The sequence below is a fragment of the Haemaphysalis longicornis genome, unplaced genomic scaffold (genome assembly GCF_048455015.1).
Source record: "Haemaphysalis longicornis isolate Haplotype H1 unplaced genomic scaffold, Haemaphysalis longicornis Haplotype H1 scaffold_6, whole genome shotgun sequence".
Taxonomy (NCBI): Eukaryota; Metazoa; Arthropoda; class Arachnida; order Ixodida; family Ixodidae; genus Haemaphysalis; species Haemaphysalis longicornis.
This window is the reverse complement of record NW_027526407.1, coordinates 91,705,953-91,778,041: the sequence shown is the minus strand read 5'-3', so window position 1 is coordinate 91,778,041 and position 72,089 is coordinate 91,705,953.

The window sequence follows — 72,089 nt, the reverse complement described above, 5'->3', positions numbered from 1 at the left end:
GTCGAACTTCGAGTGAATACAATTAAACAGAAAAGCCAGGTCGCGCCTGGAGCGCCTCGCTGATAGCTCATCTAAATTCAAGATCTTCAGAAGCCCGCCGTGTTCATATCGGCTCATAGGTGAGTGGCGAGAAAATACGGTTCTAGTAAAGCGCTTCTGAATCCTTTCTAGTCTAAGGGAGGACGATGAACTTAAGCAATTCCAAATTACACTAGCAAAGTCGAGCTTGGGCAAAATGAGAGCGCGATACAGTGAAACAAAGCATGATCGGTAGGTGAAATTCCTTGTCGCGCGGGATATTACGCCAAGCGTACGGAGACAGGAGTTGGTCAGATAGTTCACATGCGCGTTAAAGAGCAGTTTCGCATCCATCATTACGCCCAAATCGCGCACTACGGTAGCGCGTTTTACAGGTTCACCGAGCAGCAAGTACGTAAAAGTGAGCGGGGAAGACTTGCAAATGTATGATATTACGATGGTTTTTGAGAGGTTAAGTTTTAAATAGTTGCAGTCACACCATGCAGAAACTGCGTTGATGTCATTTTGCAGCAGTACATGATCGTAAGGTGAAGAAATAGTGCGATAGAGCTTCATATCGTCGGCATACTGGGAGAGCGAACAGTGCTTAATAGCGGGGTGTATGTCATTAACAAAAATGTTAAAAAAGAGTGGGCCCAGTGTCGAGCCTTGGGTTACCCCTGAGGTCTTCGGGAAGGGCCGGGAAGTAGCGCCTTCGTAACTAACACAATTGGACCTGCCTCTTAAGTAGCTGCCGAACCACTGGCAGAACTCAAGGGAAAGACCGTATGCGGACAATTTGCGAAGTAGTAGATCGTGATTAACAATGTCGAAGGCCTTGCTACAGTCAAAATATACTGTATCTACCTGTTGGCGAGACAGTACTGGAGGGCAGATGTCGTTTAGAAAACAGGCAAGATTTCAATCTACCGACCTTCCGGGCATGAAGCCGTGTTGGTTGAAATGAATTAGTGGATGCATAGCTGATAAAAAGTATCGATGCAAGACCTTTTCGAAGACTTTGGAAAATGTATACAGAAGAGAGATTGGCCTATAGTTTGCTGGGATTGTGGCGCTTCCGGGTTTGTGCAAAGGGAAGATGGAACCAATTTTCCAGTCAGTTGGAAAATGTTGCTCAACCAGTGACATACGTATGATGTGACAGAGCAAAGGGGCAAAAACAGTGCAACAACCCTTCACGATGAAGCAAGGGATGCTGTCACAACCTGCCGACTTTTTCGATGGGAGTTTGTGGATGGCGGACACATCATCGTTTTCGGTTACGTTGGGGATTGGCCGTACAGGACCGTGAGAATCGAAATCCAGTTCGCTGCCGCTGTCGTGAGAGGTCGAGTATGTCGAAGAAAAATGACGTGCGAAAAGTTCACACACGCCTTCGGGGTCAGACACAATCTTGTCACCATCCTGAAGGGTTATGCTTTCGCGTGCATGACGTGTGCAGAATTGGACGTACCGACAATACTCCCGAGGGGAGCGGATAAGAGATGTTTCAGAGTAGTCCGTAAACATCTTTTTATCCCGGGCAAGGAGCTTTTTTTTTGCTGCCAACTGCCTACTACTGCCACTACGTACTCATACTCCTCGCACTTAAGAAAATTTGATGCTCGCTGTACTGGTTGTCGTGTTACACTTTGTTGTTATAAACTTACACTTCGCACACGCGCAAAGATGGTGCACCCCACAGGAATCACAAGGAGTCAACGTCCAGAGAATAAGCCTCCTCCTAGCGGCAGCCGAAAGGCAGTGTCCACGCGTCGCAAGAGGCACCTCGTAGGCGCTAGTCCTACTAACGTCGTCATGTCAACAATGCTGCCGCATATCGTGCGTCTTTCACATCCGTACTGCAAAAACTTGAGCGAGCTCATCTTCTCCTGTGCTCGTACCCAGGTGACCTGAGGTCCAGCTGCTCAATGGTCAAACCCACATGATTGACTGGGACAGCCTAAGGACATGTAATGGAGATAAACCGTGCTAACCACGCTTGCTGTCAAGGCATGTACCTAGATTTTGTGTCGCTCTGTGCCTTTCATACATTTCTCATCTTGACCTGCTCCGCTCAAGGGAGCGGGAGCCCTGTGGTGGCGCCCCCAAGACCTGCACTCAAGGCGACCATTATCACCATGATTGATTCCCACCGCCACCATCAGTGATTGCGGCGTGGAACGTGAGCAGTGGCATGGGCATGAGAGTTCGAACACGACAGTGCCCCTGGGCAGTATCATGTATTTCTCCGATCGTGAAGTAAGGGCCCTACTTACGCACCAAGAATATATGTAGCAGAAGTTAGCATAACCTAGTTCATTGCTCGTTCTCACATGTGTCGATTGGGGAGTTTCGCAGCTCTGTCCCGGAACGTGGCGCACCTTAGCGGCGCACCAACGCGTCTAATATAAACAAATCGATTTAGGTTAGGACTGGCTGCCCTCGAACTGTTTTACACTCCAGAAACCAAAAAAGAGCCGGTACCTTTTCATTCGATCGTGAAAAAAAGGCTCTGTGGACGGTGTGCTTTTGAGATTTTTACAAAACCAGTTGAATGGCTTAAAGCTGGGTGACCTGTTTCTGGTGATCAACTCAGAAGAAATTGTTACATTTTTCTGGGAGAGCGAAGTGACCGTAATGGACCTTTTTGCGTTTCGATTGAAACGCAAGAGGTTTTTTACTCTATTTAAGAAAGTGGAATGCTGAGTGCTGTTCAGGAAAGCATAGATGCGAGTTTGGTTGTGTCATTCTGAAACTCTGCAGGCTTGTCGGCTACTAGCTTTTATAGCATTGTTATACTTTTATCGGTCAGCCACGTTGGTGAGAATTGAAGATAGGCTGGTCTCGCAAAACAGGGGGTTAGCATGAGCTTTTTCTATAGTCCACACCCTGACTGACTTGTTCTAAAATGAAGTGTGACTTGCAATCCTGTCGCCTTGAGGGCCAGTCGGCCTTGAAGATCTGGAGATGGGTGGATAATTTTCATGTTTTCGTTGATAAAGTTGTGCTGTGTGATACAGATAATATCATTTCCCATGTGAAACGCACTTCTTTCGAGTGTGCAAAAGAATATGAGATTTATGCACGAGTTTCCAGAGAACGGTAGTCTGTAGTTTTAGGAAGTGCTCCTGCAACTGGAGGGTGATCAGCAGTGTTGGCAGGAGGCCCCTCGTAGCAAAAGGTCTCTTGCCCTACCAGTCGTCCCATTAAAAGGTGGTGAAAAGAGGTATAGCAGAAAACACTAGGGGGGTGGCATTATCCGTTATTTTCCAGCATTTTCCAGCTATCCAGCATAAAATGCAGGATAGTGGGCTCGAGCAAGCTGAAAGAGTTAAAATGGAAGGCTTCTCTAAAAATGGTGGCTCTTTGTGGAAGAGAGCCCTGTCAAAGATCCTAAAAGTTATCAATTTGATCGTTAAAAATTGCAAAATCCGATAGTACCTGTGTTTGCTGTTCACTGTGCGCATCCAGTTTCTCACCGCCGGAAAAATCGGTGGGAAATGCGTTGGGCAAGTGGTGTTATCGACACCTGAGAAGCTCTCAAAGATGACATGCAAGTTCAAATATCCTTGCACCAAGCCCATCTGTGTTACAAAGCACATAAGCAGGTTTGGTGATTGCGCGACAGGAGTGGTCTACAGGATACCCCAGTCGTTCAAAAAGTGCTACATTGGCCAACACGCGGGTACCCTAAAGTAAGACTTAGAGAGCACTACGGGGCTGTGAACTCGCAGATTGCGGCTTGCCACCTGGATGATTATTGCCACCGGTGCACGGGTTGCACTCCACATTTCTCACAGACGCCTTCCTGACAAACAGACACAGAATAATTTCAGCCGTTCATACTAGGCAAAGAACGGAAAATTGGGTCTTTACTTGGTCATTGCATTTGCCCCAATGGAAATCAGTTTTTCCGAAGGAGGGGAGCAGGGTGTGCACGGGCGACGGGTGATAATTGTATACACGTGTAGGTTTATTTTACTCCGTGTGATATAGGCAGGTCCTGTGGTGAGGCTTTGGGATATGAGCAAGCTTGGAGCGTGCAATACTGTTTTGTTTTTGGGCTATTTTTATATTCAACTTTTCTATGCTTCATGTACCTAAAGACGCTTTCCGCGTTTCTTGAGAAATAAACTCAGTTGATTTTAACGCATGGATTGCGTTTTACTGTTAGATTGTTGCTGTGTCAATGTTCACTATTCCAATGAATTCCTTTGTAACCAACTCCTGGAACTGAGGGCTTCCATTGGCCAGTGAATCTTTTCACTTCTGGTGAAACAATTTACATAGTTTCTCTGCGGTACAATTCTGAATTTGTTTGCATGCCCAACTTATCCAATCCTTGCGGATATGTTTTATTAGCCAACGTATACTTTTGCCCCGTTAGGGAAATTGACATGCCACGCCTTTTGTGCATTCAAAAAACGGCGCCCAACAGCATAATCAGCACTGAATGTTCCAGGTTGACGGTTGGTTGGATACAGTGCGAGTTGAGATGTTTTCGGAGGGAGAGAAGCCGAGAACATAACTTGTACGTTGTGCCTCCTGCCAGCTTTTTTTCTGATTGTACGGCATAGTTGGGATGTAAGACATCAGATCTAACTTCTACCAATGTTTAATAATGTCTTAAAATAAATTTCCAGTTTTGTCCGCATTTAATTAGAAGACGCTGTTCTACGAAAACGAAGACTTCTATAGGATATGCGGCAGTGTTTAAATATAGAGTTCAGCTATATTATGCCGATATCTTGTAAAGCTCCTATTGTGAATAGGTCGTTTTACGGGACTAGAATTACCAAATCTGTAATGGAAACGTAGTATCTGCTTGTAGAGCGCCGACAGAGTATTCATAACCCCTTAGAAAAAAACAGGTGTTCTTTTATGAATGCCCGATTTTGCAATCGACCGCCGCTGACACGCCTTAGAAAGGTTTATCTTTTTGCTGATGACGAATACTATATTGTTCTTCCATAACCTCTTGCTTCAACGCGCCTAGAAGGGTATTAAGAAATATGGCGGTTTTTGCTTTAGAAGCCATTGCGAAACTCCAAATAGTATATAAAAAAGTTAACCTTACTAAGGAAGACATCACACAGAAAAGGACAATGAGAGGCACCTGTCCTTGTGTTGTTTACTCTGGGTGGTGTATACCGTAGCACGTTTTTTGAAAAGATACTCTAACTCACACAAAAACGAGTCCTTGTGAAAAAATCCAAATGTACTCTTTTTAGACTGTCAATACTCCGTTATGAAGATCCCATGTTAAGTTTTAGCCGATACTCACCGAAACCAGCCAGGGGCCATGTATTTCCTACTGCGTCGCTACTGTTAAATTGAATGAAAATGGTGAATTTTATCGTCTGATTTATGGGTCAGCGCCATGCAAGAATGTTTCTGTCGCATTTAGTATGGTCGGAGATTCTCAGTTATAGTATTATCTAAAGCGGAGGATATTCTACTCCGGGTGAGTAGCAAAATTAACTTATATAATCTCAGGTATCTGTGTAATGCGTTTCTTTGTGATTACGGTATCAATCCGGTGTTAAAATGGCTCCTAAGCTATTAGGATAAGCTACCTTTGGCCGTTTACAAATTTTTGCATTAGGAACCTTCTCTCCCCATTATTTCTGTCATTTATCACTGGTGATTTTTAACCGCAAGCCAGAAGAACGTTGAGTGGCGTCTATTACAAAAACGTCGTCCATTCGGTTGCATACCCCCCATAAACAGAAATACTCTCGAAGGCAAAAACACGTTATATCCACCTACCGGGTAGGCGGAGGGTCGCTGTGGCACATCACGTTTATACGCCATTGTCCATTTTTGTCTGAATAATAAGGCGTATAATTAAGAAGTGGCGTTGTCTGTTACCTTCTTTAGAGGCTTTCTAAACTATGAAAATATAACCGGCGCTGAGTGCACCATGCAAAATGCCTGCTGCATTATGCATTGGCAGTCCAGTGTTGAATGCGTAATAGTAGAGCCAAATTATTTCGTAAAAGATGCTGGAACGTGTACAGTATATAGATTCGCAATTCCGTTACCTTGGGATACCTTGGGATTGAATGAGCATGCTGATAACAGGCCACATTTCCGAGAACAAAACATATTGAAGAGTTATTTTATTTTAGTAGTTATTTTATTTCGAAAGGTTTTCCCTCCCACTTGATAAGTAGTACCGCTGTTAGGAAAAGCAATCTATGGGTGCCTCCAGAACAGATACAAGCAAACAGGCTTTTGATATTGATAACGCTTTGTCAACATAGCTCCCGTACAAGTGTAAAATAATAGGTAGTATAGCAGATGACTCCCTTTGGTTGGCTGCCTTGTATATGTTTCAGTTTTTTTTTTTCAGAATACAGTCAGTAACAGTCCACCGCTCTTTCGTTTCTGTAGCGCCCCTTCGGTTACCTTTTTATCGCTTTCATCTTTGAATCGAGTGCGAACACGCAGAATTCTGCGAGGTTGTGCTGTAAGTGCTGAGCGGGAGCTACAACTATGGAAATCTAGACCTTACTTATTTTAAAGCTTGCTCAGTGAAAAAGGAAGTTCAAGCTCATTAATCTGTTTTGATATGAAATTCGATAAAACCTTAACTTTGGTGGGTTCAAACCAACATAACGGTAACGGCGTACAGAGGCTACAAACTTGATTGGAATGGTTAGAATCTACGCTATATTGTTCAATGTAATATGTGCAAATGACTTGCTCACTATAGAATTCTCGCCTTTTCCAAGCAATTTGAAAGCTTAAAAGTACAACATGCAGCCATGCACAGACCCTCTATAAATGGTTTGAAATTTTCAGCTTGCGTTCATTGGGGTATCCTTGATATTTCCCGTCTTCATGTAGTATACTAAGCGAAGAGTGTTTATGTAGGCAAGGTAGATGTAATAATAATTTGAGCTTATAAAATATAAACTTGAGCTTTCATTGGAGCAGTCTTTGCACACGATCAAATTCAAGGCGTCATCTGCTATGCCTTTCAAACTGTGGTCAACTTTATCCTGCGCGGACACGTGGTCATCAACTTTGTGGCAAAGGGCCAGTACATTTAGAATGTTGGCTACGTACGGCTCAGTTGACGCCTGCACTGGCGACGCAAGCTGATTTTTGGCAGCGAACTGGCGACCAGATGATTTTCCAAAGAGCTTAATCATCTCTGCCTTGCAGCTGTCCCAACTAGTATTAGTCGCTCCATCGGTGTTGTACCACGACTCCGCTGCACCTTTCAGGTGGACCGAAAGGATAGTCAGCATAAGGGTGGGGTCCCAGTGGTTGTGGGCACTCACACGCTCGTAGAGACTGACCCAGTCTGCCACGTCGACATCATGGGTGCCGTAAAAGAAACTTGGGTCTCGAGGGTGGTCCCGTTGACGAGCGGCGTAGCGGTGCTGGGGATGCAGAATGCGGTGCCGTAATTTCGGCATGCATATGACGCCCGCTTCGAAGATCCGTGCTCAGGACCTGTGAGCCAGCCGTGTCCAGGTCTCACAGTGCCACGGAATCTGTGGGCAGAGCAGGACGAGGCCGAAACAGCACTACCCACCAAATGATACGTGTTAGTCCGGTATTTACAGTAGGCACACTATGACTGACTAAGGGTCGTCCAAGCAAGGGGGCTGGACTCCACGCGCGTCCCTCTTAGCGCCTTCTTCCTCTTCCCTCTTTGATGATAATCCCGACTTGATAGGGATGTCTCGTAACAATATTTAAAGGTTGACCTGGTTGCCTGGGCCACATTAGTGGTCTCCATGTGGGGACAACTTTACAGCGCAGCTTGCCGCATGACCGGCAGCCTAGAGTTCGCTCAGGTACTTCAGTTTTTGCCCTGACTAAAAGGTCCTTCAAGTTTCTGGCCCGTCTTTACAGAGCGCGGGGGGGGGGGGGGGGCACTGAAAAACAGCCGTGAGGTGCTCACTCTGCCTTATGAGAGTAAAAGTTCGTCTCCAGATCTTTTTTACTTGGGAAGTCTTCGACGAGTACGTATGGACAAAGTTAGTCTCTTGGTGGGTTTCTTTTGGAGTTTCAGTCAGAATGTCTTCTCCTTGTAAATTGGTTGCTTTGTTAATCGCATCGTCAATAATTTCTTCGGGATATTTCTGACCAATCAGGGAGGTCTTTAGCTCGTGAGCATGTTTTTCTAGATCGCCCACTCCAGATCATATCCTGCGCTACCGGTGTGCTTGTGATTAAGGTATACATGTAAGGCATACAGCGAAGATACCGTTGCCAATCAATGGGCTTCCTTTACAATGTTGTTGAGACTCTCTCTTGCTCCAAAATGAAAGTGAAATATAAAAATGTTATGGTTTCACTAATATCTGATAGGTCAGTTTGATTGACGGATGCGGAGAGTTGATTTCTACGATAAACGCCCGAGGCTTGCCTCAACATTATTCCAAATGACGAAGATGTCATCGAGGAATCGTTTATAAAAATAGGTTTTCGACAGCATTTTGCAATAACCTCTGTTTAAAATCATGCCATAAAGACATTGGCGTATTTAGGTGCCAATTTGGTTATTTTGCTACCAATATCTTTATATATATATACAGTGCATTCATACATACATACACACATACATACATACATACATACATACATACACATTTACAGTACCCTAATGGGCCAATTTACCCTCGTGCACATGGGTGCTTTTACGTCCTAATGTAGAAGTGGTGCTACCGATATATCTTGAGCTCGCGCATAACCGGAAGGCGTCGAGTCATTACCATTGCACAGTACTATGCGCTTTGGAACACGGAATTCGTTATAGATGGTGGGTGTGCCGGCCTGGCTACTGTCGGCAATCGTCAGAACCGGATTTCACACCCACAGACCACGAGTCATGGGCAGGATCCTGGCACGCTTGGGCCTTCTGTAATAGCACCTTCTGTAAATCTGTGGGAGCGTGCAAATTCAAGTGCCTAATTTTCCAGATGAATGACGTATTTGGTGCTTGCGACGACGCTGCACCGCTCTCCGTAGGAATCTCGGTCAGAGATGCGTATATATTGATAACAACGCGCGCTCAATGTGATGCAGAATCCCGTCTATAATGACCGAATAGCACCGATATTAGCAGCACAGAATATCAGTACAGAATTGAGAGCCTTCACCTTCTTGAGACGTGCCCGCAACTCTTCAATAAAAATAGTTACACTAGCTTCAGTATCCACACGCCACAGACGATCCTTCGACGTACACTGATACGTTCAATGGGGGAGGAAGGAGTTCTCTGATTACCGATCGAACCAGTTTTCTCGCCACCACCGGCAGACGGTAATTTCCCGAGGGTGGTCAGTGGCACGGGACGCAGAGAAAAGCAGATATGCGTAGCGGTAACATGTAGATGGTGATGGACGCCGCGCGGGAGGATCCCGCCGTGCGAGATTGGCCGAACCTGAAAATGGCGACAACTGCTTGAGGAAGAGACGTAAGCCTTCCTACGAAACCTGTATTTTAAACGAATGGTATCTCTTTCGTCAGAAACGTAACCCCATCGATATTTGAGTTGTACCGTTTGGCGATAGCGAAAATTGGGCCTAAATCCATGTGGTAGCAAACGTGGCGATTCCCGCTTAGGGCTGGTGATTGAGACAGACTTGCTTGTCACACGACTAGGCAGCCGGTGAAGTCAGGATCGCCGTGACATGCTGATGACTAGATCGGTTGCGGGGTGCTTTCATGAATAACGGTGGCATTTCGGCATGCTACGCGTAGGGCGCAAGGGCAGGAGCAGCAAGGGTACTGTTCGCTAATGAAGACACCTTAATACCCGTTAAAACCTCCTGGATAAATTCAGGAAGATGAGAGCCCCTTGACTTTATAGGTGATTTGCAACTAACGGCGACAAACAAAATTTCAGCTTTTCACGGATGATCAGGCCGCGAAGGTCTGTGCCTTGGTTTCAGCTTCTCTGCTAAACAACCGGTTGCAGGTGCAGCAGCTGCAGTTTTTCAAAACACTAACAGGTCGGCCGTACGTAGCAGAAATGTATAAGATTTTGAGTTACAAGCACGTAAATGCCAATTGTATGATGCCCTTCAGAAAGCTGCGACCATCATGTTTCTCTGATATGCTCTAGTTGCCCTGCGGCAACTGAAGGGACGTGTTAGAAGTAGGAAGATTACATTCTATCAGGGTGTTGCGAACGACTGTCCAGTTTCTTTTTGGGCCATCCAAGCTTGTGGATGACCCACCGAACATCTGGCATAGCTACTCATTGAACGGGGTCTAGTCATTGAGCTTTTATTCGTAGCTCATTGCAATGCTTCTGCAACACCTGCTAGGTACAACTCAACATTCTGTAGCTTCAAAGCATCGCCCCACCTATTAAACGGCGTCAAACAAGTGTACTTTGGATCCAGTATTCCAGATAGTCACCACGAAGGACAGCGAAGAATGAATGGTCGCGTTGGCGGCTTGTCAGCTCCACGCGGGAACCGTTAGAGCGGTGGTTTCTGGCCCGTACTATCACTTCATCAGAGGGTTTGGCACAGATATACCTTGGCTGGAACGAAACTTCAGGCGTGCTACTGTGAGCGGCAGAGGATGGGACCGAAGAGAAACTCCCCAACTTGAGTGGCGAAGAAACAGTCAGGCGGTAATGATGTAGTTCAGCCATATCGACAAATCTTACACCCCGAGAATATACGATGGCGCTGATAGGGCCATACGGAATAAGAAAAATCCACCAGCCGATACAGCCTACCAGCGGTTCGGCAGCGTTTATAATAAAAATTTCCCAATCCGCGCTTACGCCTTTTGCGGCAGCTCGTCCTTGCCCATTTAAAGTACGACGTATAAAACCCGTTGTTTGTGTACTGTTCTTAAAAAGGCTGTTCGGGGTAGGCGGTGGCGGAAGGAAATATACTGCTTGAGTGTTTTGCTTTTGCTTTTCCCCGTTTTGTATATTGAGATGGATTGCCAGCACGCCAAATTCAGCAATACATATTTTTAGTTTCTTCCGGTGTCCTGCTGTACTTTTGGTAGCTCTAACTACAAGCCTTTATATACCCTGTCTTCCATCGTCTGTACTTCACTTCAAAAGGCTGGACTCCAGCAAAAACGTTGTAATAAAGTTTGTTTTATGTTGTAATAAATTTTATTTTGGCAGTCAACAACGTCAAAGGAGGCGTAGGGGTGTTGTGATGCTGTGTTTTACTGCCGTTAGTGAAGTTAACATTTATTTATACGTAAGAAAGAAAGAAAAAAAAACAAACAAGAAAAAAACGGACAAAAAAAACTCGCCAGCGGCATTTTTTTGCACCTTTCTCTCTGTCTTTCCAAATTCTTTAGCTGCTTCTAAGACCTGCCACATTCTGCCCTTTGATTTCTGAGGTTTTCTTTACCATCAACCTTTATTTCGCTCGCTCTCTCTCTCTCTCTCTCTCTCTATATATATATATATATATATATATATATATATATATATATATATATATATATATATCTATATATCTATATATATATATATATATATATATATATATTTATATATATATATATATATGAATTACCGGCAGGGTACAATAGGTCGGAAATAAGTGTCCGCAGTCAAGGAAGCCGAGGAACGCCCAGGAAAAATTTTGTAAGTCTTTAGTTATTCTTCAAAGAGAGGCAGTTTTTTAAGGAAAAAAAGAAAGCAAATAAAAAAATACCATCTGAGTTGCATCCGAAACCACCCCCCCTCCAGAATACGCGTCAGGTGCGATGACCATCACGCTACTGGTAGGGTTGTGCACCCTTACACGTTCTTGGGTACTCACACCAGGGTAAATAATTTCTGCACTCGGGGGTAGTAGCAGCGCCACTCTGACCCCTAAACTTATGTTTGGGTTTATATACAATATATATATATATATATATATATATATATATATATATATATATATATATATATATATATATATATATACATACATATATATTGTCGCGAACCATACATTGGTTTTGTTTATTTGTGTTTTGCTTTTACCGCCCGGCTGCGCCGGTCTGTGTTATCTCTGCGCCAAGAGAAGCGCGTGTTCCATTCTTTCTTTCTGTGCCGCATGTGTTATCTGTCGTCATAGGGAGAGCATTCCGATCTAGGTGAACAGCCCAGAATAATCTTCTTGGATATTCTATGTTCTCCATGCGAATCGACGTTTCGAGAACCACGCGCGCCGAAAGATAAAAAGCCTGCAGTGCGGACGCCGGAGCATTCGATTCGACGACATTAGCCTGTGCAAGTCACATTGTTGACCGCTGCTTCGCCGCGTCTGTATTATTTTGAGTTGTTAGGGGAGCACAAGTTCGCTCCAATAAACATGTTTCTCATTCAAGACAACTGCATCGTCCTTGTCTTCGCGAAATCTGGTGGAGGTTCGGGGTACTAAGCCTTTATGCCCTCTACGACATCTCGAAGCCGCCAAGCCAGTCCAACCAGAGAAAGCCCCCGACTGCAAGGATTGCTACCCGAGTTCGGTCTTCTGCCAGAAGAGCCCAAGAGAAGGAACGCTGCAACCAACACCCTGGTGCAAGAAACAACGTCGCCAATCATCCTGCAGCAGCCCCGAGAAAAGCCATCGTTCCGGGGAGCCCCCGCTGAATACCCCGAAGAATGGTTGGAGAAGCTGGAGCGCGTCCGCATCTTCAACAGGTGGGACGACGAAGAAACTTCCCGGCATGTCTTCTTTTACTTAGAAGATGCTGCTCGAACTTGGTTCGAGAACCATGAGAGCTGTTTGACCGACTGAACTCAATTCAAGAGGGAGTTCTTTAAGACCTTCACTACCGTGGTGAGAAAACAGCGAGCTGCGCTTTTGCTTGAAACTCGAACGCAGCACACCAACGAAGGAGTCGTGATTTTCGTTGAGGAGATGAAGCGACTTTTTCGTCGTGCGGACCCTGAAATGACCGAGGAAAAGAAGCTCAGGTTTCTAATGCGAGGAGTGAAGCAAGAGCTTTTTGCTTGTCTAGTCCGTAACCCTCCGAAGACAGTGGCGGAATTCGCGTCTGAGGAGGCCGCGATGGAGAAGACGCTAGAGTGTCGAACGAGGCAGTACGACCGCCCTGTCAACGCGCTCTTCTCGGAGACCATCGGTGCCGCAAATGGAAGCTCCGATACATTGCGAGAGACCATCCAAGCAGTTATCAGGGAGGAGCTTCGGAAGCTGTTTCCAACGACGCCGCAACCTCAAGTGGCTTCTCTGACCGACGTAATCCGAGAAGAAGTTCAAAACGCTCTGGGAACTTCTACGCCGTCGGAAGCACCCCGAGAACCACAACCCATGACCTACTCCTCGGCTGTTCTTCAACCCCGCCCTGCTCCAACCCGTCGTCAAGAGGCCGATCCATACCGCCGTCCAACACCGCCTGCCCGACGCCCTGTAGACCAATACCAGACGCCCAGGAAGACCGACGTGTGGCAAACGCCCGATAATCGCCCGCTGTGCTACCACTGCGGAGAGGCCGACCATATCTACCGTCGCTGTCCCTACAACAGGCTCGGTTTGTGAGGGTTCTCCGTCGACGCCCCACGCCCCCGATACGGCCAGCGCCCTGCTGAGATCCAAGAATACCTCTCCAACACCAACCGAGGACCAGCCCGCTTCAACCGTTTACCGTCGCCCTACCCGTCTCAGTCACCGAACCGCCGCAGCACTGCTGACTTCTCACGTGAAAGGTCCCCCAGCCCACGCGGGGGAAACTAAAAGCAGCCACTTCGGGAGGTAAAGTTGCACAACGGCGGAAAAATGAAAACCCTCCAACGACGCAGCGACTCGCTGAAGACCATCATTCACGAAATGCCCTCATCCCGAAGACCCGACCTAGCCCTAACGAGACTCCTGAACGCGACGACAGCTACACGGCGCGATGCGTACCCGGCCTGACCGAGGCGTCCGTTGAGAAGACGACGACAACGACGATGCACACTGCCCGACCGTCAACACGTACAAGCAGAGATACGACGCCCCGACGAACCCGGAACTCGAGGAAGACTGCATCTGACGTCAAGGTGTCCATCGACGCCTTTGACGTAGTCGCCCTCGTAGACACGGGAGCTGACTATTCGGTAATGAGCGGACCATTTGCGTCTAAACTGAAGAAAGTTATGACCAGATGGGACGGTCCGCACATACGCAGAGCCGGAGGCCACCTCGAGACGCCAAGTGGAACGTGCACATCGCGCGTCACCATAGACGGCACAACGTACCCTGCGGCGTTCGTCATTCTGCCTAACTGCTCCCGCGACGTAATTCTTGGAATGGACTTTTTGATGGACAACGGTGCAATAATCAATCTGCAGACCAAGTCAATAACTTTTTCCCCCAATCACTCCATGACGCCGGAACCGAACCCCGAACGACTAGATGCTGTAAGGGTTGCCGATGATCATGTTACCCTGCCACCCCGCGCAAGCTTGATGGTCGCAGTCTACTGTGAAGAGGCTGCTTTTGACGTGGACGCTATCGTAGACACTGATCAAAGGGTGCTTCTCGACCGTGGTGTGTCCGTCGCAAGAGGCATTGCGCGCTTCAAGGAACACCAATCTCACATTCTGGTTACTAATTTCACCGAGGAGTACCAGCATATAAACAAGGGCGCGGCAATTGCATTACTCGAAAAAGCGCAAGAAGCAAGTGACGTGATCGCGGTCGCCGACTTTGAACGCACACCCGTAGAAACCTTCAAGCTCCCGCAGCCCTTCGACGTGAATCCGGCGCTACCGCGAGAACAACGGAACAAATTATCAGCTTTGCTGCGTCGCTATAGCGAATGTTTTTCGTCGAGCGCAAAACTACGTCAGACCCCTCTAGCGAAGCACCGAATAATAACCGAAGATGGAGCCCGACCTACCCGACAGTCACCGTACCGCGTCTCTTCACACGAACAGGAAGCCATCCGGGCTCAAGTCGACAACATGCTCAGCGACGACATTATACAGCCATCGAAAAGCCCCTGGGCTGCGCCCGTCGTACTCGTAAAGAAAAAAGACGGCACATTAAGGTTTTGTGTTGACTACCGGCGACTGAACAAAATTACGAAAAAGGACGTGTACCCCCTCCCCCGAATCGACGACGCCCTCGACCACCTCTGCCACGTGAAGTACTTCTCATCGATGGACCTGAAGACCGGCTACTGCCAAATTGAAGTGGACGAGAGAGACCGAGAGAAGACTGCATTTATAACCCCAGACGGCCTATAAGAGTTCAATGTGATGCCGTTTGAGGTGTGCACAGCACCAGCGACGTTTCAAAGAGTCATGGACACTGTGCTAGCTGGCCTTAAGTGGCACGCCTGCCTCGTATACCTCGACGACGTAGTGGTATTCGCCCGGACTTTCGACGAACACCTTGCAAGGTTAGAGTCTGTACTCGAGGCCATTCGTACGTCGGGGTTGACGCTGAAGCCTGAAGAGTGCAGTTTCGCATACGGGGAACTCAAGTTCTTGGGCCACGTCGTCAACGCCGCGGGAGTCCTACCTGACCCGGCAAAAACTTCAGCCATTGCGAACTTCCCAAGGCCGAAAGACAAGAAGGGCGTGCGAAGATTTCTCGGGCTGTGCGCTTACTACTGGCACTTCGTCGCAAACTTCGCACGCATTGCAGAGCCACTCACGCGCTTGCTGAAAGATAGCACCCCTTTCAGCTGGGAAAACGACCAAGATAAAGCATTCTGCGAGCTGCAAAAACGCCTGCAAAGCCCGCCCGTGCTCGCCCATTTCGACGAAAATGCCGAAACGGAAATGCACACGGACGCCAGTGATATAGGCTTGGGTGCCGTCCTTGTCCAAAAGCAAAGCGGCTGCGAAAGGGTAAACGCCTATGCCAGCCGTGGTCTGTCGAAGGAGGAGAAAAACTATTCTGCCTCTGAGAAAGAGTGCCTGGCTATTATATGGGCGATTTCAAAATTTCGCCCATACGTGTATGGAAGGCCATTCAAGGTTGTAACAGACCACCATGCGCTGTGTTGGCTCGCCAATTTGAAGGACCCCTCTGGCCGTCTTGGGCAGTGGAGCTTGCGTCTGCAGGAGTTCGACGTTACAGTCGTTTATAAATCCGGCAAGAAACACTCCGACGCCGACTGCCTGCCCCGCGCCCCCGTCGACCCCCCACCACAAGACGCTGATGAAGACAGCGCGTTCTTCGGGATCGTGACGGAGAGCGACCTAGCAGCCCAGCAGCGTGCCGACCCTGACTTGCGCGTCATGATCAACTACCTCGAAGGACGCAACGTCGCCGTTCCTAGGGTGCTCAAGCGAGCTTACCAGAATTCAGCCTTAAAACTCCGTTCTCGTGAAGAATTTCAGCCCCGGAACGAGAATGAATTATCTATTTGTCGTCCCCGCAGACCTTCGTGACAAAATTTTGGAAGCGTGCCACGACGACCCGTCTTCCGAACATCTTGGCACAGCTCGCACTATTGGAAAAATCAAAGCAAAGTACTTCTGGCCCCGCCTTACATCCGACGTCACCCAATACGTTCGGAGTTCCAGCGACAAAAAACACCGCCGACAAGACCCGCCAGACTTCTGCAACCGATCGCCGTCCCGTCGAGGCCATTTCAACAGATTATTATGGATCTTTTAGGTCCGTTTAGACAGACTACATGACGCGCTACGCAGACACCGCCGCTCTTCCGAGGGGGACTGCACAAGAAGTCGCCAAGTTCTTCATAAACCAAGCTGTGCTGTGACACGGAGCCCCTGAAGTCCTAATCACTGACCGCTGAACGGCCTTGACTGCGGAGCTCGTGCAAGAAATTATACGCTACAGCAACAGGGATCACCGAAGAACTACGGCGTACCACCCCCAAACGAACGGACTAGCGGAATGTTTGAACAAGATGATTGCGGATATGCTGTTCATGTACGTCGACGTTGAACATAAGACCTGGGACGAAGTGCTCTTATATGTCACGTTTGCGTACAATATAGGGACGCAGGAAACCGCGCATATGACACTGTTCGAGCTCGCCTACGGAAGACGGCTGACTACAATGCTTGACGCCATGCTGCCGCACGTAGAAGACGACGACCTGAACGCCGACGTCCAATGATGCCTTCAGCGTGCGTAGGAGGCCCGCCGGCTCGCTCGAGTTCGTATAACGGACCAGCAGCTGGTAGATGCCAGCTGCTACAACCTCTGACGCCGAGCCGCCGAGTACCACCCAGGGGATCGTGTGTGGGTTTGGACTCCCATCTGACGACGCGGACTGAGGGAGAAACTTCTGCGACCGTATTTCGTACCCTACAAGATTCTACGACATGTTGGCCAACTTACCAACGAATTGATCCCCGATGGTGACTCCGGCACATCACGATGACACATGCGGCCCAAAGTTGTCCACGTTGTTCGCTTAAAACCTTTCTACGGACGGTGACGAACTTTTATTCGTATTTGTTTGTACATTGGCTAGTGTTACCATTGGGTCGATGCACTCTTAGAGGAAGGCGGGATTAATGCCGCGAACCATGCATTGTGTTTATTTGTTTTGCTATTACCACCCGGCTGCGCCGGTCTGTGTTATCTATGTGCCAAGAGAAGCACGTGTTCCATTCGTTTTTTCAGTGCCGCGTGTGTTATCTGTTCTGATAGGGAGAGCATTCCAATCTAATGTGAACAGCCCAAAATATTCTTCTTGGATCTTCAATGTTCTAGACGTGAATCGACGGTTCGAGAACCACGTGCGACAAAAGATAAAAAGCCTGCAGAGCAGACGCCGGGGTATTCGACTCGCCGTAGCTCGCCTGCATACGTCACTTTGTTGGCTGCTGCTTCGCCGCCTCTGTATTCCTTCAGTTGTTAGGGGAGCACAAGTTCGCTGCAATAAACGTGTTTTCCTTCAAGGCAACTGCGTTGTCTGTGACTTTGTGACAATATATATATATATATATATATATATATATATATATATATATATATATATATATATATATATATATATATATATATATATATATATATATATATATATATATATATATATATATATAAATTTATATATATATATACATATATATATATATATACCCCGATTAGTCCGAATGGCGCTGGTTACCACCCCCAAGCACAGAAAACAAACATACCTAACATAAATACCCCAGAAAGTGAATGGGAAAATCGCCCCGCCGGTAGCGTAGTGGTTATCGCACCAGACCGGTATTCTGGAGGTCGTGGGTTCGGATCCCACCTGGCGGGCATTTTTTCTTCACTTTCTTTCTTTCTTTCCAAATTCTTAATCTGTTTCAATGATCTACCACATCCTCCCCTTTGCTTTCCGAGGTTTTCTCGACGGCCAACCCTTATTTCTGTGTTATATACATATATATATATATATAAGGTTAGTAGAGACAGACACAAACGAGAAAGACTTACAAAATAAAAATAAGTTTATTGACGTTTCAGGGAGAGGCCTCCCTTTCTTCAGAGTACAAAATTAGTTCGTTTCAGAGCTATATATACAGAAAATGTAGCAAGCGCGAGGGCAAGGTAAGATGAGGGAGAGTTTGTACAAATGGATTCATTTTTGGTGTGTAGCAAAACAATGAAGGGAGAGCGGGAAAATTAATTACAACAAGGATAATAAGAACACACAGTCACGCGGTGCGAACTTGGAAAAAAAGAGAGAGAGAAGAACCAAACACAGAGAAAAAAAAATAATGATACATAATTAAAAAATAAAAATAATAATAAATAACAAGGTAATTTTCCTCCCCCGTGGCAACGGGGGTGAAAGAGGGGTCAAAACAAGATAGGCCCATGCCCTTGTTTAACATGGGCAAAAAGATTAGTCACGCGGAACGAAGACGTTCCAAAGAAGATATGCACACAAAGGGCGAACATCTGCCTATTCACACCCGTTCTAGGAATCCAAGTAAGGTCATTGAAACAAGAGACACGTGGCTTCTGTTGGTGGGAGGCGGGGGTCGCGCCCAAAAGCAGTAGGACAGGCAGTTTCGACAGGAAAGAGTGTACATTGGTATACAAAGCGCGAAAAAATAAATAAATAAAAAATAACCAGGTAATTTCCCCCCCCCCTTGTGGCAACGGGGTGAAAGAGGGGTCAAAACAAGATATGCCCATGCACGTGTTTGACATGGGCAAAAAGATTAGTCACGCGGAACAAGGAAACGAAGATATGCAAATGCACACAAAGGATGAACATCTGCCCATACACACCCGTTCTAAGAATCCTGGTAAGGTAATTGAAACGTGAGACACGTGGCTTCTGTTGGTGGGAAGCGGGGGTCGCGCCCAAAAGCAGTAGGATAGGTAGTTTCGACTCGAAATGAGTGTACATTGATAGGGGAAAAAAGACAAGGTCAAACAAGTCACGAAAAAAAAAACAGGCAGGTGCACGCGTATGACGCGGCAGCAAGTGGTATTCATCCGCCCGGCGCATGGTGCCAGTTCAGGGAATGCCGAGGCGGTCAGCAACGAATATTAGAAAACAACAATACAAAAAAGAAAGAGGACACGAAAACAATCACACACGCTCGCGTTCACAAATTAATTGCAAGGTGAGAATATCAAAGCTAAAAATGGTACTGCAGCCTTCTACCCAGAACACAATGTCCAGACTTGTTCATCAAATTTGCTTCAGTGAAGCCATTGTGCTAAAAAACGTCGTCCTAGCACGAAACTATACCCAACTACGAGAGCTCGCCAACTAATGGGAGAATATTATTGAGGGAAAGAAATGAACAGGTATAACACTAGCCTGAGAAATACAGCCGAAATTTTAATCGGAGGAAAGACAGGTTAATTTCCCATAACTTTCATGTATGCCAAACGACGCTGATTTAACCTTATAGATAAGGTAAGACTCACGAACCACAGAATACTGGTTGCATGCCCTGTAACAAACCACGGTGTAAGGTATGCCCACAAAATGACCACCACACAATGCGCCGCCAGCACAGCTTCAAACTATAATGTTAATGTAAAAGGGAACTTTAACTGTGATTCCGCCAACGTCGTATACCTGCTGGAATGCACCCTCTGGGGCAAACAATACATTGGCCAGGCTGAAACACCCTTTCGTTTGAGGTTTAACAATCACCGCTCCCATGCAAAAACCTGCCCTTCTTTGCCTCTATCAAAGCATGTTAACACTCCTGGTCATTCTTTTGAACAACTGAAGGCCACAATTTATGAATCTAGTTTTAAAACGCATCACGATCGCGAAGTTCGTGAGTCTTACCTTATCTATAAGTTTAAATCAGCGTCGTTTGGCATAAATGAAAGTTATGGGAAATTAACCTGTCTTTCCTCCGATTAAAATTTCGGCTGCATTTCTCAGGCTAGTGTTATACCTGTTCATTTCTTTCCCTCAATAATATTCTCCCATTAGTTGGCGAGCTCTCGTAGTTGGGTATAGTTTCGTGCTAGCACGACATTTTTTAGCACAATGGCTTCACTGAAGCAAATTTGATGAACAAGTCTGGACATTGTGTTCTGGGTAGAAGGCTGCAGTGCCATTTTTAGCTTTGATATTCTCACCTTGCAATTAATTTGTGAACGCGAGCGTGTGTGATTGTTTTCGTGTCCTCTTTCTTTTTTGTATTGTTGCTTTCTAATATTCGTTGCTGACCGCCTCGGCATTCCCTGAACTGGCACCATGCGCCGGGCGGATGAATACCACTTGCTGCCGCGTCATACGCGTGCACCTGCCTGTTTTTTTTTTTCATGACTTGTTTGACCTTGTCTTTTTTCCCCTATCAATGTACACTCATTTCGAGTCGAAACTACCTATCCTACTGCTTTTGGGCGCGACCCCCGCCTCCCACCAACAGAAGCCACGTGTCTCACGTTTCAATTACCTTACCAGGACTCTTACAACGGGTGTGTATGGGCAGATGTTCATCCTTTGTGTGCATTTGCATATCTTCGTTTCCTTGTTCCGCGTGACTAATCTTTTTGCCCATGTCAAACACGTGCATGGGCATATCTTGTTTTGACCCCTCTTTCACCCCCGTTGCCACAAGGTAGGGGAAAATTACCTGGTTATTTTTTATTTATTCATTTTTTCGCTCTTTGTATACCAATGTACACTCTTTCCTGTCGAAACTGCCTGTCCTACTGCTTTTGAGCGCGACACCCGCCTCCCACCAACAGAAGCCACGTGTCTCTTGTTTCAATGACCTTACTTGGATTCCTAGAACGGGTGTGAATGGGCAGATGTTCGCCCTTTGTGTGCATATCTTCTTTAGAACGTCTTCGTTCCGCGTGACTAATCTTTTTGCCCATGTTAAACACGGGCATGGGCTTATCTTGTTTTGACCCCTCTTTCACCCCCGTTGCCACGGGGGAGGAAAATTCCCTTGTTATTTATTATTATTTTTATTTTTAATTATGTATTATTATTTTTTTCTCTGTGTTTGGTTCTTCTCTCTCTCTTTTTTTCCAAGTTCGTACCGCGTGACTGTGTGTTCTTATTATCCTTGTTGTAATTAATTTTCCCGCTCTCCCTTCATTCTTTTGCTACCCACCAACCATGAATCCATTTGTACAAACTCTCCCTCCTCTTACCTTCCCCTCGCGCTTGCTACATTTTCTGTATATATAGCTCTGAAACGAACTTATTTTGTACTCTGAAGAAAGGGAGTCCTCTCCCTGAAACGTCAGTAAACTTATTTTTATTTTCTACGTCTTTCTCGTTTGTCTCTGTCTCTATTAACCTTATTTTTTTCGCGCTCTGTGTGAGTTTTTATCTTTTCAGTCTATATATATATATATATATATATATATATATATATATATATATATATATATATATATATATATGTCTTGAAAGGCGAGAACTCACAGAGCGGGAGAAAATCAGGTTAGTAGAGATAAAGACACACGAGAAAGATGTAGAAACTAAAAAATAAGTTTACTGACGTTTCAGGAAGAGGACTTTCGTTCTTCAGAGTACAGAAAAAGTTGGTCTCGGGGTTATATAAATATACAGAAAATGTAGCAAGGGTGAGGGACAATAGAAGGGCGAGTTCTTACAATCAGATCATTGTTGGTGGGCAGCAAAAAATGAGAGAATCGAAAGAGGGAGGGAAAAGGGAAAAAGAAAACTATAAAAAGAATAACAAGAACCCAACGTCACGCGGTACGAACATGAGAAAAAAAACCAAACAAGAAAAAAAACTAAAACAAAATACAAGGTAATTCCCCCTTCACCGTGGCAACAGGGGTGAAAGAGGGGTCAAAACAGGATATGGGCATGCACGTGCTTGACATCTGCAAAAAAATCAGTCACACAGAACGAAGGTCCAAAGAAGATTTGCCCATGCACACAAATGGCGATCATCTGCCCATACACAACCGTTCTAAAAATCAGGGTTTGGCTACTGTTGCTGGAGGAAAGGCTCGCACCCAGTTGTACAGGCAGTTTCGACAGGAAATGAGTGTACATTGGAATACAAAGAGAAAAAAAGAAAAAAAAGGCAGGGGAAACAAGCCATTAAAAACGAAAACTGAAGGCAGGTGCACGCGTATGACGCGACAGCGGGCGGTATGCATCTGGCGGCCCATGGTACCAGTTCAAGGAACGCCGAGGCGGTCAGCAAAGTATAGAAAACAGCAATACAAAAAAATGGGGAGATGAAAGCAATCACGCTCGCATGCACGAATTGATTACAAGGAGAGTGTCAAAGTTAACAATGGTACTACAACATTTTACCCAGAGCATAATGTCAAGACTTACTTGTCATTTGGTTAAGTGGAGCTATTGTTCTAAAAAACGTAGTGCTAGCACGAAACTATAACCATCTACGGTGGCTCGCCAACTGCAGGGAGAATATTATCGAGGGAAAGAAATAAAAAGGCATAGCACTATCCTCAGCAATGCAGCCGAAATTTTCATCGGAGTAAAGACACGTAAATTTCAAACAACTTTTATTGATGCCAAATGACGCTGAATTAACCTATAGATGTGGTAGGACTCACAAACCTCGTGATCGTGATGTGTTTAAAACTAGATTAAAAAATTATGGACTTCAGTTGTTTAAAAGAAGCACCAGGTGTGTTAGTATGCTTGGATAGAGGCAAAGAAGGGTATGTTTTTGCGTGACAGCGGTGATGGTTAAACCTCAAACGAAAGTGTGTTTCAGTCTGGCCGATGTATTGATGGCTGCACCGGGTGCATTCCAGCAGGTATACGACGTTAGCGAAATCACAGTTAGAGCTCTCTTTTACATTAACATAATAAATGAAAGCTGCGCTGGCGGCACGCTGTGCTGCGGTCGTTTGTGGGCATACCTTAAGCCGTGGTTTGTTACAGGGCATGCAACCAGTAGTCTGTGGTCGGCTGATGCTGACTCTGGTGAGAACGTCGGCCAAATTTTTGCTGCGTCTATAAACAACGCGTGGCGGCTCGGGAAATATTCGTTTTAGTGGTTCACTTTGAGCAAGGATATTGTGATCTTTCCTCAGGATGGATGCAACTTTCGGAGAAGAGGCCGAATGGGTCAAAACGACGTTTGTTTGTGGATTGGGTTTTGTAGCTTTTTTACAGAGAATTTCGGTGCGGTTCAACTGGTTAGCTCGTTTGATCGCGTCATCGATCACCTGCTCTGGTTATTTTTGATTCAAGAGCGCGTTTTTTAAGTTCTCAGCAGTTAGAATCGAATTCCGCCTGGCTTGCGCAGATTCGCCTAAAACGGTGAGATTAGCTATGAGGTATTGCAGTCTGGCAGTGCCTGACAAGGCTGCTGTGGAAATGCAAATACTGGCGCGTGTCCGTAGGATTCCTATAGAGATTAGTCTGAAGCCTGCCCTGAGAAACTGTGACAGTAACATCCAAAAAATTTATGCTGCGCGTAGAGTTGGAATGGGAGAGAGGGAGATAGTAGGCTGCGCAAGGTTAAAAGCCTCAATAAACGCAAGAACTTCCCTTTCACTGTGCTGCCATATCATGAATATATAATCTATATACTTTTTGTAGTACAGTGGCTTCAAATGTTTGGTTTTGAGGAAGTGTGACCCCAGATATGCCATATAGATATTCGCGTAGTTGGGCCCGATTTTGGTGCACATTGACGTTCCGCTGATTTGCACGTAATTGACACCATCAAACGCAAAATTGTTAGTTCAAGGATAACGTCAAGGAAAGTTTCAAGGGCGGGAGAATCGATAAGTTTGTCACCCGGCGACCACTCATACGCACATGATACAGCGGTGATTCCATCCGCATGCGGAATGTTAGTGTATAGCGATACGACATCCAGGGTAACGAGTAAAAAGTTGTTAGGAACTTCTATCTTCCTAATATTCGAGAGAAAATCATTTGTATCCTTATTGAAGGATGCAAAGCTTGGGGGAATTTCGCGAATGAGAGAGAGTCGACATAACGCGAGAGGTTCTCGGTGACGGGTCTAGGAGAACTCGTCAAAAGTGAACTCGTCGCAGCCAACTCGTCATAGGTGAACTCGTCACATAGGGCAAGTCGTCATAGGCCATGTCGCACTAGGGAAACTCGTAACCTAGGGCAAGTGGACACTCGGCCAACTCGTCACAATTTACGTTTTTCGTCTATCATGTTCAAATGAAAGAGTACAGAAGCTTGTATAATTCTCATCTTAGGCGTAAACATTCTTACACTCCTCCTTCTATTCACCACCCTTAATGTTTCCTTTGTCACCTTCGAGGAACGCGCCAGCCAGACAGCGTATCTTATTTTTTTTCTGTGTGCAGCTAATTACGTGAGTCTTTTATATTAGATTTAGTTGGCCCGTTCTGTTTTTTATAATACGTTTTTTTTATATTTTTGCTAATTAAGTGACGGTGCTGTATTGGGATTTGCGATTTCGTTGTGTGTTTTCGCTTTTAGTATTTTGATCTTTTGTTTTCATTCCTGTTGACAAACAACGACTGTCAAGCTGGGTAACTTCCGTTTTGTTAGTCTTGATATCACCTATATATGGGAGCAAAAGTCAAGGCTCGACTTAAAAGTTGACCCCCCCCCCCCCCACACACACACTCACACAAAAAAGTGTGACGAATATTTTTTAGAAGGAGAAGAAAAGCAAAAGCAGAAACCGGAAGTTGTGCTGAAACCGAAAAGCCAATTTCAAGCACCACCTGCAAACAAACAAGAGGGCAACATTTTACCCTATTTATAGATATATACACAAGCAGGCAAAAAGCTTCAAAAAATAACGAAAAAAAGACAGAAAAGAAAGAAAAGGAAACGCAAAAGAAAGAAATAATCGCCCCCCCCCTTCCACAGAAAAAGTGTGACGAATATTTTTTTCCAAGGAGAAGAAAAAAAAATAAACCTGAAAAGAAAGCAGGCCTTACCCAGTAAAAAAGTGTGAATTTTTTTTGGCTACAAGAAGGGAGATAAGAAGGGGACACAGGAGCATGTGTTAAAATAGAAAAACCATTTCAACCACCACCTGCCAACTAACAAAAGCAGAGGACCCCCCCGAACTCTGAAGAGGTTAACCTGGGAGTAATTATAAGATTAGAAGCCACTAACTTCCTCTCCCCATTTCCTCGACATCAGCCAAAAATGAAACCACGAGACGACTTTTCCTAGCACGAGAAGGTCAGTGCTACCACTTTTCCTAGTATGGGATCACCTAGAACGAGATGCCCTCTTTGACAAGTTTCCCTACGAACAGTTTTCCTAGGACGAGTTGGCTGCGACGAGTGGGCCTGTTCCCCTCGGTGACAGTGCCAATGCCAGAAACAATGGGATGACCTGGGTTGTTATTTTTATGAATCTTAGAGAGGACGTAGAATCTACCTGCTACTGGGCTGAAGGGTGTAAGAGAACGAGCAGTTCGTTCAGTTATTTCCTGATTTTGAACAAGCTCAGTGAGTTTATCTTTGAGAAATAGCTTATAATCATTAGTGGCTTCACTAGGGAGTACTCTGTAGAACGTAGATTATGATAGTTGTCAATGAGCCTCGTTGACAAAGTCAGCTTTGCCGAGGATCACGATGGCACCTCCTTTATCGGCCGTACCTCCTTTAACATGTTCGTACCGCGTGACTGTGGTTCTTGTTATCCTTTTTATAATTTTATTTTTTCCCTTTTTCCTGCCTCTTTCACTTCTCTCATTGTTTGCTGCCCACCAACCATGATCCTATTGTACAAGCTCTCCCTTCCGTTTCCCTCGCCCTTCCTACATTTTCTGTATATATATAATCCTGAAACCAACTTCTTCGGTACTCCAAATAAAGCAAGTCCTCTTCCTGAAACGTCAGTAAACCTATTTTTATTTTCTACGCCTTTCGCGTGTGTCTCTGTCTCTACTAATCCTATATAGATATATATATATATATATATATATATATATATATATATATATATATATATATATATATATCTAGAGAAAGATAAACTCACAAAGCGCGCAGAAATAGTATAAGTAAAGAGTCGGATACACAGCAAGAACAATAACAAACAATGTTTACTTACGTAGCGGCAATGGGACTTGCCTTCATCAGAGTAAAGTTACATGATTATGGTGTCGCAAACATTGAACACATTTCTTATATAGGTTTGCATAAAACATGTAAGAAGGAATGGAAAATGTTTCGCAAATGGAGAGTGTGCATACAGTCAGGCTACGCCTACGTTACAACATCAAGAAAAAAAAAAGTGGGGGGGGGAGCAAGAGAGAGAAAAAGGGGTCGTGTTAACAATGCAGCGTTCAAGGTTGCACCATGACGGGTCAACGTATGCCGCGCGGGCTGCAAGTTCAGACAATGGGGGAAAATGGTCAACCGCGGTTTGTAAAGAAAGGGAAGAGTATACAGCAAGGTATTCAGTGGCTGGGGAGACTGGTTCTAGGGGAAGCGAAGATGGGTGTGCCCCCCCGCGGATGAAGAGAATAGATAGGGGGCACAAAAGAGCATTTCACAGAAGCTAGCAATTGAACAGGAAATAGGTAGGGTCACAAAAGGTTAAACATGAATAGATCACAAAGGGTTAAACATTCTTAAGTGGTGGTGGGAACGAGGCCTCCTTCTCCCGGACAAATGGCATTGTTGAGCCGCATTAAGCTAACAAAGCTGCTGTATTAGGAGAGTTTCTGCGAATGTCTGCCACTTAAGAATGTTTAACCCTTTGTGATCTATTCATGTTTAACCTTTTGTGACCCTACCTATTTCCTGTTCAATTGCTAGCTTCTGTGAAATGCTCTTTTGTGCCCCCTATCTATTCTCTTCATCCGCGGGGGGGCACACCCATCTTCGCTTCCCCTAGAACCAGTCTCCCCAGCCACTGAATACCTTGCTGTATACTCTTCCCTTTCTTTACAAACCGCGGTTGACCATTTTCCCCCATTGTCTGAACTTGCAGCCCGCGCGGCATACGTTGACCCGTCATGGTGCAACCTTGAACGCTGCATTGTTAACACGACCCCTTTTTCTCTCTCTTGCTCCCCCCCCCCACTTTTTTTTTTCTTGATGTTGTAACGTAGGCGTAGCCTGACTGTATGCACACTCTCCATTTGCGAAACATTTTCCATTCCTTCTTACAGTTTTATGCAAACCTATATAAGAAATGTGTTCAATGTTTGCGACACCATAATCATGTTACTTTACTCTGATGAAGGCAAGTCCCATTGCCGCTACGTAAGTAAACATTGTTTGTTATGGTTCTTGCTGTGTATCCGACTCTTTACTTATACTATATATATATATATATATACAAGAGAAGAAAAACTTCGAACAAGGTAAAAGCACGATTGTGGCCTACGTTTCAGCAAAGAGAACTTGCTTTCCTCAGGGCTTTCAAAGAGAACTTGCTTTCCTGAGGAAAGCAAGTTCTCTTTGCTTAAACGTAGGCCACAATCGTGCTTTTACCTTGTTCGAAGTTTTTCTTCTCTTGTGTTCTCTACCAACTTCAAAGTTCGATATATATATATATATATATATATATATATATATATATATTTATATATATATATAGACAGAGGGAGCGAAGTGTAAGCAGAGCGGTATAAACATATACGCGGACCAATACAAGAAGAATTTTCACACCGAAATATTTTCTTCTTTTTAAGTTAGAAACAAGTACACTGCCCTCACAATATAAGACATTGAAATGGTGATTTTGGTTCTTTTTTTCTGGAGAGAAAACAAAAGGCAAGTGTTATTTGCGGCTGAAAGAAGAAGCAAAATCAAGTCGGGAGTAGGTTTTCTGCATAGCAGAGTTCATCAAGTTTACACTTCTTACAGATTGTCCTCATGCCTTTGGGGCGATGCTTCCTGAATGCTTTCCGGACGGTATACGTGCCGAAGTTCTGAAATAACATATAAATAAAGGCGGAAGTGGCAGAAGTTCTTTTTAATAAGTGTCGTTATTGATACGTTTTCTATATAAATTTGTGCTGGTATATTCTAGTAAAGCTAAACCAGAACATTTGCAGAAAAAATGAAATGGAAGTTTAAAGCAGCAGTCCCTAGATGTTCTGGTAGAATGATGACATGCTTGAGGCTCTCGCTATTTGACAGATTCTTTTTTCCCGTTGTTTTCCTTTATCGCAGGTGTCGCGGCTCTTGCACTCCACTGTCGTGTATTCCCGCGAAACTAGAATTGGTGACCTCTTGACTCTCCATCGGTAATTGCATGTTTATTTAAACTTCATTGTGGTTCTGTGGCTGGCGAAGCGTCCGTTTTTTTATGGGCGGTTACTGTTCTCGACGTGGCCCTCGTTGGTTATTAGGGCTATAACAGCGTCGCGTCGGCGAGGGAGCTTCTAGGTCAGTTCGCTGAGTGGAAGGGCTGGACCCTCTTGATCCAGTAAGCTTGGGACGCCCGAAGCCTTCTCTGTAGTTTATTGCAGCAAGATACACTGCGCACATTCTTTGTCCTTCACTATACAAACCCGTTTCTTTGAGGAAGGTCGCTCGTCAGACGCCTAGGACTTGAAAGCGGCCGTCACCGCTACTCCTCTTACAGCCGACGTTTTAACTAAGGCTGCTTGGGTTGCCGAAATTCAGATGAAAGACCTCGCTAAAGAAGGCTTGCAAGAGGTCATATTTACCACAACTTGGCGCCCTGAGTAGGCGGAGGGCTTCTGACATTCCATTCAATAGATGTTTCCGAGGTGATCACGGAATCATAACGGCAAAAAGTGAGATAATCGGAACCCATGTGAAGTGCGTCACAAGACCTTTTCCGCCTAATGGTTAGTACCCTTTTTTCTGCGAGTTTTTGCGAGTCATTTTGTTAGCCCAGTTGGCAAGAAAAAATTTTGATTTTACAAATGCATTGTTTTCATGCCTTTGTGCAAAGTTGCTTTGTAAACAATTCCTCGGCGAAATATCTCTAATTACTAGACTAAAAAGCAACAACGCAATAACACCACCAATTATGAGGTTTTCACAATTATTCAATTGTTTTTACCGTCTTTTAAATGCAGATTTATTTATGCGAAAATTTTGTTAGTGTGACTTAAGTGTCCTCTAAAAGACTTATGCACTTTCCAATTGATCAGTTGGAAGACGGAAAAGCTCTGCTAAAATTGCTGGCTGACGTCGCTTCTAAAAACATTCATGAATTGTGACTAAAGTGTTACATGAAACCTTGAAAAAAAACGGTTATACAAAACGGAATACGTTCAGCTATCGTACAGAATTCACCCCACCTCCCCGAAGGGAATCGTCAGGAAATGCGAATGCATTTCTTTTTGCGCGAGAGTGCGCGGAATTTATAATTAATGAGGAGACGGTGATTTGTAGCGTAACCATTTATTTAACACCTGTTTGTGTTGTCGTTGTACTTGACGGCCACGATCACGGCCGTGTGGTCTATAAAGTGCACAGTCATAGGGTCTTTGAGAAGCATGCGGGCGTGGGAGAGTGGGGCGAAAGCAGCGAAGCACCGTGCCTACCCTCGCCTACACTCTCCCACACACTCGGGAGCTCCGGCGAGCTCCCGCGATGCGAGCGCGCTCACACGCCCGAGCGCGCTCCTCCTCTCCACTCACTCGCAGCTTATCCGCCCGCACCACCTGCTCCGGTTGCTAGGGGAGAGGAGCAGCGCGCGCGCTCGCAGCTGTTGCTATGGGAGAGGGGATGAGAGCGGAGAGATAACACCTGCGGGCGCGTGCACGCCGCACGGCGCCTGACATGGCTCGACTAAGAAATGCATTCGCATTTAAAAAGGAGTACAAAGTACGTGTTTATCTTATGAGCCCCATATGGGTGTACACATAGGGCTGTAATATGTTTTTGCGTAGGGTGCAAAAAATCATAGCATGGTGTCATCCTTGTTCTGTGATTTCATCTGTAAGTTTCCCGTTCCAGGGGACTAACTGTACGCGAAGTGTGGGCATGTACTTATTAAAAGTTTGGCGGAGTTTCACGTCCTTTTGATGTTCGAAAACTGTCATGCTCCTTTCAGATTATTCTCAGAAAGAGATGGTAAAATGTTTTCTTTGTTTCGCGACAGTCGCTGCTAATATGGATACTGTTTGATGATGATGGGGCGGGTTAATCGCGCAAGGGTTACTAGGCGAAGCAGTGCCAAGAGGAGTGCTGGTTTTTTGGTTAGAGATGTTTGTTTAAAATTGGTGTATAGGACCAATGGTTAGTGGCGAAAATTGTATATAAAGCACTTTGGGAAGCGCGCGTACGTCAGTCCTTCAATACAAGGTGCCTCAAGGAGAGCATTTTGCCATAGCAAAAAAGGGGAGGCCCCTGAGCATCCCATTAGAAACCTTCAGCACTTTCCTCATAAATTAGGGCACGCTGCTTTCACGCACTGCAGAACATACCCTTTCAAATACCAACGCCTGCAAAGTGAGCTAACGCATTTTTGAGCTTCCATTTGCTTCTTCAGGTAGAATGTGTGCAAGGTGTGGTTTTATAGATTTTGTGTGAAATTTGGTTCTGTGCTTCTCACTGACTGGACCAAACTCCGAGAAGAAACACAATCAAGAGAAAAAATACAAATCATCCACCACTCGCTCTTCAAGAGTGGATATCCTGTCTGTGCTAGGACGTCCAAAACCACACAAAAAATTGAGACGTCGACCACCACTCCATGCTTAGACGCCCGGCCCTGCCACTTGTGGCAAGCTTGCCGCAGTGTAAATACATGTCGGCGCAATGAAACGCTCACCCGTAAGATTAAAACGCATAGCTAAGCTTACAGAAGAAGCGGCGCGCTATTCCCCCGGATTGTGCAACAAAAAGTGGCTGGCCCTCTGCGACGATACGCATAACTCTCTAAGCACTTCCAAAACGTGGAAGCTCCAACGCTTTATTATATGTACATCCCAGCAAGAGCAAGACAGAACCTCTACGCACAATGGCCAGAACGGAGGTAGCCTGACAGCAGTGAAGAGGCGTCTTGGCTAGGGAAAAATCACAAGCTGGACCTACAGACAAGCAAGGCAATGTCGTCACAAATAGTGATAAAATAGTGACAGTAGCGCAGTAGTTCTATAGGGATCTGTAGAGTGGCCGGGAAATCCAGAATATTTCCGAACTAGAAAGTAGTTTCCAAGAGATAGACATCCTACCCGTAAAGACAGCAGAAGTAAGGCAAGCTTTGAGAGAAATGAATGGGGGCAAAGCACGAGGTGAGGTTCAGATAAAACCAGACCTCTTGACGGATGGCTTAGAAATTGTACTTGAAAAACTGTCAAAAATATATACGCAATGGCTAATCACCGCAAGTGTACCGGAATCTTAGAATAATGCGAATATTTTCTAATTCGTAAGAAAGGGGCATGAAGCACTTCAAAAATTAAAGGCCGATCAGCTTACGGTCAGTTGTCTACAAGGTACTTACCAAGGTATTCATTTACAGAATTTTTCAACAATGAACCATATTCCACCATGAATTATTCAACAATGGGCCATATTCTCACAATCAATCATGTAATTGAGAGGTGTCCTAAGTATACTGAACCCGAATATATAGCCTTCATAGATTTAGAGAAAGCATTTGACTCGGTCTAAACCTCAGCAGTCCTTCCGGCATTACGGAAACAGGGTGCAGATGAGCATTAGGTAAAAATACTACAGGATGTCTACAATGCGTCCATAGCTACCATCATCCTTCATAAGAAGAGCAGCAAAATACCTATAAGGAAGGGCGTCACACAAGGAGACAAAATCTCTTCAATGTGATTCAAAGCATGTTTACAAGAAGTATTCAGAACGTTGGATTGGGAACCGGTGGGATTATCGGGTTATGGAGAACACCTCAGTAACCTCAGATTTGCTGACGAAGTTTTCTTGCTAAGCAAATCGTGGGACGAATTGCAAAGCATGCTTTCCGCATTGAACAAACAGTGTAGAACCGTGTTTCTGAAAATTAATATTGGAAAACCAAAGTAAGGATCAGTAGCCTCGCGACCGCACAGAGGATTGAGATATGTGGCGAGGGAGTGGCAGTGCTAAGCGAATATATCTACTTAAGCCAAGTTGCGAACCCGGATCCCAACTATGAGGCAGAGATAATTAAAACGATAAGAATGAGGTGGAGTGCATACGAGAGCTTTTCTGAGATAATTAGTGGCAGCCACCTATTGTGCCTCAAGAACAAAGTGTATGACAGCTGCATCTTACTGGTACTCACCTTCGGGGCAGAAACTTTTAAGGCTCACTAAGAGGGTTCACCGTAAATTGAGAAGGACACAGAGGGTAATGGATCGGAAGATTATAGGTGTAACATTAAGATACAACAAGAGAGCGGAGTGGGTCAGGGAACAAACGCTTGTTGAGGACATATTAGTAGAGATTAAGAAGAAGAACTGGACGTGGGCAGGGCATGTATTACGAATGAAAGATAACCGTTCATCATTAGGGTAACAGAGTGGATCTCTAGAGAAGGCGAGCGTAGCAGGGGGTGGCAGAAAGTAATATGGGCAGAGGAGATGAAGAAGGTTGCAGGGACAAATTGGTCGCAGTTAGCCCAGGACCAGGGTAGTTGGAGATTAATGGGAGATGCCTTTGCCCTGCACTGGGCGTAGATAGGCTGGTGATGGTGAAGATGATGTTGTTGATGATGATGAGCTGGTGATAACCCAAATATGTGAACAATAAAACAGGTTGGTTGACTTCTCGTTAGACCTTCTTTGCTTCACGTCAAAATTAACAATATTTTTAAGGATAACTGGAAGGGCAAACAGCTACAATGCAGTTTCAAAAGGACAACAGCATAAAATGAAGGAAAGCTTCTTTGCAAATTGTGGGATGTTGCACTATTATTTGGGTGGCTCTGCAACTGCATGGAAGCTCTAAAAGTTGTAAATATATTGGCAAATCATGCCTGGCATTCCTCCGGAAGTCCTCGAGGGTTCTGGACAGCTTCAGTTGCCCGCTTCTACTCAGCGGCAGTGCCTAAAGCAAGAAAAACGCCATGGCTTTATCATTTTGCACTTAAAATACTGATAACCACACCAGGTTCGATCAGTGATGCTAAAGATTTGGTTTCATCACAATGGTGTTAAATCTACTTTGCTGACTTCCCATTTTTTGCTGCTGCCTTCCAGTGTGTCAAAGGCCCTTGTCTTATTAACGTATGGGGAATAGTAAAAACTTCAATCATATAGTATGGGGTCAAAACGTATACTATGGGGGATAGTGAAATCTTCAACCTTCCCTATAAAGGACTCCTGGCACATAATTTCAAGTCATAGATGACTACATAAACGTTTCCTTGTAAATAGAGATACCCCTCAGAAAGTTTAAAGTGTAACTGTTCGGCAGAGCATATGTTAAAGCAGTTTTACCATTTGCATGCTCGACAAAGTTAAGAATAGATTTACGTTCGATATTGACATCAGTGTGATGCCATGTGTGCCTCTTCCCAAACTGCCGAAGTCAGGGTTCCCACGACATATCCAAGGTGGCCTGCTGCTGGTGGGCCGCGCTGCTCTGCCCTGGGGATCATGTCATATGCACAGACTGAGCACAAGCATTTCGCGTCAGTACTCCTTTAAACACTTATCCTTGAGTGATGGCACCTGTGCTTTCTATTAAACACAATTGTCGAGAGCCATGAGCTGCTCCCCGGTCTAGAAAAAATGTAGGTTTCGTCTTCGGCATAAAGAAAGGATATGCCCAAAACAGGCAACACACAAGACAAAGAAACAAGGACAAACCTTAGCACTTGTGTTTTTCCTGATTTCTTTCTCTTATGTATGTCGCCCATTTTGCAGTTTCTTCTTTTTCAACTTCGAATCAACTTGGCCTAGCCTCAACCCTACCAAGTCTTCAAGCACGCTTCATAAAAATTATGAAGGGTTCAACGGGTTAGTATGCTTTTGTGATGCATGGAAAGGAGACATCTTACTTATTTTCATTCACTATTATTTGAACAAGTAGTGGGAGGTTAAATATTGTTTGGAACTTTTGCTGAATCATACTCTATACCAGGTGTCAGCAACCTTTTCAGGCGGAGAGCCGGTTTTAATGCAGTGGACACGGAGCGCGCTGGAGGGCGCAATGGTTGGCAGGGGAACGGCGCTTTTTAGGCAAATAAAATTTTCTTTGGAAAATTGAAAGTATTGTACAAAACTAGAATAGCAATCATTATCATGTTTATTTTCAGCACAAAGTTAACGAGCTTTCATACCAGTTGGGGTAAACTGCCAAGTCGGCCTTAAGTCAGTAAGTGACAGAGAGGTAGGGAGTAAACCATTGTACAGGTGGCCACATACTACTGCCATGTGGGCTGCGGGTTTCCGAACCCTGATTTATAGCACTTCCGTAAATCGGCTGAATATGAAGCACTGGACAACCTACAGATGTCAGTACGTGACACCTTCACTTCTGGCAGGGATCGGTGGCATCTATGAACAGGTTCTGGGTGTTTCAAAGAACTCAATGCAGGTTATTGTCAGAAGATTGACAAGCATACTCTCATTACGTTGCATGACTTGTGAGTTGGAATCGCTGTGCCAGTTGACCTGCTTGCAGACTAGTTTCCTGGTACTAACAAATTCCAAAATTTTTATGGCTGCTGGAAAGATTTTAAAGAAAGAATTGTTTTTACAATTTTGTAACAGTTTTCTGACCCCGCTCAAAAATTTAAAATGCTTGCCTGGTTTTCTGCTCGTCTTGGTTCCTTGTGGATTTTTCTTTCGCAATGTACCGTAGTTTAGGTGGGGTATTTTTGCAGTGCCTGGCATGAGCTCCTTACTACAGATCCTGCCACAACAGCTGTGAATGAGAGTGGGCTGTGGACGAGAGTCACTTCGGCCAATGTCACAGGGTTTGTGGGCTTTCCGTATCTTCAAATTGAGAAAATTCACAAGCAGTTTAATGGGCTTGAGGCAATACCCGCTGTTAATAGTTACTGGTGGTTTCCTTGGCATAATAATGAAGCACGGTGTGATTGCGTTGTGTTTAAGGTTATTTCAGCCCTTCTTTCAAGCTTACGAAGGTATGTTTGGCGAGGGGGCGCGTCTAAATGAACTTGGCGCGAAATACTGTCAAACACAAAAAGGGTAGCTGGCAAGAACATGCAATTACTAGAAACTAACTTTTAGGCAGCGTAAGATCAGAAATAATTGCAGGCCATATAACGTGGCTCCACTTGCATGGAAACAAATGTGATAAGGAAAGTTTACAGCCTAATAAGTACGCTCTTTTATATGAAGACCCAACGACATGTCACCGATGCAATCGCATCCGTTATTTCCTATGCAGTAACCTTCCGGTATCTCCTTTCCTCACGTATCACTGCACCTGGACTATTTTCACTTGCTTTACAGCGTCATGCATCCCCTTGTAGAGCTTTGGAGGGGGTAATGCCCACTTGTGCAGTTCTCAACTGAGCAATTATGTTCACGCAATCACAGGTTCAGAGACCTTCCAGTGTGCCTTATGTAGACCTTTTAACACGAAAGAGGTATCTCATAAGCAACGTCCCCACACTGAAACTTGTCTATGCATTGGTGTACTTTTACCCGCACCATTGCCTATCCAAAGGACACGCAACACTTACCATCGACTACTCGCAAGGTATTTTGGGGTAAAGTGTACTTCCCCAGAAATCTCCTCCCATAAGAATTTTTAAAATCTATTCACTATAACCGAAGGTAAATGCGATAAGAGATCCGATATAATTATTCCCTCTCAACTCATTGTGGACAACTGGAAAGCTGCACACTCTCTCCCGGAGAAGAGGGTGGGTCTTGGTTTTTCCTTATCCGGCCTTCGACACATCACAGACTCGGGAGTTTTCTCTTTTTCTTCGTAACGTGGAGGGGTATATTTCTGGTCTGCAGCAACAAAAAAGCAGCCGTGGCTAGCTGCGCGCAAGCACGCACTGTCGTTTTGAAGCAATAAACGTTGGTTTTCAGGTGGTCTGATTAAAACCAAAATATTGAGTTTGCCACTCACAGTTGGTGCACAGTAAAAAAAAACACTAAAACTGTTCGTACAGGTTCAGGCATAGATGCGTTTGGTCCACGGAGCCGATGGCGGCGAAGCGTAATGAGAACGCTAGAAATAAGCCATGAAGTTTATCAGCGGCAGCCAATAGGACAGCCATTGCAGCAATGACGTAATTTCTGAGGTGCCAGTAGTCCCTAAATTATTGAGAAAAATTAAAGGTAGCTGTTGTTGTTTCCGCGTCTTTTGCAGTGATTTGCGTGCGTGCTGCTTCATCTGCACGTGTAACATTTGGCTCAGGCATTGTTCGCGGGTAATTTAAACATCGCGTGGGCTTTCTACTGCTGAAAGCGTGTTGCAGGGTCCCTGTATTCTTGCCTACGCACATTTCTGCATCCTTGGTGGGTGGTGAAACACCACTTAAACTTCTGTCATTCATTACCATTCCTATGGTATGAGATATGTTTTGAACCCACGACACAACTTCGCAGTTTTTATTTTCCCGCTCCTTTTCAGTGTTACTACTAGCATTTCCGGTAATCTCTCTTTTTTTTAGTACGCTATGCTCTACCGCTAACACGAATGACTGCAGGAATTCCAATTGTTTTATCCTGACGATTTCCACGCTCAGACGTTCTATAACTTTGTGCAGCCATTACTTGCACTGGTTGGCTGAGAAATGAAGTTCAGTACCCCTTTCAGACAGAAAATTATGGTGTTCGTGCAGCGACGCGCATTTGAGGCAAACGCAGGAGGTTTACCCCGTAGGAAAAATATGACTGTTTCAACAGGCATGTATACCGGAGAGATGAAGTATGCAGAAGAGCGTATGGATATAAAAGAGTGGAAACTTTTCTTGTCACATTTCTTTTTTTATGTGCAGCCATGTACCTCTGGTTATGTTCTTGCTTTGCGTAATACTTGATACTCTGCGCTAGTCCTTCTCAGCTACTCATTCTCTGTGGTTGTCAATATCGTGCCGTGTTTACAAGTGCGGTTTCAAATTTCAAACCATTGATGCGCTCATTGGCAGACACAGCTAATGCAAATATTCATAGGCAGCATTGTTCAAATAAAGCATTGGCACTTACAGGATTCTGTGTATATAAAAAACACAATTAGAGCACAGTGAAAGAAACGAAAGTTTGGTTTCAAATCGAATGAATTCAAAATTGAAGCCCACAGTAATTAGCAGAGGTCGTGAAGAGGAAATGCATTTGTCTTTGCATAATTTTGTCTTCTTAACCTTTTGAAAGCATAGATCCAAAATAGTTTTAAAGTTCATTGCTTCTGAAATTTTTGGAGGGCATCACCAGTCGGCGGCGCAACTAGCAGTGACGTCACAGTAAAATCAAACGCTCTTTGTATATATTGTTTTGTATAACTGCAATCCCGATATTTTGTAAATAGTATAGCACCCTTTATTTCTTACCAAACAAGTATTCTATTGGCGTGACTGGTGTGGCGACCGCTTCTGTTGCGTGGGAACCATTGTAGCAGAAATCAGACATAGCTTACTGTAGAGGCTATGAATCAGACCTACTGGCCGTTTGTACGATTTGTAGCCAATTTCCCTGCTGACGTTCACGTGGTTTTGATTCATTCTATTTGGAATCACATCTTTTTTAAATAAAATTAAAAAAAACCGTGAAAGCAAAAAAAGTGCTCGTCGGCTATTCGAACTTGCGGTCGCCAGGCCAGCCCAAAGTTACGGCTTGCTTTCATTGATGTCAGACACTTTACCCACTACCTTATCAATGCAAGAAGCGCGCGCGCCACAAAACTGGAGCAAAAAGCTTCTTCACATTTTCAACGGAGCACTCAGGTGTGTTTTTCTCAATTATAATTAACTCAAAGCTTTAACCGCCAAAATATGGTTGAACGTTTCTACAATGAGCCAAAGGGGACCATATCCAATTAACAAAACAGCGTTAAATGCATTCCGTATTTCAGGTAATAGCAAAGCATTCGAACTGCGTGATGGTGGGTCTCAGCGCTGTGTCAGTGCATCTCGCTAGTTGTTTTTTGTCTTGATGAGCAAATGACTCGTTGGTTTTAAGTTTCCAATAATCAAAATTCCTCCGATAAACGTGTTACATAGTAAATTCTCAATTTAGGCTTTCGGTAATTTCTCTCCTCACGTCAGAGGTTTCACGCTCGGGCAACTCACATTACAGGCTACGTGAGACGGACGTCGGCAGTTTAGACCCATGTAAAACAGCGTAAACAGCTTACAAATACCACGTTTTTTTTCAACCTGGTCACCTCTGCTTGCGTCACTCGCCCGCATTGCTAACATAAATTTTGAACATGTTGATCAGTTTCATCAGAGATCGGACATCTTCTGTTTAGTTGCAAGGTGAATTTTAGTATGCCGCACATGTTGTAGCTTTATCTGACCCTTTTCCAGCATGCTCTGTGCCGCCATTTTGTGTAGACAAGAGGGAACTGTGATTGGCTTCTCACCAAGACGTCACTTCATGATTTCAGGAGGAAAGCGTCGATTGAAACCTTGACTGCTTTTTTTCCTATTTGCCAATACCGGGCAGCAGAACGGTTATGCATTGTTTATCAATGTTTCGCAGTTATAAGTACTAACACAACAAACCTTTTTTGGATAATATCTTCGTGACCCCTTTAATGTGCTTCTGTTGCAAACACAAGGCAGTTTTTAACTTGAGACTAAGATCTGTTGTTGCTTTTTTTGTGTAATTTCTGGAAAATCGAATTCACCACTCATGAAACACTCCTTGGTACTATATCCACTAAACGTGAACAAATCTAAAGGGACAAGCGGGCAGCTTCTTCAAGTGATCCTGTTACACCTTCAGTTATTCAAATAGGCAGACAAAAACACATAATCTACATACGGGATCAGTACGGATTTGAAGTAATTTAGCCTTTCAGTTTGAATAAATTGAGTTAATGAGGGTCTGTAAATAACTAGAGTTCTCAGAAATCTTATAGTCATTGGCCAACAAAGAAGAGAAGTACAATGTCTTAGTGCCGTCACCATCACCTTGAGCAAAACAAAATCAAGCATAACTTCATGTCCTGATATTGAAGTTGAATGTTCTTTAAGCTTCATTACCACAGCAGACTTCACAGTAAACATTTTGCTTTTGCTGTTTCCTTCGCACTGTCCAGTGGTTAAGCCACTTTTGTTCAGAATTGCCATATTCTTCCTTTAGTTAGCAATCAACTTCATTCAAATATTCACAGCATAATTTTCCTTTTTTGCTGGCCGAAATCTTTGTGTGCTTCTTTTTAGGCACACTATCAAGATGCAAAAACAGTTAGCTTGTTTGATGGAGTATTGAGGGCTTTTACTGTTCCCCTAAAGGGGCAACATCAAAGATAAAAGAAAACAATAAAAAGCCCTAAAATTGATTTTTATTGTTTCAACAAAACTGGTTTCTTGATTTATATTACTAAAATTCAGTCAGTGCCATTAAAAGTGAAAACAATCTATGAAGACCAGCATAAGATTAAGAAAAAAATTATTCATTACTTGCAAATGTCCGCCTGACTGTTTTTGTCATGTATTCATTTGTTTATTTTTCGATTTATTGATTTGTTGATGTAACTTTAAAATGCGAGCAAGATAACGCCGTCCTTGGCGTGCAGTTGTCCTTACAGTTAGATAACTGGGACAAGCAATCTAAAATAATATTTGCAGAAACGGAGACAGGTTGAACCATCCAGGCACATTTTCTGGCTAGAGGATGTTTAGGTCGGTTGCATGGATTCAGTTGTGTGAATGGGGTTGTTTTATCGCCTTATAATGAAAAAGTTATCTGGATCCCTGCTCAGTATCTGCTAAGTATGAATACAAAATTCGGGCTGTGCTTGCGACCTTTTGAAAGAAATGAAATTTTCCGCAGTTTAGGTATTAACTAATGTCCTTTCCTTGCGCTGAACAGAGAAAAGGCAATTCACCATCCCCTGTTTTCTTCCTGCACTTGCGAAGTTGTGGTTACCACCCCAGTACATAATATTAGGTGTTGGATGAGCTTGTTTTGGTTAGTTTAAATTTAAAATAACTTGCGCTTTCTCTTCCTATTCCTGTTCACACCTAATCGGGGTAACTACACTGGAACATTAGCTTACCAGAGCAGAGTGCCTCTATGGCAAAACAAATAACACCATGTTCCCCTAGGGGAATCCTGAGTAGTTTGCGAAGCAGGCATGGGATCGATTCAAGTGCCCATTAGTTTTCAGTTCGTCGTTTCTGTGAGGGTGATGTACGTAGCTGCCGTTATATTTACCGCTTGGTTGCTATGGTAAATATTACACTTTTCACTTACCGGCAACAAAAAATGGGAAATTGCGCTGACCCCATGGCTGTTTCGCATACTACTCAGGGTTTTCCTACAGGAAGCTGGTGTAATAATATTGGCGGGGTGGGCGGGGTATTATAGTGGAGAGACATAAAATAGAGAAAGGGAGACGTTGTACGTGGTATGAGTTTGTCTTTATTTAGGCATTATCATGATCATGTTCAACGTAGGTGACGTCAAGCTGTGGTTGGCGTTCCATTTTGATTGCGAGCGCATCATGGTCTGTGAAATGTAAAGGGCCGTTGTAATGAACTAACCCTAAAGTTGCTAAAGATGAGGTCGATGTACGTTCCCCGGATGATTGAGGGCTGCTTGTAATCACGGCTCGCCGAGATTCGCCGACGCACGCCGCTGCCGACGACGATGAAACGTCGAAGGTACGTGAAGCGTGCTAGTCTCGTGCCGGCCCAGGAAGACACCGGCAACACTGTCGCTCCAGGAGACATACAAGGGACCGGGCGTTGAGCACGCCGAGCATGGGTAGTGGGGGTGTGGACGGCGCAACAACGATAACGACAAGGGAGGGATATAGCCCCGACCATGAGATACTTCGCATCTAAAAAATTACTTTTACAGCCTTTTTTGTAGGATAATCGAACCAATTTCCAAGCTCTCTTTATTATTGCAGCAAGCTTGCATAGTTGGGATAGCTGAATAAACTTTTTTCACCGAACCAACAGACAACAAATTGAAGTTGTGGCACTTGTGCCCAAAAAGAGGTCTCAAGTTTTTTCACAATTAAGTAATGCAGTTTAGCTTTAAATTATTCAGTTAGAGTACACCTTGCTTTTGGGAGTTGCACTTTGTTAACTACCAGTGAGGCAAAATCATTGCAAGCGTAAGTTATTTTGTAGCAGTGTCTGGCGTGTTAGTAAGGCCAGCAAACAAGTAATTGTCAGCGAGCTCATGTCAGTATGGACTATTGGTGCACCGACTGAAACGTTCTGGCACCAGCCACTGAGCTGTCGGTTACAGCAAAGCTGTGCAACATCAGTAATGGGTATGGATAAAGCGTGGTTTGAATGATAACTTCACTTTAAATTTTGAAACTCTGGACTTTGCCTTGACTCAGTGAGGTTGGGGGGGCCCTGCCTGCTAAAACATTGCGAATATGGTTACTTTTTATTTTTTCTCCTGTACTGGTTTACTTTTTGAATTACCGCATCTTTGAACCAGTTGTGTCTTCGAAAAAAGGCTTTGGGCCACACATTGCTTCAACTTCCCCTAAAGTTTGTCGAAATTCTTCGTAACTAGACAACAGGAATACTGGTAACTAAAGATTCATCATAAATGTTTTTTGGGTATTTTCGCATTCCTAAAGGGACCCTGAAGCACATTTTGGGTTATATTCTATTGTCCCAGCATTCTCCTCCCGCAAGAATTACGAAAATCTGTTCACTATAACTGAAACTACGTGCGATGGGAAATCATACGAAATCGCTGCCTCTCAATTCGACTGCGGACAACACGATGAAAGCAGTCGGCTCTCTCCCTATGTGTGGGGCGGCTCGCAGCATTCTCTTTGGGGGGCCTCGCTATACCACAGACGGAGGAGTTTTCTTCTTTTCTCCGCAATGTGGAAGGATCTTTTACCGGTATGGTGCCACAAAAAAGCGGGCATTACAGCCGGCTTACGAGTAGGCGGTCATGCTGGTAGGACATTTTTAAAGCAATTAACGTTTGTTGTAGGGTGTCTTGTTGAAAGTGGAGTATCTAATGCATCACTCATTCAAAACACAAAAGAAACCCCACAACAGTGCGTACTGGTTCAGGCTTAGAAGAGGTTGGTACACAGTGCCGACGACGGCGGATCGTCACAGGAAGTGCTAGAAATAAGCCGCGAAATTGTCCAGCGGCAGTCAATAGGACAACAATGACCGCAATGAGGTCGTTTTGGCCATGCCATGGATGCATAATGGGGAAAATGAGGAGCGCGGGTAGTTTTTTCGCGTATTTCCCAGTGACTTGCGCGCCAACTGCTCCACGTGCATCTGTAGTATTTGCTCAGGTACCGCTGGCAGTCTAATCTAAACCTCGCGAAGGTTTACTTCCACTTCTCAAAGAGTGCTGCAGGCTCCATTTAAAGCGAGATGCATTGCACATCTGCAGTTTAAATATCTGTAGGGGCATCGAACTGCCTTGCGGAGTTTGGTGACTGTGGGCTGTGCAGTGTTGTAACTCGTCCTTTTTTCTTTTTCTTCTCTGCTACAGGCACTCCTGAGCATGGCAGCTGCGGTTTCCATTGGAACAAAACAGTTGTTCTCTATCTATGACCACCCACAATGGCGCTCGTGTCTTATGGAAGCAGCATCACCGTATGGGCAGCAATTCAGGGAATCAATGTGCTCCATGTGATGTAATATAGACAGTCTTTGTCAGTTGCTGAATTTAACTATTTCCTTTAAAGCACGAATGATTGCTGTTACAAGGTTATAAATTCTGCACTTGCCTGTAGAAACACTTCGGGTATACCAATTCTAGTGCTGGATGATAGCTGCAACACTACAATAAAACCGCTCCTGCAGTAGAACGGCCCTAAGAGTATGTTGCACGGCTAAAGTTCAAGTACGGCTGAGCAGCTGTGGTTTGACAGGTGGCCCCTGTCAAGGATGAATAGCCATCGTCTGTGAAAGTTCATCAGCCGTGGGTTTTTAAAGGTTGAACTACTGTAGGCCAACAAAATAACGGCAGGATGGCGGCTAAGTCTGGCGTACGAAGTGCGGTTGTTGGCTCCTTGGCGATGCGCTGGTCAAAAGTGAGCAGCTGTTCAGCTTACACCAGCGAACTCTCAGTACACGGCAAAGGCCCACTTTTGAGTATGGGCTTTGAGTAATGGCCGTGTAGAAATTACCTGGCCAGAAATGAACAGCACATTTTTAGCCGTACGTTCTTGTGCTGCTTGGGCTTTGGTCATGTTCGGAAACATTCGGGAGACATTTTGCACCAAGAAAACAAGCGTTCTTCGGTGTGGACACAAACGGACAATGGTAGCAAAAAAAAGGATCATCGTGGAATGCTTTATAAATTTTTGTTTCTAGTTTCAAGAGTGACAATGGTAATGAACATCAGTTTTGGTAATTTGAGAATGTACTGCCGATTTGCAGGGTTTCTGTAAGTCAGGAAGGAGTTCTGGCACTGCTGCTGGATGTTGATACGAACAAGTCGCCAGGAATTCGCCATCTGCCTAATGCCTTTCTAGTACGATTCCTTGAATGGTGCTCCCATTACTTGACCATTATACACAATAAGTCGCTCTTGCAATTTGAAATTCCTGAAGACTGGAAACGTTCAAAAAATGCACCGGTACGAAAAACTAAAACCAATCGCATTCCATCATACTGAACAAGTTCGTTCTTGTGCACTACGGGAAAAATTCTCGAGCACATAACCTTTCAGCATTTATCATACCTCTTGGATGAACAAGGCATCATTTTTTCTTCCCAGCAAGGTTTCAGGAAGGGGTTGTGTACAACAGCGAAGCTAATCGAAACCATCCATGACTTCGGTGCTGTTAAGCGAGGCCAAATGGAGGCCAAATGGAGGCCAAGCGAGGGCAAATGGAGGTTATTTTTGTTTGTTCTAATGAATCTTTTCACCGCGTGTAGCATCAGAAATTACTCTTAAAACTTCAATCAGCATTGAAAAACGATGATGTGCTTGGTTGGACTGAGGCCTATTTTGCTTCCAGGTGCCAAAGCGTCGTTATTGACTGCGAGAATTCAAGCCCACGTTACGTTCCTTCCGGTATACCTCAGGATTTCATTCGTGGTCCACATTTCTTCTAAACCTATGTCAATGATATTACGAATGGCATACTGGTAAAAATAGAATTATTTGCGGATGACAGCGTGCTTAATCAGGAAGTACAAAGTTGTGCTGATCAAGCACTTCTAATTTCGGCATTAGACAAGCTTCAAAAATGTTGCAAAACATGGCAGGTGAAGATTAGCCTCAACAAAAGAGTATCTATGAGGATAATGCAAAAGCGGGAACCTTCAACTTTTCTTATTGTATCGAATGCCACGCTTTATTATCTGTAAAAAAGTACAAATACTTAGGAGAAATATTTTCCTAAGATTTGAAATTGAGCTTGTCACGTAAATCAAAGCCATGCGTACCTACGCGTACCTCAGATTGACTTTGAAAACTTCTACATAAGAAATTAAACTACCGCCCTACATACCCTATGTCCGTATTTAGAATATGTTTCAGTGTTCTGATATCCTAAAACACAGGTAAAAATCTGAAAATTAGAAAGCATATAACAAAAAGTCATCTGTTTTTTCAACAACAGTTACAGTTGGCCCACATCACTGAGTCTGCTTTTAGTAAACGCGCAGTCAGATACTTTACAGTCCAGACGGTAAATATTATGGGCAAAAAAATTTTACCATCTTCTCGTCGGGGAACCCTGAGTAGTATGTGAAGCAGCCATGGGGTCGACTCATGTTCCCATTACTTTTCAGTTCCCCCAGCGGAGTATGCAGCGGCTACCGTCGTCCCTCTAACGCTAAGCTGCTTCGTAGCATCGCACGCGGAGCCGCTGTTGATGCCATTTCATGCGCAATTCTTGAGAGGAGCGGAGCTTCGGAGAGGAGAGGAAGAATTCTCGAGAGGAAAAGAGCGTCGGAGAGGAGAGGAGGAACTCCGGAGAGGAGATGAGAGAAAGAGAGGAGAGGAGAAGAAGGACGATGCGCATGTGTAATGGGTTTGTGGACACCCGATTACCGCGGAGGGATGCACATCGGCAGAGGTAACAGGCGCGACAATAAGGTGCTTCCCCGCTAAAACATCTTCACCGATTTTTCCGTGCCAAAACAGGCATCGAGAAAATACGTGTAAATAACCCGTGGTTACCCGTTCTACAGGCTCACAACAAAAAAAACCAAAACAATTCCCAAGCAGAACGGGTGCTTTTAAAAATTCTTTTTTTTCGAGGACATTCGCAAGTTTAATATGCGAAGAGCAGACATTGTGGAAAGCGCACCCCTTCAATCTGCTCTATGAGCCTTAAAAATAACTCTAGATGTACAACCCCACTGTTAGTTCTTTTCTTGCACTAACATGTTGTACGCGCACGGCATCGCAACAGCTACTGCTCGTCCTGCTGCGGTTGCTAAAATGCTGTTTAAAAAGCGAATAATGTGGTTAATGCGTTATCTTGTCGCCGTAGGCAACCACGCCTTTATTCGTGTTTATCTCTTAAGTTGTGCAGACTTGTTGGGAAATAATGCTCCTTCCCGGCCTTATTTTGTATGATGTGCGGTATGGTTCGCTTGCAGTAACCCAATGAGCTGCTTTCATATGCATGTTTATCTATGCTGTGTCATCTGTATGCTGTTTCGCTCACTACTGCCAAAGATCCTGTTTCGAAGGTAGACAGGATAAATTTATTACACATACACACACATATATATATACATATGTGTGTGTATGTGAGTGTATATATATATATATATATATATATATATATATATATATATATATATATATATATATATATATATATATATATATATATATATATATATATAAATATAACTGACATGATGGCGATTGGGCCGAAGGCGTGGTGAATACAAAGTAAGAAACCTCGGTAACAGCAACAGCGGAGGGTATATTTCGACGTTTCGACTTCGAGACAAGTCTTCTACGGGAATGATGGCTTCGGTCTCGCATCGGAAGATAGCTTATATGTCGAAAGTGTAAAGCGGGTTTATGAATGGCCAACGAAAACACACACAAACATACGTGGATAACACAAACACGAAGCGGGTATCTTCCTTATTAGAGGAATGAACAAAAAAGTAACTACAATACCAACGAAGAGAGAGACGACAAATAGTTGGGGGGGGAAAGGGAGAAAGGGAGATGAGAGAGCACTGAACAGGAATTCGAGTGGTGGCGGAAACACGAAAAGCTCAACAGCGTCCGAAAGTGGGGTTGTAGAACAAAAGAGAGAAGGCAATATATCTTCCGCCGCTAGCCGTCATTATGCAAACAACAAGACGCTCGGAGGGATCGCGTTTCCGTTGATCGAAAGCGAGTGTCCCGTCTTATGTTCGGAAAGTGCGAACAAGGCATATTGCAGCCCGTTTATGGCCCGTTCCAGGAGCTGAGGCAATTAAAGGGCGTTTTAAGGTCGTGCAGAAGGAAATGCTCCGTTACAAGTCCTCCGTTCATCGCCGGACGGGCGCCTTCCGAGAACGGGGCGCTAGGCCGAGTTTTCAGGTCTTTGTTAAGAGCTCCCACTGTGCAGCTCAGCGACACCCCGTGCGTCGTCGCTCTCTCCCCTCCGCTGAGAGGGGGAAGAGAAGGTGGGAATAGCCAAACCAGATCGCAAGCTTCTCAATGGGATGGAGGGGAAAACGGAGAAAATAAACCCCGATGGTTCGGTAGCCGCGCTTAGAAGACGACTGTAGATGCAAGGGAGGGAAAAATAGATATACAAGCTATCAAAAATGTAACCAGTCGGCGGGGTCGAACAGTGATAACAGCGGCTAAGATGCGCACGCTCGAGTAATAACGCAGGCCCCAGAATTGTATTGCTTATTTTCCGGGTTATGGGCCATATCCAAACGTTCAAATCTCCCAACCAGTTTTTGATCACGAGTTTTGGGAAGAAGGTAAACAGAAGTTATTGCTGAAACAGCACCGGCACTAAGCAACATTACTTGATTGTAAGATTGTGACGGATATTTAGAAAAGGTTCCCAAAATTATAACACAATAATATAAAAGGGAGAGTTAAAAAAAACGAGAAAAGGATAGGAGTGAACACGAAGAGCAGAAAAGGAGAGAAGAAAGAAAAACGAAAGCAAAAACGGAAACGCATAAGCAAAGTGGGAAAAATTCACTGAACAAACGCTCACGCGCATGTGATTTTTAGAATCCGGCCCAGGCTACAGAAACGGCTCCACTGATACGGTTAGGTAGATGACAATGTTTTATTCGCTGCAAGTGTGCCTGGGTCCTCATTTATACCTTTTTTAATTGTATTGAATCTGTATATGAGGTATGATTAACGTTGTTCTCGTTCCCGGTTTGACCTGAACCCCGTCTCTAAGAGCGTGGCGCTCAGTTTATTGAAAGAATGATCTGGAAGGCTGAGTTGTCTGGAGAGGGGCAAAGTCGGGCGCAATTTGGCGTGCGCGTTGTGAGTATTGAACCGGAGCCTGAAAGAGGTCCCTGTTTGCCTTATATATTCCATTCGACACAGATTGCATTCAATCAGATAAATCACATTAGAAGTGTGACACGTAATGTTCGCGCAAATTTTAAAGAGTACTCTGATTTGGAGCTTTGAGCGGTGCTTTTCTGTTGCATTGTCTTGCACACAAGCACCGTGGTTTCAGGCATGGCCGGCATTCATTATACGGGTACAAGGAATTTGTTCTTGCGTTCACGAGTGTGTCTTTGACGTTCCGGGATCGTCGGTAGACGACGCCTGGAACGGACGGAAACTCCCGTTTGAGGCGTTCACTTTGTTCGAGAATTTTGTAGTGCCGCTTTAACAAGTTTTTTACGTTAGTAAAGTTGGTGCTGAACGTTGAGCATAGGTCTGTTCGTTGTAGGTCCCGTTGTGGGGGACGGTTCGTAATTAGGTCCACGCGGTTGAGTGCTTCTGCCTTTTTATGGTGTCATCAGTTACAAGCGCTGGGTACCCCTGCCCCTCAAGCATGGTTTTTAAATTTTTGGCGTTCGTTGTGAAATCTCCCAATTTTGAGCAGATTCGTTTGAAACGGTGGGCCTGGCTATAAGGAATGCTATTCTTACAGTGACGTGGGTGGTCGCTTTGGTAATGCGGATATTGCTGGCTTCCAATGCTGGCTTCCAATGGCTTCCGATGCAGCTTTGTCGTGAGTTCACCGTCTTTAATTTTCACGGTCACATACAGGAAGTTTATGCTCTCTTGAGAGTAGGTGTTAGTAAAATTTATGTGCGGGTGTGCATAATTGTAACAGTGGATAAAGTGGAGGAGCTCATCCTAGTTGTAGGTCCAAATAAAAAAGATATCGTCAATGTACCTATTGTAAGGAGGGGTTTTAAGTGGAATTCCGACAGGAATGTGGCCTCTAACTTCCCCATAAAAAATTGGCGTAGCTTGGTGCCATCTTGGTTGTCATGGCGGTTCTACTAACTTGCTGAAAGTACTCATTGTTGAACTCAAATGAATTTAGTTCTAAGACGAGGGCCGCTAACCTCGCACCTACATGGCAATCTGGGGTATCTGGCTGTTTATGGAGCGTATACATGCTGGTTAGTGAGGCTATCTCTTCTTCATGGCGGATGTTTGTGTAAAAGAAAGGTATATGAAGGGTTACTAGGTACTTGTGCTTTGGTGCACGAAGATCCGAAATACCTCTGAGTAAATCCGTGGTATCTTTTGTGTACGAGTCTAGGACGCTGGGAATGTGCCTTATTAGCTTGTCCACAAACCTCGATATGGGTTCGGTGATTGGACCAATGCCGGATATGATTGGACGACCTCGGGTTCCAGTTGTACGGCTCTTAGGAAGCATGTAAAATTGGCCCGGACGGAGTTGCACTGGTAGCATTAAACTGTGCTCACTGGAGGTTATTTTTCTCCCGTTCAAGAGATCTTTTAATACTCAAGTTACGATTTTGGTGAGCTCAATCGTGGGGTCCTCCGCAAGGCGCTCATCAATGTTTGAATCATCAAGTTTACGGTGCCCTACTTATATGTAATGTACAGTATTCATGATCCAAATAAACCCTGCGCTGTTGCTGTTACCAAGGTTTCTTACTTTGTATATATATATATATATATATATATATATATATATATATATATATATATATATATACATTTCTATGAGTTTTGCAACTGGCGAGATACAACGTTCAGGTAAAAGGTCACAAAAACTTTGTGGTTTACTTGTTTATTATACTGTAGTCCAAAAGTTTTGAAAGTGGAACTTCCTTCCTCAGGGACAATCCTATTGTCCCTGAGGAAGGCAGTTCCACTTCTGAAACTGTTGGACTAATTTCTAATAAACAAGTTAACCACAAAGGTGTTGTTATCTTGTACCTATATATACATATATAAATTTAATATATTATATATATATATATATATATGTGCTGAAAAATAAAGTAAACATTAAAATTTTCCGAACATTTAAGAAACACCTGTATGACATGATTCGTCATCGTCAGGTCATTGTCAGGGTAAATTATTTTGGTTGATTCGTTGCATGGAATATGTAGGCACGAAAACATGAAGGTCGATGGCTCGCATCTTGCTGGAATAAATTAACAACAAAGGAAACACCAAAACCATCAGTCGTAGTCTTTGCACACGTGTAAGTTTACAAGCTCTCAGAAACAATATTTGTTGCATGGGATACATGTCAAATCAAGAGGGTTACGAACACTGGCAATTTTAAGACAGCATGACAGCATACGTAGGGGGTGGCCGTGTTCAAGATATGCGAACACATCACAAGAAAACAATCAAATCAAAAACATAAACAGGCCTTCGTTGCACTAAAAGTTGCATATAGGTTTGCAAGCACAATGTAGCACAATCGATAAAGTGGTACATGATGCGTATGCTTTTCTTCGGCGGTTTGGATAATGGTAATGGAACAACGTGAGTGTAAGATGAATAAAAGCGTCACTCTCCTCCATTTTGATTAATACTGCGTTAAAGTTTGCCCAATGCATGGATAAAGAAATCATTTACCATCATTCGTAATGCAAACAGAAACCTTGTTGTAGTGCAATAGCCCTTATTTTGCTTGAAAGTGAGAAAAAAGCTTTTCCTAATTGGACAAATGAAGAACACGCTACGATCTTGCCAGCACCTCTAGAATATTATAAGCATAGCAGTGATTTCTAGTACGAATTTACCGATTTCACTCGATTGTACTTACCAAACCGATAAGGAACGTGTGCAGTTGATGTCCTCTCTTTTTTAATGCTCCTGATGAGTTTTTCTATAAAGGGCCCAGTCACCTCCCGAAAAATTATGTCTAAAAATTTCACCATCTTACCGTAGAACCTTGTGTAGTATGCGAAGCAGCCATGGGTTCGACCCATTACTTTTCGGTTCCCCCAGCGGAGTATGCAGCGGCTAACATCGAGCCTCTACCCTAAGGTACTTCGCAATATCGCGCGCGGAGCTACAGGTGTTGCCATTCGTTGCTCATACCCGGAGGAATGCTGGGGAGAAGAGGAATGCTGGAAAGGAGAGGAGATGAGACAAGGAGAGGAGATGAGCAGGAAGAAAATGCGCATGTGCAGTGGGGGTGTACACGTCGCACCACGGTGGTGGCACGCTCAACGGTGAAGGGAAAAGGGGCGACAAAAAGGTTCTTCGCTGCTAAAATTGCGCGTGCTGCTTCTACTTGATTTGACACTAAATGCAAAGAACTAACGTTGTGTCTGAAAGTTGTGTTGTAACTAACACGTCTATGATCACCACGCGTATTTGTCATGGTGCCTGTTGTTGCAATTGGTTTTTTTGCAAGTGTAAAATTTTCATTCTGTGGCTTTCATTATTCAGTTATTATATTTTTCCCGCATGCAAGTTTATCGTTTACTCTGATGAGAACCGGGCCACGGTCGGAAATCATTTGATTCCATTGCCTTCACACAGGTGTCAGAACAATCATTGATATATTCATAGATAGATTTTGGTATATGCATACATAGATTTGATACCTATATCAGGGCGTGCAACCAGAACCAAAGCTGAAAAGAAATCTAAAACAGCACCGGCATATTTGCCGGAAGGGAGCCTGAACCCCAAACGCTAATATGCGAGCCCGTCGAACCTGAAAGGGAACTGAACCAAAGAAAATAAATACAAATGCCGGTTCACGAGTAAAGGTGTGGGCCTCTTCTTAAAAATTACAAATCACGGTAATACGTGGTTTTGTCTTTCACGCAGACTCTTCTTCCTAACTTTTTACGCTCTTTGCCCTTTTAAACGCTCAGAACATTATCATTGCTTTATATGTCGTAGCAACCATAGTAACGGTGTTCAGGCCAATGTTGCAACTGTACGGTGCGGCTGGTCCTTCCTACGCAGTAACATGCTGAACAAACAAATATACACAGTTTCGGCGTCCTTTGTTTCCCCTGCATAGATGCATTTGGGCTGCACGAGTGTTGCGCTGCGCAATGGCCGAGACTCAAACTCTAAACCTGCCTGCTTTTTTTATTTCATGATTTCCTTAAACAGGTAGCACACAGGGAAGTTAGTATACTTAACAGCTTCGGTAAGAAAATTAGGTGGCTGAGTGGGAATGAAAAAAATTAAGTAGCTAAGAAAAGCGGCTTGTAGATATTCTGAAGGTGTTTAACATTCCAGGTGTTCAACATTGTACTACCGTTCTGCAAAACACTCTGGCCCTCGTACAATGCGTATCATGGGGACATTAAAATGGAAATATTTCTGCACAAGTACATTTCCGTACGAAAAACTTCACAATAGTTTTAAATTATACTAATAACATGCAGATGATAACTCTGCTCTGTCTGCAGTCTTCAGTCATCGAATAAGCACGAAACAATTATGTATATTTTGGTTCCACCGCGCCTTGTCAACACTGTATATAATGGCTCGTATAACCTTTACACTCTAAAGTAGCGTAGAGCAGACAAGTTTCTACCTACCATTTCTCGTCCTATATAGACGCTCAAGTTTGTTTTAAACAACTATAATATGTCACCGCCATACAGCCAAGAAGGTCATACTTCAAGCTTTCTAGCTTCAAACCGAAATATAATGCAGTATGTTTTAAAGCACTTGATAAAAACTCCTTGGTTTCTGTTTTTGAAAATTTGAAGGAAAATGAATTTCATGTTGGTGTATATTGGCTTTAAAATGAGAGAAATCGCCGAGTTGGTGAGGGACTGGGGGAATTGCCAGAAACCCGGCGGACCTAGCGTTGAAGAGAGCACCGCCAGCTTCTTCAGCCTGGTAGCTGCTACTATATGCGTCTAATTACCGAGATTACCATTTTAATCCATAAATTAACGTAGAAAATAAGGATAATATAGCTACAAAAGTAAATTTACTACAATGTTTACATGCTGAAGAGCAGTACACGACTTTTTAAAAATCCATAAAAATCGGTCATGCTTTGTATTTGAACCTGTTCCCGCGGGGAGCCAAGAATCAGCGTCTAACGCATTTAAAGGTGTATAAAATCTTGACAGCAGAAAAATCGGAGGTGACTGCTGCAATTCCTTGCGTTTTACCGAGCTAAAAGGTATGAATTCCGTGGTACTATATAAGGCCCACGTGAGGTTTTTTGATGCAAGGAAAGCAAAAATCTTGTTTTTCTACCAACTATTGGCGGGATCTTACTGTGCACAATACGGTATTTGCAAATTTTTTATCTTAATTTTTTGTTATGCTTTGTAGCTGCAAAACCACAGATATAACGCAACACGTTTTTGTACATTTCATAAAGAACGGCATTAGCTCCTTTTTGTGAATGTTCAAAGAAAATGAAAGATTTCGTTCCTTCTAATTCGTTTTTAATTAGAGCGAAAATCCTGAGTTGGTGAGCGGGTGAGTGAAGTGTTGTTAATATACCGGCAAACCTGATGATGATGATGGTTGGTGTTTAATGGCGCAAGGCCGACGAGGGCAAAGAGCGCCAGAGAAGTTATTTAATGAAAAGAAGTGATTACCACAAAAGCTAGGTATAAAATGTGTAAACTGGACATAGTAATATCAATAAAGATAATGGTGATGGCTGGTGTATAGGGCCAGATGTGATTACGCATGATAGGAAATGAGGTTTAAAAACTTAACATCTGACAAATATTTAAAAACGCGTTTCACAGAAACCATGGCATCGTCACCTAGAAACAGAGATGGGTGTAGGGGAATATGTTGTCTGTAGAGTTTTATGAAGTGTTTGTGTCGTGTTGTGTCAAGTGCCTTGCATTGTATGAGTATGTGGACTACGGATAGGCCCTCCCCACACCCGCTACACAGGGGTCTTGGAGATCCCGTGAGCAGGTGCGAGTGCGTTACATGCGTATGGCCTATCCGTAACCTAGCTAAGGTAACTTCAATGTGCCTGTTGTGTGAGTCAGTAGTGTATTGTCCCAAGTGTGGTTTTATAACGTGTAGTTTGTTTTCTGTCTGTTCGCTAAAGTCTGCTTGCCAAGTTTTACGGAGTTGTTGTCTAATGTGTGGCTTGACGTCTGTGTAAGGTAGTGTTGCCATGTCGACTGTGTTTCGGAGTGCAGCATTGGCGGCCATTTCATCCGCCACTTCATTACCGCCAATGCTAGAGTGGCCTGGCACCCAACACACAGTCACCCCAAGGTTTGAAGAATAAGCTACCATAATCGTTTTGAAGATAAGATTAATGACATGGTTTTTTGATGACTTTCCGGATGATAATGCACGGACGACGCTCAACGAATCTGTATAAATGACGGATGTAGGAATATGATGTTCAACTATGTGACTTACAACTAGAAATATGCCATATACCTCTGCTGTAAAATACTTGTATTAACATTAATTGTTTTACATGCATCAAAATTGGGCCCATGCGCAGCACAAGACACCGCAGTGGACGTTTTAGATGCATCGCTGAAAAACTCTGCAGCCCTGTATTTATTCTGCAGATACATTAAATGCTGCACAATCCCACTTCTTGGTGTCCTGTTCTTATTGTATTGTACGAAAGACAAGTCACATGCTACAGGACGAAGATGCCATGGTGCTACAAGATCAGTGTGAGATGATTTGAATGTGTCTAAGAGGGAGACGTCATGAATAGTCATCTCGTCCCTCACTCTCTGCGAGAAAGGAACAGCAATGGATGGGCGGTTTAAAAAGAGTTTAGTTGTGGACGTATCATTAAAAACCGGTTTAAAGGGATGGTTATTCATTGATGAGATTTTGGAGGCATATAGGAGGTCAACATAAGTTCGCTGGTACGCTAAGCACCATTTGTCGCACTCTGCATAAAAACTGTTGACAGGTGTGGTACGGAACGCCCCACAAGACAGGCGAAGCCCTAAGTGAAGCACTGGGTCGAGCATTTTAAGTGCTGTTTTTGTGGCTGACCCATACACAACAATTCCGTAGTCCAGCCGTGACCCTACCAACGCGGCATAAAGTCGAAGCAGGAGTTGTTTGTCTGCACCGTACGATTGGTGAGAAAGGACTTTTAGAATATTCATTGTTTTTAGGCATTTTTGTTTAAGTCGTTTTATGTGGGGTATGAATGAGAGTTTCTCGTCAAACACCACACCCAAAAACTTGTGTTCTCTTTTTACTGGGATCGAGTCACCAAAGAGTTTTACGTCGAGATCGGGCAGGATGCCTCGCCTTTTTGAGAATACAACGCAGGTACTTTTAGAAGGATTAAGTTTAAATCCATTTTCATCTGCCCACCGAGAAAGTTTATTTACCCCAAGCTGGACCTGACGTTCACAAATGGATATATTACACGATTTGAAAGATATTTGAACGTCATCTACATACATCAAGCAGGATATGGTTGGCGGCAGTGCCTTACGGAGAGACTTCATCTTAACTATAAACAAGGTGCAGCTCAATACGCCACCTTGAGGCACGCCATTCTCCTGCACGTGAACATTTGAAAGTGCCGAACCGACCCTGACCCGAAATGTTCGTTCAGAAAGGTAACTTGAAAGAGTATTCAGCATGTTACCTGTCACACCATAGGATTTTAAGTCTGCAAGAATGCCATAACGCCATGCCGTATCATAAGCTTTCTCGATATCAAAAAATACGGTCATGCAGTACTGTCTGTGTATAAAGGCATCCTTAATTTAAGATTCTAGTGCAACTAATTGATCATTTGTGGATCGCCCTGCCCGGAAGCCTGCCTGGCAGCTCTCGAGAAGACCATTGTACTCAAGAAAGTACACGAGCCTACGGTTTATCATCTTCTCGAGGAGCTTGCACAGGCAGCTTGTCAAAGCAATGGGCCAGTAACTGGAAGGAGAGGAAGAGTCCTTCCCTTCTTTTAGGAAAGCCGCTACTATGGCCTCCCTCCAAGAGCGAGGAATGTGCCCCGAAAGCCATGTCTTGTTATATAGGTGGAGGAGTGTTAGAAGAGTGTCTGAGTGTAGGTTCTGTATCATTGTATATGTGATGTTGTCTGGGCCTGGAGCTGAGGGATTACAAGTGCTCAAAGCGGTCCTCAGCTCATGAAGTGAAAACTTCGAGTTATAAGAGGAGGTTGTCTTATCATTATCAAGTAAAGACTTCTTTTCAGCCAATTGTTTTTAATGAAAGTGCTAGTGTAGTGTGCTGAGCTGGACACGTGTTGGAAGTGTTGTGCGAGCGTGTTAGCCTGGTCTTCCAGTTTGTCCCCTGTTGTACTAACCAGGGGCAGGCTGTGTGTCTCTTGTCCTTTTAGTTTGCGTATTCGTGTCCAGACTTTGCGGGAGTCAGTGTAAGAGTTTATGGATGTTACGAATGAGCGCCAACTCTCTCGTTTTGCCTCACGGCGTACACGTTTTCCTAATGCCTTGGCCCGTTTGAACAAGAGGAGGTTTCCCGACGTGGGGTACCTACGAAGGATACCCCACGCCTTGTTCTGGGCCTCTCGCGCCCGCCTACAGTCCTCATTCCACCACGGCCTCCAATGGTTCCGCGGGGCACAAGAGGCGTGGGGAATGGACTTTTCGGCGGCGTCGAGGATGTGCGCCGTGAGGAGTTGGGTAGCTTCTTCGACGTGTAGGTGTCCTATGGATGTATTGTGTAGTTTGGATGTCTCTGTAAATGTATTCCAGTTAGCTCGTGCTTCATTGAACCTATTATGGGAAGATGGACTGCATGGGCCTTTACCTATGTATGTGAGTGAGGTGGGGAAGTGGTCACTGCCGTATGGGTCAGTGCCCACACCCCACTCGAGGAGAGGAAAGAGAACTGCGGAGCCAATCGCCAATTTCAAGACATGAGTATGTGTTGTGTCCTATGTTATGGTATGTAGGCTGTTTACTGTTGAAAAGGCATGCTCCTGAAGATGTAAGGAATTTCTCTATAAGGCTACCTCGGGCATCCGTGCGAGAAGAGCCCCAAAGAGTGTTGTGAGCATTAAGGTCGCCTGTCAGGATGTATGGTTCGGGCAGCTGGTCAACCAGCGCCTCGAAGTCAGAGTTTAAAAGTGAAACATCAAGAGGAATGTATATGGAGCATACCGTTATCAACCTATTAAATATTATCTTTCGAATTGCCACAGCCTCAAGGATTGTGTTCAAGGTAACAGGGTGGCATGCTAAGGATTTGCGGGCGACTATGGCCACACCGCCAGAAGAGTGTGTGCAGCCAACCCTGTCCTTTCTGCATACCAGGTAACTATTCAAGAAATTTGTGTTCTTGGAATTCAGGTGTGTTTCCTGAACACACACTACACTTGGCTGATTAGCATGCAGGATCTCATAGACGTCGTCAAGATTACTTAGAAGGCCTCTGCAGTTCCATTGAACGATATTTTCTCTTCCCATTATTATGTATTAGAGCTACTGGAGTGTGACTATTTATGTAGGGTCTTTCGGGGCTTGGACTCTTGGACGGGGTTTCTTTACCTCCTCTGGAGGTTTAGATGGAGGGACGCGTTCCTTCCTCTGCGAAGCAGACAGGAAGGGTCCCACATCCAAGTCATCATCTGATTTGGAAGGGGTACCCGGCGTACCGGACCCCCCGGACCTGGCACCCTTTGCGGTGCCCTTCGTTTTGGCCGCGACCGCCGAGGGCGTCAGGAGCGCCACAGGTGGCACAGGCGGTGCGGCGGCGGTGGGAACTGCTGCGGCTTCCTCCAGCTCCAGCTCCATCTCCTCCGGGCCCTCGCATGTGCTTCGGGCCAGTGGAGAGGAGGAAACAAAGGGTGCAGCAGCATCCCCAACGGACGTGGATGCCACCACAGCCGCTGCTGACTTAGCAGGCGGTGCGGTGGCGGGTTGGGTCGCCAGAGGCAACCCAGGGGGGGGCGGAGGCGGGACCAAGTCCGACTCTTGGTACTGGGTCCCCGCCGAAACAAGACGCCGCTCCGCCCCCCGGCGAGCTGCGTCGGCGTACCTCCTCAAGGGGAAAGAGGCGGACCTCTTTCGCGCCTCGGGGAAGGAGATGTTCTCAGTTACTTTCACGTGGATGATCTTTTTTTCTTGGTGAAACTTCTCACAGCTACGGGAGTATGCCGCGTGCGGCCCCTGACAGTTTGCGCAGGTGAAGGTGGTGGAATCACATTTTTCAGTGGGGTGGTCGTGTGCGGCGCATTTTGCGCAGGTCTGTTTGCCGCGGCAAGAAGTCGTAGCGTGCCCGAACCGCTGGCACTTGTAGCAGCGTCGCGGGTTAGGTATGTACGGACGTACACCACACCTAATGAAACCAGCATTGATGTGATCAGGAAGTTTTGACTGCTGAATGTTAAGATTATGTGCTTTGTGGGTATTTCTACATTGTCGCGACGGATGGTGATTCTCCTGACAGCTGTTACGCCCTGATCCTTCAGACCTTCTAGAAGGTCGGCCTCTGTTTCACTTAGCAGATCTGGTTGAGATATCACCCCCTGCGAGCTGTTGAGGCTGCGGTGGGGTGTGACAGTGATGTCCAGATCTGCCATGCGGGTCTGGGTCAGGAGATTTGTGGCTTGCTGCTGCGTCTTGACTTCAACCAACACTTCGCCTGTTCGTAGTTTTTTTGCCTCGAAAGATTTGCCAACAATTCCTTCAAGGAACTTGGAGACGAGGAATACAGATTGGGAGGAGACGGGTCTGGATTTGTCGATTGATTCAAGGAATTCCTTTGCAATGTTCGACATAGATTTAAAAGAAATACAACACATCGTTTCATATATGACGTCTAACAAATCTGTTGGTATAGATGGCATTTCTCCAAGGATGATCCAAGAAAATTTTTACATTCTGGGTCCCATATTATGCCACTTGTTCAATCACTCTGTTAAATCTTCTATATACCCATCGTCATTGAAGATTGCGAAAGTTGTGCCAATATATAAAGAAGGGGACACTTCGGACCCTCTAAATTACAGGCCAATTTCAATTCTGAGTATAATTAATAACATTTTTGAAAAAGTTCTTGCCAACCGGTACAACAAGTTTATAAATAAATACAATATACTCTGCCCACAACAACACGGCTTTCGTCAGCACCGCTTTACTTCAACCGCAGTCCTAACCCTAACGCAGTTAATTATTACGGCGCTAAATAAACGTAAGCTTGTGTGTGTCATATTTCTAGATTTATCAAAAGCATTTGATACGGTCAATCACAATATTCTAATTAAAAAACTTCAGCAATATGGCTTCCGTAACAGTTCATCTAACCTTCTACTAGACTACCTCAGTGAACGCCAACAGACCGTAATAATGAACAACGTTTCATCTTCATCGCAGTATCTCAAAGCAGGGGTCCCGCAGGGATCAGTGCTCGGGCCTTTGCTATTCTCATTATACATCAATGATTTACCATCAGCGCTTCACACTGCTGAAGTACTGATGTATGCTGACGACACCTGCATAATAATTACTGCCGACACCCTTAATGAACTTGAAACCAGGGCAAACAAAGAATTGGACTCGGTGTTTAAGTGGATGATAACTAATAGGTTGACTATTAATGCCAAGAAAACCAAGTTCATCACCTTTCACTCACGAAAAATACCTGTTGCCGCCAATTGTATTAATCTGTATATAAATAACCAAAAGCTAGAACAAGCTGTATCATTTAAATATCTCGGAGTTACTCTTGATAATCATTTACACTGGCAGGATCACATTCATATCATCTGTCAGAAACTCGCTTCAGGTTGCTACGCCCTGCTACAGGCTCGAGATTATTTTGACCAAAATATACTGCGTACGTTGTACTTCGCCTTTATCCAGAGCCATATTTCTTATTGTATTGAATCTTGGGGAAGAACGTACAAAACATATTTGGATCCCATAAGGCAACTTTAGAAACGTTCACTGAAAATTATAAACCATTCCGATTATTACGAATCCTGCAGACCACTCTTCCGAAAAATGAATGTTCTGCCTTTCCACCGCTTGTTGTGTTTGAAAATATCTATCTGTGTGCACAATGTTTTAAGGTACAATCGGCCCTTTGATGTGTCTATTTTTCATCACCCGTTGCGTAACACCAGAAGTCTCTCGCTGGAGAACTTGAACCTTGCGCCAGTTTTCAATGTGTATGGAGAGCGGCTACTGCAGTTTAGCGGCGTTAAGACATGGAATGATGTACCGTACTTGGTCAAGCAGTCTCCCAATTTTTCTCGAACCCTGAAAAAACATTTATTAGATCAAGACTAAGGACTGTTTGAATGTCATTGTGTGTTTCTCTACAATTTCATATATGTGTGTTAATGCCTAAGCAACATGTTGTGAATTTGTGTACGTGTTGGCATTGCTCCATACGTATTCCCAAGCATGTGTACCACGTATAATGCTGTACTATCTTAAGTTATATATATTAAAAATATTTCAATATTCAGCATTATTTTTGTGTTAAAAACCCACCTCTATGTATTTACTTCGTTCGGACCCGAGACTAGCCTTTGGCTATGGGTCCGCGCAGTGTTATGCGAATGTTTTCGTTACTTTTTGCTGAATAAAGTGAATTGAATTGAATTGAATTGACCAAAAAACGGGGATAGTTGTCATGTTTCGGAACGTTGATAGTTGGTACGGATGGAAAGGAAACTTCAATGCGGCCCCTTTTCGGGGGCCGATCACGCCTGGGGGGGGGGTTCTGAAAATTCCATATGATACATTGGAAAGCAGGGAGACGGGGGTACTTTCTCGTTTCACCTTACCCTGGTAGTCAAAGAGGTCCCGGAGCTCCCTGCCTGGTAGACAGGCAGGGAGTCCATCGGCCGGAGCTTGACCAAGGTTCCGACGGCCACCGTTTACGGCTTCTACCCTTCACCTTAAAAATACCTCGCCATGGTTGGACACGGCTTATGTTGGGGGCTCGGGGTCCGCGGTATCGCCAGTACCGTCACCAAGATTACTCAAGGTGCCCCGTGCGGGGATACCGGCAAACCTAGCTCTGCGCAAAGTACCTTTAGTTGCTCTCGCCCTTTCGCACGAGCCAAAATGTGTCCAATCAGCATGCGCCCTATTTTGCTGCATAAAGTAACATTCGCCAGAGAAAACACCTGGAACATTATGGCTAAAAAATGAACTCTGTAGCATGTGCAGATGCTGAAAAACCGGTCCCCTCATTTTACACATGTGAACCCGTGTGATTCTTGGAATTTAAAAGAGAATCTACTAATGAACAATTTAAAGTATAGTATTGCAATATTGTATGCAAAGTCTCGACAGAACAAAAATCTGCGGTGATAGCTGGAATACTTGTTTTTACAGACGTAGAAGTTAAAAATTTCACGTAATTCTTTAAAGGCGTCTGTGTGATCTTTTTATTGATAGAATGGGAAGACATTTTTCCTCGCCAAATATTCAACGATATCTTCTTTGCTGTGCACATGACTCTATATGCAGATGTCCCATCCGAATAAACCACATTTCGACGGACCCTCGCGTGCCTTCTCTGGTTAAAACACCCCAAAATTTTATTTGATTGATGATCGTGTTTACTTCGCCTGTTATTCGTCATTGTTGGCAGAATTACCTAAATATGATATTGATATTGCATCACTGCTATTCTTAAAAAGCAGTGTTATGATTTTTTTGTATTTCACAATAATGGTTCTTAATGAAGAGAGCAAGAAATACTTTTATTGGGAGAGGCTGGCGATTGTAGGCGTCGGCCAAGAGCCATTGGGATCTATCAGCGTCCTCGGCGAGCAGGACGGCCCAGATTTTATCTGCTGGGTCAGAACTGAGCAACACAATCTCCCATTTCGACGCCTAAGTGATACTGCGCGTGGGTGTAGCTGCCTACGGGCAAGCCTATGAGCATATGTGCTAGATCTGCCCTTTCGTTACATTTATGGCAGTTGTCGGAATGTTGCCTTTGATAATAGTAGAAATATATAAGCGGGTTGGGATACCAATTCGTCTTAAGTAGTCGCCATATGACGAATTGCCTCTTTTTGAGTGATGGATGAGCGGGTGGGTGAAAGAGCGGGGGGAAGGGGAAACGGCGCACTCCCAGACGGCAGAGATTTGCAACGTCGCTGTAGGACACGAGCGCGTTCCTGTTCGACCATTGGAGCGAATGGGGGAATGTGATATTAGGGTCAATCTCAGATCGGTAAGTGAACCCTCGAGCAGCATCATCCGCGCACTCTTTCCTAGTCAGTCCGGAGTGGGCAGATACCCATTCTACGTAGATTTTAGCGGTCCGCGCATCGCGACGGAAGCCAGATGTAAGCATTGTAGACGCTTCTGGGGATATTCGCCTTTTTGAAAATATCATAATGACAGATTTAGAATTCCTGATTACATAATTGATGTTTGCGGAGGTCGTCATTGCCAGTGTTATGGCTGCCTCTTCTCCTGCTTCGTGTTCGTTCTTGCGAATAGAATTGAAAGGTATTTATTTTGCCTGCCGAACGACGCCCAGGGATGCTATGGTGTCGCAGCCTTTGTAAGCGGCTGCGACCGCGTATGCCACGTTCCCGGATTTTTTGTTTGTGGAGGACTTTGGCCCGCTCGTGCCTTCACTTTAGATTGTGCACGTTATGCATGTTTTTTGAATAGGTGAAATGTGTATGCCCTCTTTAGTGCTTAGGGATGCCAAGAGGGTCGAAGACGTGCCTTCTAGGTGCGCTATAGGTTAGTCGTTCTCGTTGCGCTAAGCGTTGAGGTTCGATGAGTTGGCTTAGCGTATTGTGTAGCCCAAGTGCCTCGAAGCGTTGGGTCGATGCGGTAAGCGGTATTCCGATAGCTTGCTTGTAAGGTCGCCTAAAGAGAGCGTTGATTTTGTGTTATTCGTCCTTTTTAAATATATAATAACATAGTGACATACACTATCCTGCATAGAACAAAAGTTTGAAATAAATTTACGAGATTCTGCGCCTTCATGGTGCCGGTTTGCAATACGTGAGATAAGTCAGGTGATAAGTCGGAAGCTAATTTCTGATAGATAAAATGGTGTCGAAATTGTCCCCGTTTGCCTGTATGTGAAGGACAATTACCCGTATGCTGGTCACTATGGAGATGCGTTGTGTTCCACCACCAGCGAAGAATCGGACTTCCAAAGGGGTCTTATCTGTGCGCCGCCCTCGACTGGTTGGTCGATTAAGTAAAAGCTCCGATTTCTTCGGAGAGCAGTTGCGACCACACGAGCCTACGTAATTTTGACGGCTTCGTGTGCCTTTTGGGGAATGTCCTGAATGAGGCCATCACTTCCTCCGGGAACAGAATTTGTAACATCCTCTGCGTAAAAGCTATGTTGAACACTTTAAATTCGGTTTAACATTTTGGCAGACAAAATATGGCGACGTTAAAAATAAAAGGCGAGAGGACACAGAATTGCGGAGATTGCCTGTTCACTAGCTTTCTCGCGCTCGATTCGATTCCCCCTAGAGCGAAGGTTGCTGAGCGGTCTGAAATGAAGTCACTGATGTAGTCGTAGACTCTTTTCCCGATTCCGAATCGGCTAAGGTTCGGGAGGATAGCCGAGTGTTTGATGTTGTCAAAGGCCTGTGTGAGGTGAAGACCTAAAAGAGCTGTAGTGTCAAGTGGGGTGCAGTACACCCCGTCGACGACGCCGTATTTGAAACCAAGCATCACATCTTGCGCACAGAGTTTTCGTCGTAAGCCGATCATCGTGTGCAGAAAGAGACCGTTGTCCTCCACGAAGCTGTTGAGCCTTGTGACTATGACGTACTCCATTATTTTCCTACACAAGACGTGAGTGAAATCACTCGGAGATTTTGGAGCTACAGTGGCTTGGGGATCAGTATCACCTTTGCAGTTTTTCACAAGTCGGGTATTTGACCCTCCTCCAAGAACATGTCCATATAGCGGGTGATGGCTTCAAGTGATTAATCAAACAGATTTTTGGGCATTTTGTTTGTGATGCCATCAGGACCTGGCGACAAGGGAGTTCGTAGGGTTAAGATCACCCCTCGGACTTCGCTTACGGGGATTGGTCTATCAAGGGGGTCATTTTCCTTTCCCGTGTAGCGAGGGAGAACCTTAAGTGTGGAGTCTTCGAAGTATCTATCTTTAATTGTCTTAATTGGACCGGTGTCTGAACACTTAAAGTTGTGTAGAAATATGTTCAGGTTCTTTCTCTGTGTGATTTTATTTGCGTCGGGTTCGATGAGACAGCGTAGAATATTCCACGTCTTTGAGAGTCCAATTTGATGTTACACTCGTTCATACGTGCTGTGCCAATTTTGACGTGTTACTTGATTTGTGTAATCTTCAATATCGCGATAGAGAGTAGCGAGGCGCTGCCTGAGGTTGCGATTTAGCTTGTGTTTCCTAAGTGTGTGGTACAAACTGTGCTTGGAATCCCACATGTGATAGAGCTTTGCAAAAGGCCTCCATTTGCAGGTATTTTTTAGTAACCTCCTTAGCATCTCTTCATAGTTTTTCTGTACATTTCCGAACGTCCGATATCTCTTCGATGGAAGGGTTGCTCGCAACGTCAGAGGAGGTACGTTGGACGGCCCGTTTTTGCGGAAGGCGTCCCAATCGATAAGGTGGAGTTAGGGAACCCCCATGATGCTTCGCATCCTCTTCATGGTTTCCCATGGGGAGATGGTGTAATTTTTAATTCCCAGGGTTAATTAGTGATCCTGGATTGGACCGTAATAACGACGATGTAGTCTTAACTTCCGAGGTTTTCTTGACTGTTGAGCCAAGTGTTATCTTTGCGCGTGTTTTGTGAAGGTGAGGCAGGGATTAGTATCGCCACTCACGGTGTTTCCTCTGCAGGTAGGCGGTGCCAGGTCAGTGATCAGAGTGATGCCCAATCTATTCGCATCGAGCCAAAGGTTTCACCCCTAAACATGTCCTGTTATAGTCCAGATTGGTTTGGTGGGCATTGAAATCTCCGACGACTATTAGGGTGTGTCTCCTTGCAAGTTCGATGGGTTTACAAAAACGTAGAGAATTTGTGGGCGTTTTGAGAGGAGCTGTATACGTTAATTTTAAATATGCTCGTTGTTCTGTGTTTACTGTGTGCTATTATTTCAACAAGAACGTGAGCTGCAGAAGATCCGCTCGCTCCGGTATCGCGACGAATGTCCGGAATGTTTCGCCTCTCGAGAGTGGCTACCGTGCGTTTTTGATTTAGTTAACACCAGCGGCGTCCTCTTCTAAGTGTGCGAAAGCTCTGTAATAGCTGAACTTTGCAAAAGCACCGGTCTCTTCAAGAAAAACAGCGTCAGGCATTCCGTTCGAATTCTTGGTCCTAATAAATTGTGCAATGTGATCGCGCTTTTTCTTAAATCCTCGACAGTTTCATTGCCAGGCGACTAGCGTACTGGGCTTTCTGGATTTCTTTTGTAAGCAATTAAACTTGGTCGTGAAAATTTTACGAGGTGTCATCTAAGGGCGGGCGGAAGTAGAGTTCAGTTTATTTTATATGGCCCGTTCCTCTATCCCTGCCCAATAGCCTGGTGGTGCTTTCTAAGGTTGTAACCCTAGCCCAAAGGTGCGCAAATTAGGACCCAAAGTGCTCAGCCAGTTCCACCAGCATGGCCTGTAAGTTTTCGCTGAGCGTGTCGGCTATGGCCCTAATGAGGTCTTCGCCAATTAGGCTGAATAAGTCCTCATGAACGCATGTTTTAGGGTCCGTCGGTGAGGACTGCCTAGAACTACTTTAGCTCGTTTCTTTGTCCTTGCGTTTTGGGGGTGTGGAGCTGGGTGGTGACTCATCCGTCGTGTCTACAGGGCTGCGTTCTGAAATAATTTCAGGTGATGGCTTGACGGGCGTAAGGGCCTGCCTATGCACCTTTTGCAGTAGAGGGGCTTCAAATTTTGGGATCTCTGGAAGTTTGACTCTAGACATCCCATAAAGATATTTCCGTAGTTCAACCCTATTTTGGTTTCCATTGACGTTCCGCTAAATTGCACGTATTTGACACCACATTTGATACTCAAAATTGTTAAGCTCTAGGAGAAGGTGAAGGAAAGTTTCAAGGGTTAGAGAACCGATAGGTTTGTCACCGGGTAACTAATTGAGTAACTAATCTACCAGACCCTCGAAATCTGAGCTCGAGACCTGGAAGTAAGGAAAGGTTGTAAAGAGAGCATAGTTTTATAAGCCTATAAAGATTATGGTTAGAACGGCCACAGCCTCTCGGATTGTCTGTATTTGGACAGTGTGGCATGCCAAGGATTTTCGGGCAGTGGTGGCCACACCACCTGAGGATGTGCCACCACCTTCTATGTCCCTCTTCAATACCATGTATCTATTCAAGAAATTTATATGCCTTGATTTTAAATGGGTTTCTTGGAGTCACATCAAACTTGGCTGATTGAAATGCAATAACTCATATACATGGTCAGAATTTTAAGGACTCAGCTGTTCCAATGCATATTTTTTTTCCCTTATTTTGGTTTAGAGCGACACGAATATATACGTGTTCATGTGTCGACTTTTGGGGCTTTCACTCTTGAAAGAGTTTTTTCACCTTCTCTACTGACCTTGACGTCGCAGCCCGTTCCTTCCGCAGTACTGCTAACCATAACGGCTCGACATCCGTGTCGTCATCTGAATGCAAGGGGTGTGCACCGGAGTGGGCCCCGTCGACCTGGTACTCTTCGGCAATTCTTTGCCTGCAGTGCCAGTGCCCAGGTCGTGGGGAGCGTCACAGATGGCACAGGTAGTGAGGTGGTTGAGGGCGTCGCTGCGGCTTCCTCTGTCTCCATCTCATCCGTGGCCTAGCGTATGCTTTCGGCTGGTGGAGAGGAAACCGTTGATGCAGCGGCATCCCCAACCGACGTGCTTGCCAACAAAGTCCGCTGCTGGCTCAGCGAGTTATGCGGAGGTAGGTTGGGCTGCCTGGGGCAATCCGGTGGGAGGGGAAGGAGAGACCAAGTCAGACTCGCGGTCCCGGATTTCCGCTGAAACCAGACGCCGCTCCGCCCCCCAGCGAGCTGCGTCAGCGTACCTCCCCAAAGGGAAAGAAGCTAACCTCTTCCCCACCTCTGGGAGATGTTCTGGGTGACTTTCACATCTAGGATCCTGTTTTCCTGATGAAACTTTTCACACCTGCGGGAACATGCCAGGTGCAGCTCTTGACAGTTTGCACAGCTGAAGGTGGTGGAGTCATACTTTTCGGTGGGGTTGTCATGTGCAGCGCATTTCGCGCAGTCCGTTTTCTGGCTACAAAAAGTTGTAGCGTGCCCAAACCCCTGGCACTTGAAGCAGCGGCGCGGGTTAGGCATGTACGGACGCAATACACACCTTATGAAACCATCATTGATGTGCTCAGGAAGTTTTGATGGCTTGTGGCAATAACCATTTAGGGAGCAAATGGTTGCACTGATTTCAGGCCTTTTAAAAATTCAAATATTGTATATTGTTTTGTTTTCATTGTATAATGTCTGGCCGTGATATGGTTGGCTGCACGTGTTGAAGCACATGAGTTGTGTTCGAATGTGCACACAGCATATAGCTGCGCCAACAAATCATAATAAACAGTCAGTCCTGAGAGTGCCGTTCTGGTGGAGGTCAAACAGGGAATATTAAATGGGATTTTCTTTTGTATGCTTGCTGTATGATGGCTGTGGTGCGAATGCTGCATGCGTGGTCAACAAATGATGCCTACAAGTGATGTTCCACAGATCAAGTGTGGGACACGGGATACGACAAAACAATTTATTGTACAAGAGACAGGACGCAGACCACATAGCATGCACAAAAAAGTACGGTTGTACACGAAAGATTTTTTGCGTCCAGAATTATCTGTGAGCATCGCAGGTTAACAACAGCGGCAGCGTATTACAAAGCGGCGGCCGGAAAAAGTGCTTGTGTATGCAGAAGTTCAAAAAGGTTCGAAGGATCTTTATAGTTCGTGGCGAAAATAAGGCAATAGTGATCTTTCTTTTTGTCTGCCCAGATGACGTGAGCACTTGAATATAAATGAGAGCAGACTGGTAATTTTTATAAGAGTCGTCAATATTGGCATATTCTTCGCCGACGAACAACATCACTTCTGCACAATCTTCAAAATCGTAATCGATTATCAGGACTCTCACGCTTCTTGCCAATTTTGTGCTTAATTTGTGTAGCTGAACACAAGCGTTTATCACAAAAAACACAGCGGATGCAAAACGTTTTATTTTATAGAATTCAGAAACAAAACAAACATTTTCAAACACAGAGGAAACTAACAAAATGCCATACAATTCGCTTTATTATTAACACTTCATGGAGACTATAGCTCTAGTAGTTTTGCCACTGGGAACAAAAGATGACAATACACCTCCACCCACTTACAGCGGATTGACTGCGACACATATACTTTAATAATAGCAAATGTTGAGAACAAGACAGCTCTCTTTTTTCATTTGCCATTCTGTGCAGTTCATCCAATTTCTGTTAAGGTATTAAGAATAAATGTGCTTAGCGAATACTTGCACGCGTAAAATTAATATTGCGACCACTTTGCATTGCCAACTAGGCCACCGGGTCACTTTTCGCACGAACAGAAGTGACGTATACCATGAACTTTTCAAACATAACTTTATAAATTTCCCCAGTTCCAAAATGTAGGGCGTTGCATTGAGCATTCAGAGGATGACATTTTTAAAATCTTCAGTGCTGCTGTCTGTCTTTATCAGCACCAACCAGTGTTTTTTCCACAATGTTTCGCCAATCATTCTCATTTTTGTATCTGCGTGGTGTTTGTAATTTGCAATATTTCATTTACCGTGGAGAAAAGATATAGGTCGTAAAATTAAGTTTACACCCACTTGTGGAACAATTCAAAATGTGGAGCAGTAGTTTGGTCATGTTCTTTTCGCTGTCTGCTACTATTTTGGTGACAGTGTCAAACAAATCAAGCCGTTTCCCGGACCCTCCTTCAAGTCTTCCACCAATACCTCCATTCTGGGTATGATTTCGCCCTAATGTTTATATTGTCTGTTCATAAGAGTGTCTTTGACGCTCGCCGATGAGAACATTTAGTGTATTGTGAACTTCAGATGTGCATAAACATCTTGTTCGGCTTCTTAGCATCACTTCACTATGCTGTTCTCAGAATGTATTCTGCTAATATGTTGAACATATATTTCATTGCGCATAGGTTGAGCACACAAATGGTTGTTGTACTTGTTCTGTTTATTGCGAAACATTTTCCACTTACAATCTAAAAATGTTTATTGTGAACATGTCAAACCCATGTGAATATCACGCTCAAGCAGGACGTTTTCTTGCAAAGTATACAAGCCCTCCTTTTAAGGACTTCCTATATATTGGCACTTGTTACGTGGGAAATGTTGCTTACAATATTCCGGGCCAGAAAACTGTTCTTCAATTTTTCCTTCAATGTGCTTGTTAATATTATGAATAAGATGTGCCACGTTTGCCTGTTGTACTTCCAGTCCATCAATATTTTCCTTCTTCGGAGATTATACATGCGGATGGTTAGGAAAATGACTAAACTTATCTCATCTCTGTTACTCAAGTGCTCTATGGGTACAGTGAATTGATTAGCATCTCTACAAACGAACATGTTATTTTTCTGTACGGCTACCAACTTTTGTACCTCACTGCTCATAAGAGTAGATTTACCGAAGCCAAAAATATTGAACTGGTAATGAGATTCAAAAATGGTTGCTATCGTCCCTGCGCAATCAGTTTTTCTGAAATGGTTAGAACCCGGTGTGGATACATACACGTCGTAGCGAAACATGCATCTGTGACTACTCAATGAGCCTCTAACCACTGATATTCACTTCCAGCTACAGAAAGTTTTATTTGGGGCAAAACACAAAAATTCTGGCGTTGAACCTACTTCTGTAGGTTCAAAAAAAAAGTGGCGTTGAACCTACTTCTGTCTGCTTGTACGAGGGCTCTTTGGTACGCTAAACTATTGTTGGGCTCTTACTTCATTTTACCTTTTTTTACGGCACAACTGCCAAGTAGCGCTAGTAATTTTTCTCAGAATGGTGCTTAAGCATCTGCCTGCACAGGACAATATAGCTTGGGTAGAACTTAGTTCGTGTTTTTTTATGGCAGAGGAAACAACAAAAATACATAGTTTTCCCAAGCTCTCCCCATGAAACAAATACAAACTGGAGATTGCATACTCGCATACAATATTATACATGAACGTTTTCCAGTTCGCAGCGAAGCAATATTGCCACAACAAGACTCCCCAGAAAGGCATGAAGGCTAGTGTACTTCACCCACGGTATCACCCACCAAACAATATGTACACAGACGAAGCTTGCATTGTACCTCGGCGAGCGTACGATAAACGTGTAAGAAAGTATAGCCCAAGTGTACAGGTACAAAAATGAGACAGCGTGTGAATAAACGCGTCCGCACAAGATACTGTGCTTGGCATTGTAAGTGTCCGACGCGGCAATGTGGCTGAGCACACATTTATTGAGTTTGCGAAAACTGTGGCATGGTAGCATAGAGCATCGTAGGGAGATGTAGTGCTCCATCTGGGTGCAAACCGTGTTCCCCGCAGAAGGCGGTTGAGAATGATTACATAGGGGTGTGCTGATGAAATAGATGATGGCGTCGATAAAGGGCGGCACCCGCCCGAAACCCGCTACGCAGTAAAAGTAAAGAAACCGTTTTTTAAAACGCGGGCGGGGGGTGACAAACCGCAGATTTTGTGGTACTGTAGGCCTATGCGGAATATTAGGACAAGCTTAGTAGTCTGTACAGGAACACGTAAATGTTTACTGCAGTCAGGAAAAGTTCAGTCAGCAGTTCGTTTTCATATCCTGCAAGGGTTTCACAGATCGGTAGGAAGTGGTCCAGGATTGGAGTGTGACGCAGAAAGCACTGCGGGAGGTGGGGCAAGCTCTACAATGGTTGGTTGTGCCAACTTCAGACGTAACGCCATGGACCGCGAAAAAATGAAGCGTGGCGCAGCTCAATCACAGCCAACGTGCGGGCTTGACTGGGGTTTGGTGTGAGCTCTCTGGCTTCTTGGCGTTCTGGAGAGCTTGTACAACCGCGTTTCCACCTGTAATTTATTAAGAGGCCAACGTAGAGCTCCGCTAACATGCAGATGCGTTTTTTTTCAACGTGTATGTGAGCTCTCCTGGTCTGCTTGTTAGGCTGCCGGGTCAGCTCCTTTAAAGGCGCCTACCGAACACTACATTGAAGCGTGGTGTTCGTCTAGATCTGGTAAAAGGTCTTTGGTACCTCCTTAATTTGCCTGACATGGGTTACTGTGTTTTTCGGTGGCTGTTGTTTGGAGGCCTGGTGTACGAAAGTAGACAGTTACAGCTAGGGTCTTTAAAAAATCACACCAAAGCGCGCCTGGTGAGATTGGCGTACGATAGGTGTGTCTCACGTTCCTTGTGTCCGTTCACCCATCGGAATCATGGTGTGACGCTCGTGCATGGAGGATTTCTTAACTTCGCGGATATGTTGTGTTCCAAAGTCTCCAACCAGTCTGTGGCTGCTGAAGCGGCAGAATCCGAGTTGACAAGAGGGATGTCGGAAGCTTCGAGTGGAGTGGTCCAGAAGATCCCTGTCACCCGTGCTTTGTTGCGGAGGTGGTACAGTTATCCAGCTACAACCACCAGACCAGTCAGAACTAGACTGTGTTCGAATAGCGGACGCGACAACCCGTAGTAATGCGTGTTGATGTCTGAATCAAGTTTACATAGTGATAGAACGATTCCAGTCGTGCCGCAAGACGTATTCTAGTGCTCGCGTTTGTTGACGAGGCGAGGCTGGTCATTCAGGGGAAGTTTTATATACAGGTGCTGTGGGATTGCGTCGTTTTTACTAGTAAAGGGACCAGGGTAGCCATTGTAAGGCACCACAGTCGCTTCAGCGGAGCGAGCCGACCGTGTGGAACCGCTCGTCCGTGTAATACCGGTGGTGGTCAGCGCAACACTGCTGTTCAAGGCTTTCTGCATTCTGCTGGAGTGTGGCTTGCAAAGAGTACCTAGCCACAACGACTTTTTTCAGATGGCAATATCTTGAACGTGCAGGCGACCTTTGTGAGGCATGCCATGTCTGTGATACTAAGTAATTAAAAATAGCAGACGATGCCTAATGCGAAGCTCAAGATGGAAGTAAATCTGGATTCCGTCCGTTCATTCCTACGAATATTTCATGCATACATAAAGTTTGGTGTATCGAGAATTATATTGCAGCTAAATGCTCCTACAAAGCCAGTGTGTGCAGCCGATTTAGGAATGCTGCGGTGCTGGCCTTTCAAAGTTGATGACGAAACGGCGTCTTTCCCAAGTGAAAGAACATGTTGGAAGGGTGCAGTCTAAAGGTCACTCCAAAACAAAAATTGTGGTGGACGACACTTCTGGTACTTCCTTAACTACCGTAGAAACGT